Consider the following 70,863-nt stretch of genomic DNA (forward strand, 5'->3'; position numbering starts at 1 on the left):
CGTGAGAAAGCAGTAGGGTGGAAAAAATAATAATCTTGTTATTAACTCATAACTGAACTTGGAGTGTAATGGCCCATAGGAGATGATGCTAGGCCCAAAATCTAGGATTGTGCAGAGTTTCTAAATATATATATATATATATATATATATATATATATATATATATATATATATATATATATATATTTTTAGTGTAACCCCCATTTTTCAGGGAATATCACATTAATAATTCAGAGTTCGGCTGCAAGGTAGGGAAAGTCGGACCAAATACAGTTCTACTAAAAATTAAGCTCAATTTTTCTCCGACGATTCGTTTTTTGGTGGAACTCATTAACCATTTTAATATAATCTCTAACTTTGTTTTAGAGAGCTGTTTTTTTCCTCCTAATCTTAAAAGCTCCTCTCTTTTTTTTTTTTTGTTGGAAATTTGACTTTTTTTTTAACGGCAGATGTTAATAGTTAATTTATTAGATTAATATTTACTTCTTCACCCGAATTTGAATCTATGACCGCTAACTCCTTTTCCCTTAGCTCAAATTAGTTGAACAACCCAACCCTCTATAAAATTTGAACTAATGAATCGAGATAGAATTTGTTCAAACCATCAATCCAAATGCATAAAAAATCATAAAAAATTTGAATAGCCATTTACATACATGTATTGGCAAATTCAAATGTATAAATCTTCTTTATAAACTTTGAAGTAAACATTTAACACATTTGAATTGATTAATTTGGATGTTTAAAAAATTCTATAAAATTTCAAATTAGCATTTCACATCCGGATTGGTCAATTCAAATATGTAAAACATCTTGAAAATTTTGAAGAAATTATTTTAAACATTCAATTAGGCAATTAAAATGTGTAAAAGAACCTAAACAAATAATTCAAATTTTACACATCGATTGACCAATCAAATGTCCTGAAAATTTTGAAGAAAGCATTATCATGAAAATGCTGTCCCTTGATAATTTCCTTTTGTCGTTTGTTAGAAGAGATGGTAGTTGGGATGCTCACTATTAGACCAGAAATGCTCTAACTTAGCCTAATTTGAACTGGTCATTAGTTGAGCCCTCTTCCCATATTGTACAAAACATTAAAAGTTCAAATTTTAAATGTTTTGTACATGAAGAAACTTCAAAATGATAAATGGGATTTGGTATATTTCCCTTTCGTGTTGTGGAGAACATGCAACAGATCCATATGCCCCCATCATATATAGCTGCAAAGAAAAAGTAATGTCTCTAACAATTTGAAATTAAAGTGTTTATTAAATAGCATGATGCATTGACATTCAGTTAAATATTATTACTTCAAATATTGTTAACATTTGGTGATATAATCTTTGGCAACAAACAATATATTCATCTGAGGGGAGCTAGACTCGTGTCTCAAAAGCAATATCTTGTGGTTGAGTTATATGGATGGAAAAACGTTATATTTAATGAAGATTAGTCATCAACGAAGTTACAAAAATAAGACTCTTTAGTAACAAAGTATGATTATTGTTAAATTTAAGAGTGCATTATAGCGAGTTTGATATTTTCTTCATTATTATTATGTGCAATTGTAAAATCTAATCTTTTAAATTGATTATATGTTAAGTCTCGTACCAAAATAAATCGTGTCAGTATAGTCATCAGACCGACATTCTTTATTGAACCTCTCAAACGATGACATGTGGTGTTAAACTATACGATGATAGTCGACAATAAAACAAGGCAAAATTTCATCCTCCCTAATTAAAAAGAAAAAAAAAACTTTAAAATTAAAAGGAAGAAAATTGTTAGAAAAAATTATTATGAACAAAAATGACAATGACTCCCTCTAAAAAAAATGACTAGTAAGGACTTATGTGGCCCATATAAAATAATGAAATAGACTTATTTTTGACCCATTGTATTTTGTTGTCATGATTGTTTTATTCCGTATTTACAATTATTACATGCATTGAAGAAAGTACTCTCGTCTGCTTATAATAGGAATGGTGATACAGTTATCTTTTCGATTAAATGTTACAGCAATGTTTTCTATTTGGAAGATATAATGTTTTGGAAATTTAGTTTATTTTGTTGGTTCCATTTTGACTGTGTCATAATCATTTAGATATTGAAGTTGTAATGAATTTAATGAAAAAAGAGAAACTCTAGCGTAAAGGCACGTGTTAAAGAACTTAAGGTGTGTTTGATTTGTTACTGAACATAACAACACAAAACAGATCAGTACAACACAAGACAGAACAAAACATGATAAATTTTTATTATATTGAATAAATTTTTGGTCTTATATGACTTTTTGAGAGACAAAATTCTCTATTTTTATCATGTTTTTTGCTTCCAGCTTGTCCTGTATCAGAAACAGTTTTACAAATCAAACATAATAAATACTTATATACACTTTCTTCTTATTGTTTGTTAATTCAATCTTAATTTTAGAGATAAGTATTTCATCAATAGCATCACAAATCACGTAATCGAATGATTTTTGTTACAAACTAAGACTGATTAATACACCTATGAACCATAGTTTAGAGAGATGTGAGTTTACATTTGCCAAATAAACGTCCTCAAGCGCATTTTAATTGAGTTGATAAAAAAATAGGGCAATGTTGCATATATTTTTATGACTTAAAAGGACTATGTGCACAATTTTACTAACACAAAGAACCAATTTGAAATTATAAAAACTAAAATGATTAATCTATTACAAACACTAAACTTTAAGGAATCAAGGATGCATTTGACCAAATTTTTACCATTCAAAGAAAGAGAATGTCTATTTTAACATAAAATGAGAGAAAAGTTTAATTCAAATTTCTCTTAAAAAATTGACTATAAATTACTCTTGTTTTAATCTCTCTTACCGTCTTTTTTTAAGAAATAGAGAGAATTATACCACTTTATAAATAGAGTCGGAGGAAGTAGTACACTTCAACATTACATGCAACCAGTGATGTAATTGTTTGAGATTTTAAATGCGGAAGTTAAAAGAGTTCTATCACTCTATATCGAAATGGTAATAAATCACAAAATCAAGATTGCTAAAAATATGAATGAAGGGTCACAACAATAACCCTAAAATTAATTTCTGTGAACAGTCGAATACATATACTAGCATCTTTACAATCCAAGTCCAAAGGGCAAGTCAAATTGGCACATTGATTTTGATTTGAGGAGCTAGATTCTTGACTAAAAAATATATAAAAGAGAAAGCTACATGGTGGATCCACAAATAGACCGTAGACCTAGAATTCCGCGTTTTTTCAGATTAATTTCTATCTAATCCCATTACCATTTTTTTTCTTTCTCTTTATGCTTTAAGCATATATATTGAGATCATAATTCTTAAAGCAAAATGGCACAAGAACATGCTAGCTGTAAACGCGTTTTGTTTTGTTTTAATAGCATCTGAACTTATCTAAAGCAAGTTACTTTTGTGGCTTTATTGCTTTTGTTTGAGACCTTTAACTTATCCTATCGATTTAATTGTTTACTCATGGGATTAGGCTTCAAAATTTTGATGTTGATGTTTCTCTAATATATCAGATCATAGATGGAATGAGTTAATGCATGTTACTTAACTAAGAAGTTGTTAGCTAGGTTTAATTAACATAATCTTTTATTAATTCTTAACTTCTCATTATTAGTTAGGTATATTTACAATTTGGCATTGAATTTGATTGTCAGTTAGGTCAAACTGTACGTATCGGGATCACAAAATAAAATAACTCAACAAATGGTTGCACAAAATCTTAATTTGAATGAAAATATGAATGCAAATTTACAATATGAATGATACCCTATACAAACTTAGAAATTACGCCAATGATTCAATTAAACCCTAAGTAAAATACATGAATCACTTACATTCATGACTCAACCAGTAAAACGTTTTAGTGCAAATTTTGATAATTCTCTTTTGCTAATTCGATAATGTTTTCACACGGTTTCTTTTTATTTTTTCTTCGTTGGACGGCAGGCTTTTTCCAAGACTATGACATGTTATGGCCTTTACCTTTACAAAACCTGGCCATGCAGGATTCCGTAATCATGCAACAAAAATCAACAAATACCAACTTCTTTAGATTTACTTTTTTGAAGCTAACTGTTGTGAATCCGGTTCCAAACTCACACCAATGAAATAAACAATGATGTGTGGAGCAAGAGATAGTGGTAATCAATGAGAACAAATGGTCTCCAAGCAAACAACAACAAAGCAGCCCTAGACTAGTGTATAGCAAAACCATACAAAGAGATAACAAAGCATAAACAAGATAAGTGATAAAAGGAAGAACAAAACACCGAGAAGATTGTTGACCCAGTTCTGCCAATATGGCCTAATCTGGGGGAGAGAGCAGCTCTCCAATCCAATATGAGAAAGTGTTACAAAAGGTTACAAGAACTCTAGCCTTCAAGCTTTACACATGAACAAACCCTAGATTCTACCCTTTGGTGTTTCCCCACTCTCTTAATATGAACCCTAAAACCCAAGGTGATTACAATGTTTTTCCCAACCCAAGAGACACTCTCAACAAAGACACTCAACCCATTGGTTCCCTCCTTTTCTATCCAAGTTCTCTCTCTAAGCTCATTCAAGCTCTCTTAAGTCCTACTTGTAAAAAAGCACAAGAACACAATATATACTAGCCTTCCTCTGAAGCAATTGTGCCACGATTTCCCAAATCGTGTCACGATTTGCGTCTGACCCAAGGTAGATCAGTCCTTATCAGGGATACTTAACGAGCAAGTTTCTGAATCGTGTCATGATTTCCCAAGATCGTGCCACGATTTGGCGTCCTGCAAACTAGCTCACGGCCCCTTGAAATCGTGTCACGATGCCAAAATCGTGTCACGATTTCTCTGTTCTTCCAGACCACAAATTTGAAGCCAATATCAACACTAACCTTTATAAATCTAGCATGCAGGATTCCGTATTCATGCAACTTTTTATTAACAGAGATTAGGCGAAGAGGACGACCGTCCTAACCAGACTAAAAAAAAAAATAAGTATAGGATATAAGCTTCAGAATTTTTAAAATAGTGTAGGGTATAATATCATACTTAAAAAAATATAGAAATGAAAACTTTGAATCTAGTATGATTTTTGACAAAAAAAAAAACCTTGTATTTGATACGAGTATAGAGCCGACACTTCCAACAAAATCTTAACTTTAAAAAAAGACAATACGATGAGAATGATAACAATGAGCAAATACAATCATCGGAAGAATCTTTTAGAGTTAGTCCTATTTTGGTGGTTGTTAATATGATAATAACTTCATTGAAAAATAGATTTGAGCCATTAGAAGTATTTGAAAGTATTGTTGGTTTTTTATTTGAAAGTATTTTTTTTTTCTATATTGAAAGTATTGCAAATATTTTTTGTCAAATGTGTTGATGTCGGTATTTAAAATTTTTTGAGTTTGTCAAATGTTTCAATTGCATATCAAATTCACTTAACTATGTCGGTGGTTGTTAATTAATTCAATCTATGATTTGATATAGTTAAGTGAATTTGATATGCAATTTTCACATCTTAAACATTCATTATTTTATTTGATGTCACATCTTGAACATCACTATTGTGAAAAAATATATAATTTTGCAATTTACCTCCATTAAATTTTTCCTCTCCCTCGTCAAACCCAACACATAAAAAATTAAATTCCTCATCGTTTGTTCTCTCTATTAAGATTCCTCCCTCCCCTTCGTTAAACCAAACAAAAAGAAGTTGATATCACTAAGATGATAGAAGTTGAATATTTAATTTAGATTAGAGTGCATGTCAGCATCAAATTATTACTAAAATTACCGAAACCAAATAATTAAAAAACAAGGCCTGCATACAAGAATTGGCATAAGAGATGGACGCGGAAAAGGAAAGTTAAAATTGAAAAGAAAAGAAAACAACATATTGAGGAACCTGCCATACATGGACAAACATGTGATGCTTGTATAAAAAAGAAAAGTTCTCCTCTCATTTTCATTTTCATTTCATATATATAAAATATGGTGAAATTGAATACGTAAGATATACTAAAGTGAAAATTTTTAATTTGATGAAATGGACTAAGAGAGAAAAACAAAAATAGATCTAGAGCCATCTATGTTGAGGCAGCAAGCTGTAATAATCACATTGGGTGGGTGACGGTGTCGAGAATAATTTACCTCATGTATTTTGTTCTAGATGATTAGTGAACTGATCTAGAGATTTTAATTAGTAAAATCAGTATGTATATAGAAATTTATTTTTAATAATAGATGGCTCTAGATATGTTTTTGAAATGTACTATTAGAAAAAACCCAAATCCCAAATCAGATAGATAAGACTTTTGAGAAGAGTATATAAAGATGAGACAATCCTCAACTTACAAGCTGGTTGGTTTTGTAAGGATGAGTTAAGGGGTTTGAGGCTTTTCTTTTTTTGGAATATAAATTTTAGGCTAGTTGTTAACAAATTTTCTTCTTATATAAATATATATAAAAAAATGTATATATAATATCAAGTAAAAATTATTGAAAATATACTGCTAAAAAAATAATTATTGAAAATTTATAGTGGGTTACTTGTCATCACATCTTTTCAAATAAGTCGATTAATGTATTATGGTAGAAGTTGTAAAGAGAAAGTTCATATAGAGAGAAAAAGAATGGATGTTTTCTTTTGAAGAACCTAGGAACGAAAGTCAAAAGAACAAAATGCTTAAAAGTGAAAAATTACAGGTATTAGAGATACTCTAAAAAAATTAGAATATGTATCATCGTGAACAAACTCATAAACATTCCGAAGGCTCCTTCAAAAAAACATTCTGAAGGTAATCGATATAAAAACACGATGACATAATGATTTATTTTAGTAAACGATCCATTCATTTGCGTGATAGATTTATTAAAAGAATTGTGAATTTACCTCATGTATTTTGATAGAGAAATTTAACCTTGAGATTAGCTTAGTTTTAAATAGTGTAATTGCCGCCGAACTTGACAACGTAAACTTGTGATCTAAGTAGAAGCCTTAAGATGTTGGAATGTCCTTTATTATGTGTCAAAAAAGAAATAGTGTGATTGAAAAAAAAAATCATTGATTTAATTATATCTTAAGATGTGGTGTGTTATGAAAATATAACGAAAGAATGACATGACAATACAATATTTAATATCCCTAAAAAAAAATACAATATTTAGTAGAAGAGTTCTTGATTTTATAGAGTTAAATAATTTTATATTAATTAAAACTAAGATTGAAATATACACATATACTATCACTAAAAAAAGAAAAGAAATATATACATATACATTTATATGAGCATAAATTGTTTTGGAGACTAAACTTTTCTTGTTAAAAATTGAAATGTGTTTGTAAAGTTTAATTCAATAAATAATGTCGAGATTGTTATACTAAATATTTCATGTGATATTAAAGTTTAGATTTATAATATCTGATCTATATGTCTTCATTTTTATTGACGTTTATAGTTTCACCTACGTTTAAAATTACTATAAAAGTTAGAATACAAAGTTTATTAGCATCTAACCAGCTCTACACAACTGAATCTACAATCTTTTCCTTCCTTTAAATAATCTCAACATCTCTCAATTCTTATTTGCCTCTTAACAAAATAAAAACCATAGAATTAGTGACACTTACTTACTCATCGTGTCTATTATATTTCAAAGTTCTAAAATGGAACTATGTTCCTCAAAACAGCCATCCACAACAACACTCTCAATAACTACATTCATCTTCTTCTTCCTCCTCCTCCTCTCACTCCCACACTCCACTTTTGCTTCTTCTCCCAATGACTTTGTTGGTTCATCCCTCAGAGTTTCTACCGCCAAATTTGCCAACTCTGCTGAAGAAGTTATCACCGTTTTACAAAAAGTCATCTCTATTTTATCACGCTTCACTAATGTCTTTGGTCACTCTCGCACCTCAAACGCCGTTTCGGATTGCCTCGATTTACTTGACATGTCCTTAGACCAACTTAACCAGTCCATTTCCGCTGCTCAAAAGCCCAAAGGTGCTATTAATATCTATACAACATTGACGCAGAGACATGACACAACACTGATACAACGTGACATATAGTTTTATTCAATCACTTCTATTTTTTTTAACATTGTTAGTGTTGGGTCATGAGGGGAGCGCAGGAGTCATTGTATTGGTCAATGCTCTCCTCACGACCCAATAATTACATGTGTGTCAGTGTCATACTCGGTGTCTGTGTGGTGCCAGCGGTATCAGTTCCTCTGTTTATTCTATTCTTCTTTCCATTGTGATCACTTTAGCTAATTGTTTTGTTCCACAGAGAAGGATAACAGCACAGGAAAACTAAACTGTGATCTAAGGACATGGCTGAGTGCTGTTCTTGTGTATCCAGACACATGTATAGAAGGATTAGAAGGTTCAATTGTAAAGGGTCTTATATCCTCTGGTCTCGATCATGTAATGTCCTTGGTGGCGAATCTTCTTGGTGAAGTAGTTTCCGGCAATGATGATCAACTCGCAACCAACAAGGATCGATTTCCTTCGTGGATCAGAGATGAGGACACAAAGTTGTTGCAGGCAAATGGTGTGACGGCTGATGCTGTTGTGGCTGCTGATGGAAGTGGAGACTACGCTAAGGTGATGGATGCCGTATCGGCAGCACCTGAAAGCAGCATGAAAAGATATGTAATATATGTGAAAAAAGGTGTTTATGTTGAAAATGTTGAGATTAAGAAGAAGAAATGGAATATCATGTTGATTGGTGAAGGCATGGATGCTACTATCATCTCCGGCAGTCGGAATTATGTGGACGGTTCGACAACTTTCCGGTCAGCTACCTTTGGTAAGAATGATTACATTCACACCCCTTTACAGTATTGATATTATTAATTTATCTTTTGCTTTTCTTTTTCTTTTCATTTTTCTTTGCAGAACTTTTTGAAAAAAAAATAATAAGGGAACTGATGCATCAGGTTGCATTGGGTTATGATAGAATATTCTGTTCCATGTTTAAGGAAGCTAAAAACAAGAGCTTGATTTAAAAGCTAAACATAATAAAATGTGGAAAATTAAAGGAACAAATCAGTGGTAGTGATATTTTACTAACTTTTTTTAATTTACATAAGATATTTTAAAAAGCTGTTAAATATTTATTTGCTATTTTAGTATAATGAAAAACTGGAAACTTACTTGGCTTTTTCTTACGAAGAAATTTATTGGCTAATGTACTACAATGAAAATTTACTTGGCTTTAACTAATAGTAATAATTAACCTAATAATATTTTTTTAGGAAAAAACTATTGTTTTGCTTTTGGAATCAAAGATCATTTGCACTCATTTTTTAATTACATTTTTTTTGGAATAAAATATGACCCAATAAGTGCCAACTTTAGGCTTGCAATTAAACAGCATGTGGTGCTTTTCTAATTTGAACTGCAAGTGATCTAAATTTGTATACCATAATACTAGTTTTGGCTTGTATTAAGCAAATTAAGTCATAATCCATGTCTGCATATAATTGGTACCTTTTAAAGGATCACTGTGATGACATGGACTCCATGAATCAAAGATCTATGATATGAGTAACAATCACCCCATAAAATTCAAGGAAGTGTTTAATACAATTTCAACACCCAACATTCAAGAATCAAGAGTCTCACTAGGGTCCTATTATTGTAAACATTAACTAACATAATGCATACATATAACTAACTAATAATAAGCAACATTAAATTAGCATGTGCTGCAATTATAATTTTCTTGATCTTCATTAGTGAAATGCAAGTCTCACCCGATTATCATATCTTAATTTTCATTACAATTTCTTCTTTATGTATGGGCATGTGCAGCTGTAAGTGGTAGAGGGTTCATAGCACGCGACATTTCATTTCAGAACACCGCAGGTGCCGAGAAGCACCAAGCAGTGGCGTTAAGATCAGACTCTGACCTCTCAGTATTTTATCGGTGTGGGATATTCGGTTATCAAGATAGCCTATATACTCACACCATGCGTCAGTTCTACCGTGAATGCAAAATTAGTGGTACTGTGGATTTCATCTTTGGAGACGCCACGGCTGTGTTCCAAAACTGTCAAATACTAGCCAAGAAAGGGATGCCTAAACAAAAGAACACTGTTACTGCTCAAGGACGAAAAGACCCGAACCAACCAACTGGTTTCTCCTTCCAATTTTGCAACATTTCCGCAGATTCTGACCTTCTACCATCGGTCACAACCATCCCAACATACCTTGGTAGACCCTGGAAGACTTATTCGCGAACAATTTTTATGCAATCCTACATGAGTGACGCAATAAGGCCAGAAGGGTGGTTAGAGTGGAACGGTAATTTTGCTTTGAACACATTGTACTACGCTGAATACATGAACTCTGGACCGGGTGCCGGGGTAGCTAACCGGGTGAAATGGTCAGGATACCATGTATTGAATGATTCGAGTGAGGCTACTAAATTCACTGTGGCTCAATTTATTGAGGGGAATCTTTGGTTACCTTCCACCGGTGTAACTTACACTTCTGGTTTGAAAGTGTAAAGTAAATTTAACTTGACAAATTAATTCATGTATGTCTAAATATAATATTGTATTTAGTGATTAAAAGAGTTGTTGTAATTCACAACGGTTCTTGGTATTGTATCAAAGAAAAAGTATGTAAAAGCAAAAGGACACGGGTTACTGTTAACCCCAGTTAATTAGCACTTGATTATTGGATGTTTTCAGTTCACATTCAAAAGAGCCAACTCTGTGCAACAAGAGGGACACATTCACATTCAAGTTTATTCTAAGTACTTGGCAAAAATTTGAGCATGATCTTCAACATACTTCTGTATATGCGTGTGTGTGAATTTTAAAATGAATAATGCTGAATCTAGCAAGAGAAATGATGATTCGCTACATATAGCACTGCCGTTTTAAATAAAGTGGTTTTGGATTTTTGTGATGCTTCGTGAAATGATGATTCGCTACATATAGCACTACCGCGATCGACATATTCATGTACTAGAGAGATTTGATCTTAATAACATTGATGAGATTGAGCATTTGGCAAAATTTAATCTGTTGAAGGAGATTGTTTATTAATTAGGCGTGGACGGCATGGTGGCAAATCATAGTCATCATTTTTATTGGGTATCCTTATTGTATGTGTAAGCTAGGGTATATATTATACTTTCTCCGTTCCATACTAACTGAGCCATTTGCAAAAAAGGGTTCCAAAGTAACTGAGTCATTTCACTTTTTAATACAATATTAATTACTTTTTTCCTTTTATAACTCTAATTAATATTATTTCATCATTTTCAATTCAATATATTTCACTTTACATTTATGATAGTGGAGAATGCACCAATACCAAAAACAAAAATTAGATATATTTAAAAAAGAAAAATGAAAACGGGCTTGGGCGCGGACTTGGGAGTAGGGATGTGCATTTAGCAGCAGCAGCAGCAGCAATAAGGAAAAGACGGTGTAGTGATTTAAAAAGCCCATAATATTCTGATCACAATCTACTCCGATCCGTTTTCTTCTTATTATATCACTCACATCAATTCAATTTCCCTCCAACATTTTCTGAACCCTAACATTACCACAGCAACGATGATCTTATTCCTTGATTAATATGGTGAGTGTGTTCACAAACTACTTCCAAAATGAGATCGAAACATTAGAAAAATTAAATGTCCTATCAACTCTGGTATAAATACTGCTAGCCTATACCCCTTTGCTTCCTAGAGTAATTAATTAAAGTATTCTTAGTACTGCAGTCTATTCCTTCTGCAGCCCATTTTGGAAGCAGATGGAACCTTTCTTCTGCTTGATACCTTAGGAAGATACTACTTAGTAGTTAGTACTTACTGAAAGCAGAAGGTACTAAATATTTTTTCATTGATATTTTAAAGACATTAATTTGGTCACGACGCTTCCAAATGAATCTTGATAGAAATTAGTAAATTGCATCAATGTTTAGATTTTTGTGATGGTGTCCATAATATCTTCATTGCACATTCACTATATCAAGTTTAAGTAATTATTGATGAGGAAGACCTTGTTGTGTTATTGTATGTGGATACTCGTAGATTCTGTTTTGTCCCCAACTACTAAGCTAAGTGTATTGGCTCCTTTTGTTTTAGAGATGCATTTGATGTTAAAATTTCTAAAAATACACTCTGTCCAGATTTTAAAGAAATGAATAAAAACAAGAGAAATGTTGGATTCAGCAACAACAATCTTCCTTGTTTTCCGCCAAGGTAAGAGAGTAAAACGGCAAGCAATTAAAGAATTTACACGATCGGGATGTTTTCGCTATGAAAAATTCGCACTATATATATAACACTCCTGTAAAAACAATCATCAAAAAAAACAAGATTATGGATGAGTCAAACACTAGTGTCATTCTCACAAGATGATATGTTTTCTTCATCAGGTTCAACCATGCATCCAACATTTTTTTTATTCAAGTTTGGATAATAATTCAATAATGTGTCACACGTTTTCTTTTGATTTTTCTTTGCTGGTCGGCAGGCTCTTATCAAGACAGGACGATGACCTTTACAAAACTTGGCCATGCAGGTTTCCATATTCATGCAACATTCTTTTTTATTAAAAATCAATTCAACGGATGCCAACTTGTTTAGAGTTGTTATTTTGAGCTTAACTCTACAAATTTAGCAAAGTTCTTTTCAAATTCTCCTCCTCCTACAACAACTACTAATGTTATTCTTTTTTGACAATACAACTCTACTAATATTATCTATATAGGTTGATCAGATTAGGACCGGTCCCACACTTATTAAGGCCTAAGTAAACTCTAAAAGAACTATTGACAAAAAAGATATAGACCTTGTAAACTCTAAAAGAAATTAATGACAAAAATGATAGAGACCTTTTTTATTGTAATTTTACCTTTCTTACTTGAGATGCAAAATATTTTAGAACCAAGCAAGTCAATTGTGACGTCATTTAGTTGTTATATTAAATATTTGTATTATTTATGCCTTTTAACCGCTTGGAACCTTGGACACGAGACCGGCCTTGAATCTGATTTTTTTTTGTTCATATCATATAATCTGAACATAGTTTTCATTATAAAAACCTAAATCTTGTATTTCTCATATTTACATAACATCATTAATCATTAACATATAATATTAAGAAGTTATAATTGAAAATGACGAAAAATAATCAAATTCTCATCTATTATATATTATAATTTTTTAAACGTTGTTATTACTAGCAGTCAATCATAAACCTTATTATTCCATTGCTTTGAACATAAACAAGGTTTTTTTTATCAGGTCATAAAAGAGAAGGCAAACATAAAATGTTGACAAAAAAAATGTAAGTTTTAAATAGGATTTTAGTCCCTACAATAATATTGTTATTTGATATTAGTCTTTAAAAGTTTTTTTTTGTTTTTGTTTAGATCATGTCTTTGCAAATTAAAAAATTATTTTTAGTCCTTTTTAATTTTATTTTTTTCAAACATCGAAGGATCTTCCAACACTTTAATTGTTTTTTTAGTCTTTGACAACATATGTTGTGTAATAAAATCGCACCATTAGACCCAATAAGCTGACGTCATGGACTAAAACAATATAGTTTTTTAATTTGCAAATATTTTTAAATCCAAACGATTTTTCATTATAGAGACTAAAGGGAGTGTTTGGTTCCGCGTCATATTTGCAAATATCGCGCCCCAATGCTAGTAGTTCTGCCACAATTTTGTAAACGATATTCTAGCTTCTTGCTCACGGCTGCGTCAAAAAAATATAGATTGTTTTGACAAGACTTTTCTTTTTTATTGAACATTTTATTTTATTTAAGTGATAGTTCAATGTTCTAGGCTATGAGTATAGCAGCCTTGGATCCCTCTAATTTTCTTCCCCTATAAATAAACTCAACATCTCTCAATTGTTATTTGCCTTTCAACAAAATAAAAACCATAGTATTGGTGACACTCGTCGTGTCTATTACATTTCAAAGTTCTAAAATGGAACTATGTTCCTCAAAACAGCCATCCACAACAACACTCTCAATAACCTCATTCATCTTCTTCTTCCTACTCCTCTCACTCCCTCACTCCACATCTGCTTCTTCTCCCAATAACTTTGTTGGTTCATCCCTCAGAGTTTCTCCCACCAAATTTTCCAACTCTGCCAATGAAGTTAAAACCGTTTTACAAAAAGTCACCTCCATTTTATCAACCTTCACCTACACCTTCAGCCATCACTCAAATGCCATTTCCGATTGCCTCGATTTACTCGACATGTCCTCCGACCAACTTAGTTGGTCTGTTTCCGCTACTCAGAATCCCAAAGGTACAATTAATATCTATAAAACATTAACACAGACAGACACACACACATAACACATTGTAAATAGACAAAATACACCAGACAGACACAAATAACATACAGTACTACTAAAACTAATACGTTGACACATATAATAATTTGTAAATAAACTAAATGTGCTATAAAATCCTCTGTACAGGGAAGAATAACAGTACTGGAAATCTAAGCTCTGATCTAAGAACATGGCTCAGTGCTGTTCTTGTGAATACAGACACTTGTTTAGAAGGATTACAAGGATTACAAAGTACATTTGCAAAGAGTGATGTATCAAGCGGTCTTGATCGTGTATTGTCATTGGTGAAGAAGAATCTTTTTGAAGTAGTCCTCAGCAACGATCAACTTGCAACTGCTACCTCCGAAGATAGATTTCCTTCGTGGATTAACGACGGAGACAAGAAGTTTTTTGAGGCAAATGAAACGACTGCTGATGCTATTGTGGCGGCTGATGGGAGTGGGAACTACACTACAGTGATGGATGCCGTATTGGCAGCACCTAAATTCAGCATGAGAAGATATGTTATATATGTGAAAAAAGGTGTATATGTTGAGAATGTTGAGATTGATAGGAAGAAATGGAATATTATGATGATTGGTGAAGGTATGGATGCTACTATTATCTCCGGTAGTCGGAATCGTGTGGATGGTTGGACTACTTTCCGATCAGCTACCTTTGGTAAGATTGCATTTACAGTATCATACCTATTTTCTCTTTTCCTTTTTTTTAGAAACTTTTGGAAAAAGTAATAAGGGAAATGAGGCATCAAATATGGTGAAATTTGAAAAGTTGCATTAGCTTCTAAATATTTTGTTCCATGTTAAAAGAAAGGATAAAAACAAGAGTGTGGTTTAACAGTTATACATAAATGTTGAAAAAGAACAAATCGGTGGTTGTGATATTTAATAACTTTTGTTTTACCTCAGTAGGGCCTTATTATTGTAAACATTAACTGACATAATGCATGCCATCTAACTAAGTGCTACTCCGATTTTATAAAATTGGGTCAACAAAAATTGATGTATTTGGTCCAAATTTTGAACAAGATACATTCATTTTTATTAATCAAACTTTCTCTTATATATATGATTGGAGAGATTAATAAGTAACATTATATTATCATGTTCTGCAATTATAATTTTCTTAATCTTCAATAGCTGAAATGTAAGTCAGGTTCAATTCTCACACCTTAATTTTCATTTTATTTTCTTCTTTATGTATGGACATGTGCAGCTGTTAATGGTAGAGGGTTCATAGCATGCAACATTTCATTTCAAAACACCGCAGGTCCCGAGAAGGAACAAGCAGTGGCTTTAAGATCGGACTCTGACCTCTCTGTATTTTATCGGTGTGGGATATTCGGTTATCAAGATAGCCTATATACCCATACACAGCGCCAATTCTACAAAGCGTGTAAAATCACTGGTACGGTGGATTTCATTTTTGGAAATGGCACAGTTATGTTCCAGAATTGCGAAATTCTAGCCAAGAAAGGGATGCAAGGACAAAAGAATACTGTCGCGGCCCATGGACGAACAGACCCGAACGTAACAACCGGTTTCTCCTTCCAATTCTGCAACATTTCAGCAGACTTTGACCTTCTACCTTTTATTGCAACCATCCGAACATACCTTGGTAGACCTTGGAGGCCTTATTCGCGAACAATTTTCATGCAATCCTATATGAGTAACGCGATAAGTCCCGAAGGGTGGCTAGAGTACAATGGAAGTGTTGGTTTGGATACATTGTACTACAGTGAATACATGAACTCCGGACCGGGTGCTGGGGTAGCGAATCGGGTGAAATGGTCTGGGTACCATGTAATGAATGATTCGAGCGAGGCTGAAAAGTTTACTGTAGCTCAATTTATTTTGGGGGATCTTTGGTTACCTTCCGCTGGAGTAACTTACACTGCAGGTTTGACAGTGTAAAGTAAATTTAACTTAAAACCATGTATGTCTCAGTATAATACTGTATTTAGTGATTAAACAAGTGGGAATTCATAACAGTTCTTGGTATTGTATCAAAGAAAAACTATGTAAAATTAAAACGGAGACGGGTTATTATTAACCCCAATTTATTAATAAGTACTTGATTATTAGATATTTTCAGTTCTTTTATTCTGTATATGATCTTCAACATGCTTTTCATTGTGTGTGTGAATTTTAAACTCTCTGTTTCGCCTCTAGCATTAATTCATGCATCATCATCATACTCACGGATCGGATCAAAGAGTTTTGGTGTTAATAACATTGACAAGCTTGAGCCCCGCATGTGGTATAACTAAAAAAAAAAAAAAACATTGATGGGGTTGAGCAATGATAAATGAATTTGGCAAAATTTAATTTCTTCAAGAAGTTTGTATATTAGGCATGGACCGCAAGGTATTACAGTGCATAATGAAGATGCTTGTAACCATTCAATTGTAATTTCAGGCTCATACAAGTTTGAATATAGTTGTAATTTTGTTCCATATACTATGATGTGAGTTTTGAGATATGGAGAAATACGGTTTTGAGAAATATGTTATTGGTTTGAAAATTATTTATGGCTAGTTTTATACACTCCATTTGGATTTGAGTTTTCGATTGACCTATGTCTTATGATTTATAAAGTAGCGGATTTAAGAATTGAAATTTATTTCATGTATCCTGGCACTAGTTTTCATATGTTGTAAAGCATGCGAAATATGGTTTTAGACATGTGTTTTAAGAATGAGGTTTGAAAATTACGGTTATAATAACGACGACCTAGGTGCACCTAGTATGTGATTTCGATTAGGTAGTTACTCCATTAGATGGAGCCGCCCCAATGGAAAGGCCGCCATTAGGAGGAGAGGGCTATCAATGAGATGTAAACTCCCTAATTGAAAATGTTTACACTTTGTTTTGAGTCGAGAGAAAAGAGCTATCCGTTATATGGAGCCGCCCCATGGGAAGGCCACCATTAGGAGGAGAGGGCTATCAACGAGATGGAGCTAGTTCTCGATTCACTCATTTGGTTATTTTAGTTAAAGTTGGATTTCAATACTTTCAATAAATTTGATTATTTTGGTATTATTAAACTGAATGTGATTTTATATTCTATTTGAAGTTGATTATTTTCACTAAACGGAGTTTTCTATAATTTCTTTAAAAGCTTCCATTAAGATTTTCATCAATGTATTTTTAAAGACTTGTAACTTTATTTTCACCTCTTTATGATGTTGGATTTTTTTTTGAATTATTCTTACTTGATTGAAAATATTTATACATGTGTAAATTTCATGCGTATAAACGATTGCGGATTAATATAATTTTATACGGTTACTATTTTTGTAAATTGACAATAGATTTGATAAAGTAAATAATCGTGCCCTTGTGTGTTTCCCTTCTAGTGGTGGTGGTTGTTGTCTCTCACTAAGTCCTTGTGACTTACTCTTTCATTGTCTATTTTTTTTTCATATTTCCAAGCAGCTAAGTAGAGAGCTGCTAGTAGATTCAAGTTCTGCCGCGTCACTTTTATGGTAGGCTTCTTTGATGGATGTCTCTGCTGTTTATGTATTTCTTGAGTCAGATTCTCTGCAGCTATTTGGAGTTTAGGAATGTTTTATTTTGAGATGTACAAATATGTAAATATGTCATTTGAAACTCTGGATGAGAATATAGGTTTATGAACAGGATTAAAACCTTGGAAAATGTTCAAAATACAGAGGATACTCTGTTGAAATTTCAGTGGATAGCAATTTATAAATTGTAAATTATAGTTGTCAAGTGTGGTCAATAGGCTTGCCGGACTAGAATGTTCTAGTTCGTGCGCCGGTCACGATTGTGAATTTTGGGTCGTGACACTTTGGTGGTCTCTTCCGAAGCTCTAATGGTGCTTGGTGTGCTGGCTTTTTAGATATTCGAAGTTCAACTCACATCCTCTGAGCATCATTTTATGGCATTCATGGACGAATAACTCTTGCTAAAAACATAAGTCTCTATGATTCAATCTGTTGTACTGATTCATTCCTCTGTTTGAAGTTTATCAAGTCTCCGGTTAACACATTTTATAAGCATGTTGTGGTGATTCAAGACATCAATGTTTTGTTGCGAGAGAATCGTCCCTTCTACAATGTCCACAAAGCATCAAAAATTTGTAGACTTGTACTATTTTCAAAGTCAAGTTTGATGCTTCTTCCGACCTTGAGTTCTTGGTTCACGCTTCTCCTCCTCCTCCAGTATTTAAGGACATCCTTACAACAAAAAGTAAAAATAAGTTATAAATATCATTTTATTTTTGGGTGTGCTTATCACATGTGTAAGCAAGGTTAAAAAGCAGAAGATTTATTAAAAATATGTTATCTATATTTTCGAAATATTTTATGAGACCTTAATTTTCAAACAGAGAAGTTATATCATCTCCCCTCTAAATTCTCTTTTTTGTCCTCTCTTCATCAGGGAGATGAGTGATTTTGAATCCATTTTTGTTGTTCATCTTTGTACGTAGTTGTTTGATTTTTTTTCACTTTTTGAATCACTTAAATAGACTTTGAAAAATTATTGACAAGGACTTTATGTATATTTCTAAAAAGTTAGAATTTACTTATGTACTTGGCATTCTCTCTAAGTTCTCTTTCTCTTTCAATCATCAAAGAGGGATGGTTTTAAATAATTTTTGACCTAGAATCACCTCTCTGCGTCATTTTTTTCTTTTCTTTCATTCTAAATAATTTTTCACAAAGGTTTAAGTAATTTTTCTTTTGCGTTTTTTCGTGATTTTGTCATCTGAGTGTGCCGTCTTGTACGGCGTTGTTTGATTTCATATCTTGTTGCGATGTTCGTCTGGTTCCTATTGAAAAATACATTCGGTCAATCACAAATTTAATAATCAATGAATTGGGCGTCAATATTGCAGATCTATAAGCATGGGTATTTTGGTGATTTAAATTTATCATATTAGGTATTTATTCGTTATACGTTGTTAACTTAGATGTTGTGAGTTTGTTTGTTGTTTGACCATGTTATTGTATCTTATGTATTTTATCAATTTGAATGAATAATATTGTTTTGTTTTTGTCGAAAAAAGGTTAGAATTTATGTGTCTTTGTTCGGAGGGGTTGAATCAATTTTTGTTCTTACTAAACTCATTTAGGGTTGGCCTAGTGGTTGACTTGGGATCTTGGAGTTTGCTCCTCCACAGGTCTCAGGTTCGATTCCCTCTGGTGCCAATTTTGGTGGGCTAATTAAGTCCATACAGAGCTTGCAGCTCTGGCTTTAAACGGGGCCCCCAGCAAGTGGGCGGTGGGATTGGTCCCCTCGAATTAGTCGATTCTTAGATCGGATACCGAATTTTTAAAAAAAATAAAATAAATTGTTCTTACTCTACATACTTGCAATTGATAAATATTAAAAACTATATACATGAAAACCATGTCAAGAATTTAGAATTTCTTAACAAAAATAAATAAATTACTTAAACCTTTATGAATAGAAAAAATTATTTTATGAAAATAGTTATACTCAAGTGATTAATAAACTATCTTTTAACGAATCATTAAAGTTGCTAAAACCCTATTCCCTAAGGACCGAAATAAAAAAAAAATAGAAAAACCATTTTACAGACGTAACAATCAAAGCGGTCACAATTCACAACGGAATGAGTGAGGTATGGTTGAAGTCATAGTTTTAAACATGATTTTAATTATTACTCTCTCCCTCCCTAATTATAAGACCTTTTTGAGAATTTTTGTCCCTTTTTATAAGACCTCTTTATTATTTTCAACTACATTAATTATTTTTTTACATACATGCCCCTATTTATTATACATCTTTTTCTTCAATCAACAATAAATAACATGTTGAAAACATAAACTAACCTTCTTTCTTAAAGGATAAAATTGTAAAAACAATAGTGATTACAAACAACTTTAATACAAATATCCACTATCTTAATTCCTGTGATTTTGGCAAAAGGGTCTTATATATAGGGACGGAGGGAGTATATTCTTTTAATGTATAATTATTTTACACATCATTAAATATATGTGTAAAATAATTGTACACTTAATATAGTAATTAAATTCTTTCTAAATTTGTTTTGAAATTTTATAATTGAATAAATTTTATATGATCTTTGTTATTTTTTTGTTCGATTGAATACACATGTAGTCATTTTTTTTTTTACACTATCATTTATATAATGTAATTTTTTTTAAAGAATAATGTAAATCTTTTTATCCTTACAATCTATTGCAAGATGTCTCCTTCTTTTTTTATCTCCTAGATCCATTGATATTGTGTTTAACAAGATTATTTTATCATCTTTCCCTAAAAAAAAATATTATTTTATCATCCAAAAAATTTTGTTGTCCGTTTCTTTCATTTTGTAATTGTCTTTATACACAAATTCTAAGTTTTAAAAAAAATACACCTTATAAGGGGCCGGGGTTCGAACCTCGGGCATCCCACTTATTCATCTTATCAGGTGAATTCTAGCCACTAGACTACCTGACAAAAAAAAATGAGAAATAAAACGCCAAAAACAAAAATTAAAGCACCAAGTCTCATTTCTTTTTGAGTAAATAGGCTTTTCGTCTTTAAATTTGTATGCACCGATCAATTTCATCCTTCAATTTTAGAAATAGTTAATACGTTCTTGAATTTTATAGATGTCAATCAATTTAGTCCATCTATCAAGTCTCCCATTTCATGATGCTGATGTGTCACATTAAACATTGAAGTGGAGTTCCAAGTCAATATCCGCAGGTACATGGACGAATTTGATCGAAATATTTAAATTTTTTTTAAAACAAAAGTCATTACAAATTGTTACACTGTCAAATCAATCCCTGAACTATTCATTAAAAATTAAGTTAGTCCCTGGATTATGTCACTCACTATCAAATCGATCACTTAATTATTTATCTTATCTCCCAATATAATCTCTGATACTGTGAAATAAATTAGGCTTAATTGCACTTTTGGACCCCTATCTTTCCAAAAGTTGCGGTTATGGACCCCTAACTAATTTAAATACAAAACAGCCCCCTATGTTTTGATTCTTTGGCAGTTTTTGACCCTCAAGGCAAAATAAAATAAAATAAATTGACACGTGGCACCTCACTTAGGGTGTCACGTCAGCGTTGACCGAGTCAACAATGGATTGGGGGTCCAAAACTGCCAAAGAATCAAAACATAGAGGGATGTTTTGTATTTAAATTAGTTAGGGTCCATAACCGCAACTTTTGGAAAGATAGGGGTCCAAAAGTGCAAAATAAAATAAAATAAATTGACACGTGGCACCTCACTTAGGGTGTCACGTCAGCGTTGACCGAGTCAACAATGGATTGGGGGTCCAAAACTGCCAAAGAATCAAAACATAGAGGACTGTTTTGTATTTAAATTAGTTAGGGGTTCATAACCGCAACTTTTGGAAAGATAGGGGTCCAAAAGTGAAATTAAGCCAATAAATTATTCATATTCTTTTAATTTTTAGCATTTATTATTTATTTAACAGTATTAGGGACCAAATTGATAGATAAGATAAATAATTCATGGATCGATTTGATAATGAGTGACATAATTCAGGGACCAACTCAATCTTTAATGAATAATTCAAGGATTAATTATAAAGTGTAACAATTTTTTCTTTAAAAAAATTCAAAAAAAAAAATTAAAACAAATTTCGATCAAATTTATCCTTGTACACGTGAAAATTGACTTGAAACCTACGTCAGCACTGTCAGCAACTAGACTTACCAAACGAACTAAATTGATTAACATTTACAACATTCAAAGATGCATTAGCTATTTCAAAAAATTTAAAGATAAAATTGATCATCAATTCATTCATTTCTTTTTCTTGTGCGAAAAATAAAATATTATTATTTTTCCCACCCTGCTGCCTTCTCGCATGCCCTGCAAAATTTACGACAATAACCCTGGTCCGGATTACATAATTCGGACTAGATTGTTAGTGATTTCCGGAAACAGAAATCCGGACCAGATGTTATGTAATTTTCTGTGTCTTTCTTTGATGTCAAGGGTCTCTGTTGACCGTTATATGAACCCCACACAAGCTGCAATGCATTGCAATTGCAGGGTTCCTATGAATGGTCAACAATGACCATGACACCATCGACACCCTTAAAAAACTAAAAAATATTTGAAAAAAATGGAAGAAAAGAGGTGAAGTGAAGAATGAAGGTATTTGTTGAAGATGGAAGCATATTTATAGCCTAAAACAAGTCCTAAGTCATTAATACAGTCAATGAAAACATGTTGGTGGTTGCAACTGTCCAAACCCACATTAATGGCCCTGAATCTTTCCGGATTTTACATTCCGGAATGTCCTTAGCCCTACAGGAAGTGCAAACTTTTCCCTCCCTCGATCACCATTATCGCATCAATCCGAAAAACAGATGTGTATTCCGGATTTTATATTCCATTATGTATCAGTCATGGCCGATGGTCAGCAACACACATTTTTTACGGTGGTCAGGTCAAAAAAACGCGTTTTACCACGTTTTTTGATTGCATTTATGGGCTCCAGACCGTTTTTGACCCACCCCTCCCTATAAATAGCCTTCTAAACCATCCTCTCCCACCCTCTCCTCCTCTTCTACCTTCAATAACCATAGTTTTCCATCGTTGACCTTTCATATATAAGGGTCTCGTTGAAAACTTTCAGGGTTTGTATGAACGGTCAACGAGGATGGAACCGCGCTGCAACGAAGGGCGGTTCATTTGAGGGTCACGTGGGTCAGTGTGGTTCTTAGCTTGGCCTGCCTGACGTAAGTTTGAGCACCCCACCTCCCTCAGGGGCATTGTTTTCTTCTTTCCGCCCTCCTCTTCCCTCCTCCTCCGGTTTTCCTCCAATAGGCAAACTAGTGGCATGTCCCATCACATAACAGTGGTTAGGCTCTTAGGAGATTAGAATTAGGCTTTTAGGAGATTAGAAATAGATTTAGGATCTTATGTAATAAGCTTAAAAGCTTGAAAATTATTGTAATTTATTGTTCATATATTAATAAAATGAGTTGTTTTTATGTTTGTGTCTTTTTATTTCTATTTTTTTTATTTTATTCACATTTTATTTTACGAATTGTAAAGCTTAAAATTGCAAAAATTCTGATAAAACTTTCTTCCGGATTTTCAAATCCGGAAACATCTGCAAAATTCTAACAATGCAATCCGGAAAACGAAATCCAAACTAGGGGTAAAATTGAAAGAAAAAAAATAAGGTGCGCAAGGAAAGGCATAGGGTGGAAAAAGTAATAGTCAAAATAAAAAGTCCCTTTTATATAGTGGGCCGGATACTATCAAACTATAATCCAATCCAATCCTATTTGTATATGAAGATTGCTTTTTAGGCCCCCCCAATATCTCTTTAGGCCCCCTAAAAATACAAAAATAACCTTTATAATACATCCGGTAGTTACATACCGGTAGTGCATTTTAAATTTTCACATTTTACACCTTCGGTATGTACATACCGGAGGCACATTTACAAATTTTCACGTTTATCGCATTCGGTAGTTATGTTCTGGAGGAACATTCATTTTGCGATTTCTCAATTACACCTCCGGTATATATATACCGTACTCCACCCACGTTGTTATCTGAATAAAATGGTGCAGTTTTTTAAGAGTTATTTTCTAAGCTTCAATATTGTTCCATACCTTGCGTTTTTTGGCCAATTTTTGTTGTGTTTTCATCACAATTAATAGAACAAATGGTGTCAATCTTTACTCAATTGCAATCATTTAGAAGGTAAACCTTGCTTCTTCCTCTCTCGTATTGTTTCTGCATAATTTTTTTAGAGTTCTGTCATATTCAATGAAAAGTTTGATCCTTTTATTTATGTAAATTTTATGCACCCTACCAAAAGTTTGTGAATTTTCCAACATAGCAGAACATGTACATTTAAATAACATAATGCGATAAACGCGAAAATTTGTAAATGTGCCTCTGGTATGTACATACCGAAGGTGTAAAATGTGAAAATTTAAAATGCACTACCGGTATGTAACTACCGGATGTATTATAAAGGTTATTTTTGTATTTTTAGGGGGCCTAAAGAGATATTGGGGGGGCCTAAAAAGCAATCTTCTTTGTATATAGTGTGTCGGCAGCAACATAAACTTGAAGATTGCTTTTATGACATATAAAACTTTGTAATGACACATGGAAATGACATTTTTGCCCTCAGCGGTAGTTAACTACCATTGGATACCAACACAGCTTAAAAAAAAAAGACTTTAAAAAAAAAAAAAAAGTAGTGATATATATACAACTCTTTGGTACAACTTTTATGACAATTTTGGTTTTCTCTCTTTTGATTGGTCAAAAATAATAGAGAGAGAATAAAAAGATAATGTGAGTATGAGAGATCTCAACAACAATGGCAGAAAACACCAACAATGGCCGAAACCACTCTCTAAGTCTCTATCTTTTCATTTACAATTTCAATTTTCACTTTCTCTTATTTCTATTTATTATTTGTCTTTGCAATTTGTCAGAGTGAACAATTACCATCCAATCAAATTCAAAATGAAAAAGAAAAAGGTTATCAGTGAGTGGCCCATTTGATAAATTTGTTGAAGATGGCATAGCAGCATTTAACCCAATGATAAACCAGCTTGTGCATCCATGGATACAAAAAATTGAACATGTGAGAATAATACCCAATTCAACGTGAGAAAAATTGAACAAAAAATACCCAATTCAAAAAAATTGTAGCATATTAGAAAGAGAATGCATGAAAAGGAAGAATTGGTAAAAATGAGAATGTGGAAAAGGGTTAAGAAGAAGATGAAGAGTGAAGAGAATTAGGAGAGAATAAGGCACCTTAAAAAATATGCAAAAAATTGAAGAAAAGATTTCAGCGGTACTTGTAATGTGAAGACATCCGTGAGTTTTTAACGTCATTGGTGTCTTCATAATGTGAAAGACATGCACTACTCTCTCAAACAAGGGAAGATGAAAGTGAAATAAAGAATATGACAAGAAAGGGAAGGAAAAAGATGTCTCGAAGATGAGAGATGATGTTTTGAAGAATAAGGTAGAGGGAAACTTGAAGCACAAATCGAAGAAAAAGAAAAGCATAAAAACAGAAAGAAACTTGTTAAAATTAAGTAGAAACATCATATGTAGCCTTGTAACTAGTAATTTTGTTATCAATGAATGTCATATATCTTATTGAAATTTTGGATTATCGTCCTTTATGATTAATGCATAATTATTTTTATTCAACATGCTTCTGTTCTTTTCTATCGTGCCAAATCTGAAATAAATACTAATTCTTGTAACTCTGTTATCCTCTGTATGTATGCATGATGCATAAAATTTGGACGAAAGTCCCATTAGCGTCACTCCTTAGAAGATCAAGGAGGCCTTCCGGAGGAGAAGAATGGATAAGCAAATCCATATTAGCAGAAGCCCCTAACTTGGCTATGAAGTAATAACAGCATAAACATGATAAGTCATGGGAGGACCCGAAATGAGGTTGATGCACGCAAGAGAGTCTGAGTAACACACCAACTCATCGATACCCTTATCCTTGGCTAAGGTCAAACCATGATAATGTCAGTTTATGAACACGTTTGCTGAGTTATGTCAAATTTTAATTGTTAATTAATTTTTCCAATTGTTCTCTTGTTATTTAGATTTGCCCTTTATGTGCTGTTCTTCAATTTTGTCATGTAACAATCTCTAGTGCAAAGGCAACATCTAGTATTTTTTTTTCCTTTGTTTTGCTAATTTAGCTTGATAAGGGTTTTTAAACAGTTCCGATTAATAGAAAACCGATGACAATAGTGTACAACATTAGAAGCTGCATTTATTTTCTTCCATCTGTTTAATGCTGGCAACAACACAAACAAACTATCAATTTAGTAGGAAAACATGGCTTGTCAATTAAAGCAATACAGGAAAATATTGGTGTTGTTATCAGAGTTGTTTTTTTTCCTGGAGCTATGCTTGCCACCACTGTTCCTTCTACTTTCTGAAATGGATCTTTAGCTACTGATATTTGACTTAACTAGATTTCTGTGGAATTTAGGTGAAATGAAGGAGTATTAGGAAAACACTTTTTTTTTTTTTTATAAGTCAATACACCCTTTCTCACTTGAACAACAAACTCACTAAAAAGAAGCGTTTTCCTAGTAGCTCTGTCCCCATATATAGTTTCCTTCAAAGGATGAGTTTTCATTTTATTTTATGTCACAGTGGTTATACCACAAGAAAAGATTAGGCATACATTAGAGAGAAAATTAGGGCAGTTCTCTCATTGAAGAAAAATAATAAAGTCTTGTCGTAGGTGGTTTGGGCATGATTGGAGAAGAGTCTTCTCCAATTGAGGTTATTTAATAGTTAAAGCTAGCAGGAGATCATGAGGTCAAACCATCAAAACAAGATATAGAGGTTAAAGGAGAAAGAAATGTGAGACTGAATATATTTATCTGTTTAGGAAATAAAAAAGGCTTAATTGCACTTTTGACCATCTATGTTTTAAAAAATTGCGATTTTGACCCCCTACAAACAGCTCCCTATGTATTGAATTTTTGACAGTTTTGGCCCCCTAACTAATTAAAATACAAAACAGCCCCCTATGTATTGGATCTTTGGCAGTTTTGGCCCCTAGACCAATTTTGACTCCGTCAACGCTGATGTGGCACTTCAAAGCCGCCACGCGTGCATTGTTTAAATTAAAAATAAATAAAAAAAACCACATATAAATTAAAGAATTAAATAAATGAAAAAAAAACAACAAATAATTAAAAAAAATAAAAAAAAGGAAGGAAATCGTGTTCCAAAATCTGATTCTCCTTTTTCTTCCTCTCATCTCTCTCTAAAACACTGATTCTCTCTCTCCAAAACCCTTTGTTCCAAAATCTTGAGGCTCTATCACACCATGGATTTGCTCCGATTGAATCTCTCGTATTCGAATTGTAACCAAAAACACGAGGAAGTAAAGGGGCATTCTAATTTTTCAAACAAAGGTAAACTAGTTGTAGCATTCAAGAACAGAGTTGATGAGGAAATATAAATAGAAACTATCATTATACTTTTAATAATGTAAACAGTATGTGATTGTTCTAGTTTTTTTAGGAGATCATCAAATTGATAATACATGGAGTTCTTATTCATGCATTCAATGTAACATGTAGGAGTTATTGTGTCTCGGATGAGGAGTTTTAAAACACTTTTTAACTGATTCAAGAATGAATATTCATACTATTAAAGATTATTCAGATATTCTTGCATTATTCATGCTGACACTGATAATATTGCATTTATAACTGCAAATTAACAAATAACTGAGCAGTTTATAATAAATATACAGATAGGAAACGACAGAGTAAGGGAGGAAAAAAAGAATTTATATGATAAATATATCAGGTTATTGGATTGTTAGGGAACAATGGAGGTGTAATTCTTATTCAAGTTATGTATAAGCAACATGCAACTAATATAGTTGTCTTGTTTTGTACCCTTTATATATGTCAAAGTGCATGTGATATGCTCCTTTTTCTTTTGATAAAAACGAAACTTTCGTTTCATTCAATAGAACATTATTTCATTATCGTGCTTGCATTGAGCTACTCATATATATCCTTTTTCCATGCTTCTATCAATGGAGCAGGTTCTTGAATCAGTGTTTTATAGAGAAATGAGAGGAAGAAGAGCTAGAATCAGAATTTGGAACACAATTTCCTTCCTTTTTTTTTTTTTTTTTTTTTAATTATTTGGTGTTGTTTTTTTCATTTATTTAATTCTTTAATTTATATGTGGCTTTTTTTATTTATTTTTAATTAAAACAATGCACACGTGCCGCCTTTGAAGTACCACGTCAGTGTTGACCGAGTCAAAATTGGTTTAGGGGCCAAAACTGCTAAAGATCCAATACATATGGTGCTGTTTTGTATTTTAATTAGTTAGGGGGCCAAAACTGTCAAAGATCCAATACATATGGAGCTGTTTTGTATTTTAATTAGTTAGAGGTCCAAAACCGTTTTGTTTTTTTGGATACATATAACCATTATGTTTGGATGAGTATTTGTTGATTTTTCCCTTACTACACCTGCATGAACTAATTCTTTAGAACTGTTTTTTCTCTGGCTGATGGATTTGACTAGGTTTTCCAAGGTAAGACTTATTCAATTTCATATTATTCCTAGTTGTTGCTATATTCATTTGTTATAAGATGATTGTATTAAATTTGTTCGCATAACTCTCTCTTGAGTACACTCAAGCTGGAGGGAAGTTGCAGAACAATGTACACGAGAGAATGTTAAGATAAGCTTAGTTCATGATTATGAAAATATAGTGAAAAAGCACAGGTATGAAAGTGTAGTCTATTAATTGTAACTATGATATTTGCTATTTAAAAAAAAATAAAATTGTAAATAATGTATCAGAGTTAGTAGGCATATGGTAGTAAGTGTAAGATAGTGAACGGGCAATGTCTTTTCCAAGGATACAAAGTTGAGTTAAACCTTTGTTAAGTTCCTTTAAATAATCAAAAACATTATCCATTACATTGTCAGCACATGGCATAACTTCATTTTTTGGCAGACTCTTTGGACCAAGTGACAGTGACTTGAATACTGATTTAGTTCAAGTTGCGTCAAATTATTATAGTTTACTACACCGCTATCCATATCCGTGTCGCACCTACTGCCTGCATAGGTATCACAATTATGTTACGTATGCAAATGTATAAGTCTATATGGCCTAAGAAAATGCCCATAAAAAAAAAAAGCAAAGAAAATATAGCCTAAGAAAAAGTCTGGATAAATTAACAACAATTAATTAATTACAATCACAAACCGAAAAACTGTGGATATAAAAGTGACTTTGGGGGGCAGCATTTGCACTAGTGTATTATATAAATATACTAGTACTCCCTCTTCTCTTATACTCGTTTCAAAATATAAACAAAATTCACTTTTTAGGTTCATTCATTTAATGATATATGTGGTCCATAAATATGGACCACATACACCATTAAATGAATGAACCTAAAAAATGAATTTTGCTTATATTTTGGAACGGAGGGAGTATATAATAGAAAGTTTGGTGAACAAAAGTTGATGTATCAGCTCAAAATTTTGAACCACGTACATTAACTTTTGTTGATCTAACTTTATCTTATATATAAGGCTAAAATATGGTTTTAGTCCCTGCAAATATACCTCGTTTTGGTTTTAGTCTCTGTAAAAAAAAAATTGTTTTTGGTCCCTGCAAAATTTTTTGTTTTTTAAAATAGTCCTTGACAAAAATTTTGCAGGACCTTTTTAAAAACAAAATATTTTGCAAGGACCAAAAACTACAAAATCGGTTCAGTCATCATGTGCCACGTATGCAAATCATCACAAAAATGGGATCAGGGACTATTTTTAAAAACGAAAATTTTTGCAGGGACCAAAAACAATTTTTTTTTTACAGGGACTAAAACCAAAACGAGGCATATTTGCAGGGACTAAAACCATATTTTAACCTATATATAATATAGGATCAGATGGAATATTATTTAAAAAACATTTTATATTAAAATTATTACTAATTTACTCTTCAAAGTATAAATACTTTTTATAGTTTTACTAAACCAGAGTGTCTCTTTAACAAGTTGCTTGATATTCTTTATCAATTAGTTTATGAGCTCAAAATGTCCTAGAAATCCAGTGATAGAAGTGTTCAATTCAAATTTAAACTGTCAACTTACTGAGACCCCTTGGATTATAGCAATTGTTATGTTGTGCACCAAGCATTGCATTATTTTCCCTATACTACCTATAAAAAAAACAAACAGGCATATCAATGACCAAATAGGAGCCAAATCCAATGTCTTTAAGTCTATCGTATCTTCATATATACTAGTGTAATTTTCTACCACAACTTAGTCAACTCAAAAGATTGTTCCTATAGATTTTTTTCCCTTCAGCCTTAGCTTCTATGATTCCTTTTGTAAATAATAACAAGCTGGTCTTCATGTAAAAACAAAACATGTGACTCACCTAAAGCATAATTCTATGAAAATCAGTATATTGTATAGTCACACCCTAATCAATGTCCATAGAGTACATTATTTAAAGGAGTGAATTAATCAAGTACTAAAATTCTCAAACTGTGAGATGTGAATACATTTCAACAAAAATATTTCTTATTATACAAGTTAATTCATGGCTAATTTATCTTCTAAACTCTTTCTTCTTCTCTTAACAATCTTCCATTCACCCACTTCAGCTTTCAACAACACCACTTCTTCCTCAACAACATTGCATGCAAAAATCTCTTCAATAAAATCCTTCTGCAGAAATACTCCATATCCTGAAGTATGCTTCAATTCATCAAAACTCTCCATCTCAATAGACATAAATCCAAACATCATTAACATCCTTCTTCATTCCCTCCAAGTATCAATATCTGAAACCACAAAGCTCTCTAATCAATTCAACAATGCTCACTCAAACATCGTAGAGAACAAAAGAGGAGCTATACAAGATTGCGAAGAACTTCAACAATCTACCTTATCTTCACTAAAAAGATCATTGTCTGGAATTCGTTCATCAAAATCTAGAAAGTTAGTTGATGCAAGAACTTATCTAAGTGCAGCCCTTACCAACAAGAACACATGTTTAGAAAGCTTAGATTCTGCTTCAGGTACACTGAAGCAAGTTTTAGTTGATTCAGTGATCAACACTTACAAACATGTTAGTAATTCTCTGTCAATGTTTCCTAAGCCTGAGGTAAGAGCTTCTAAAGGACATGGAAACCGGCGTTTAATGGATGCTCTCATGTGGTTATCAAGCAAAGATCACCGCAGGTTCTTGCAAAGCACCGACAATGTGATTGTTGTGGCTGCAGATGGAACGGGAAACTTTAGCACCATTAATGAAGCCATTGAATTTGCTCCAAATAACAGCTATGCTAGGATAATAATCTATGTAAAAGAAGGGATATATGAGGAAAATGTTGAAATTTCAAGCAATAAAACCAATATTGTTCTACTTGGTGATGGAAGGGATCAAACTGTCATTACTGGCAATAGAAGTGATGTTGATGGATGGACCACCTTCAGATCTGCAACTTTAGGTAATCATTTTACACTTTATTTTTTAGACTATATTAAGTTTTAATGTGGCTAATATAACTTGTAAAGTTGAAATTCACGTGTCACCGGTTAGTCCTGTATTCGTTAGGAATTGAGTCAATTGACTAAATGTTGGACATACAAAAGAGAGATGACCTATATAAATAATGTCTCGATTTTTGGATAGTAAGAGGTATCTTGGTTTCTTAGAAATCCTGGTCAGAAGTCTGTTGTTATTCTCACTTGAGTAAATACTCAAAGTGGTCCTTGAAATTATAGTATTGTGTCAATGTAGTCCCTCACATTATCGATATGTCAAACGATCTCTAAAATTGCAAAGTTGTAATGAAATTTGTCCCTTATTTTTTGTGTCAGCGGTTTCTGGCGAAGGCTTTCTGGCACGTGATATAGCTTTTGAGAACAAGGCAGGACCAGAGAAGCATCAAGCAGTTGCATTAAGAGTGAACGCAGACGTAACAGCTTTTTACAAATGTGCAATGTATGGTTACCAAGACACACTTTATGTTCACTCATTTAGACAATTCTATAGAGAGTGTGACATTTTTGGGACCATAGATTACATATTTGGAAATGCAGCAGTAGTTTTACAAGCATGTAACATTATATCAAGAATGCCATTACCTAACCAATACACTGTAATCACTGCACAGTCAAGAGATTCACCTGATGAAGACACTGGCATCTCAATCCAAAACTGTTCAATTTTAGCTACTACTGATTTGTATAACAACTATAACAACATCAAGAGTTACCTTGGAAGGCCTTGGAGGGTTTATTCTAGGACTGTTTTCATTGAGTCTTACATTGATGTGTTCATTGATCCAATGGGATGGACGAAATGGTCTTCTGATGATGATAAAGGGTTGGACACTTTGTATTATGGTGAGTTTGCAAATTATGGACCTGGTTCTGCGACGGATAACCGAGTAAAATGGTTAGGGTATCATTTAATGGATTTTGATAGTGCAAATAATTTCACTGTTTCAGAGTTTATTATCGGTGATGCTTGGATTGGTTCTACTTCTTTTCCTTATGATGACGGGATTTGATCAGAGAAATAACGAGGAATATAGGTTTAGCTTATTTGTTCTACTTAGTCTTTTTACTCAGCTAATGTAAACAAAAAGAGTAAATGATGATTTTGGTCCCTAAACGGGTATAGCACTGTCTATGTAGTCATCAAATAAGTCGAAATTACAAATACATCTCTAAGTATATTTTTTATAAGTTATTTATGGATTAAATAAACTAAAGAAAGAAACATTTGATGACTAAATTAACTAATGAAAGACATATCCAATAACCTAAGTGACTAGCGAAAGAGGCGTTTAAGCACGCCTTTGTAATTTATCAAAATTGAGTAAATCAACATTTTTGGTCATTGAAATTGTAAGGGTCCAACAATTCAGTTTGTCAAACTTATGAAATATCAAATTATAGCCCTTTAAATTAAAGAACGTAGATCAATCTAGTTCCTGGAGTGAGTACTCATCAAATCAATGAAATACTTGCATATTGAGCTTAAAGTCTTTTCCTAAATCAAGACAAACATAAAACCGTTAAAACTATGGTACTAAATTTGGAAGAAGACTAAATTGAATGATGTTCAGATTCGATAAAACTATGGTGCTAAATTCGCAAATTGGAGGGTTCAAATAGATTCTTCTACTCCAAGTTAGGTATTTGAAAACATAGCTGATTAAATGGACGGTTACCTGACTTAGTCTTCTACTCAATGAACCCTTCCTTCCTGATTCTCTTCATAAAGTTGTTTCCAAGACGATCTTCAACGCCTGCCATCAGATCATAGTTACCAGAGAGGTTGGCAACTGTTCTAATATCATTAGAGCTGTCAAAAATGGGTCGGGCTCATGGGCCGGTCCATTGGCCCATATTTTTGGGTCGGGCCTAAAAAACTAACAAAAAAATGCACCTGGGCTTTTACGGCCCAATCCCATTTGGGCCATACAAAAGTTGGGTCGGCCCGGCCCACCGGGCTTTGGGCCGGTCCATTGGCCCATATTTCATTTTATTTTTGTTAAAAAACAACATATTTTTTTAAAAAATTATCAACTAATTTAAAATTTATTAACAAAAAAATATTTAAATAAATAAACTTAATAAATATGGATGAATTTAGCTTATAGTTTTAAAATTTTAAAGTTTATAAATTATTAATTTGATTTAATTGAAAGAATAATCTAGAGTTTAATTATTATTCAATGTTAATGTAAAAATTATTTATATTTTTATGTCCATCCAATCATATTTTAGCAAAAAAATAATGGTGAGTAACTAATACATAAGAAAATACATAAAAAATTGAATAAATTTTAAAAATAAAACATAAACGGGCCAGGCCAGGTCGGGCTCTAGAATTCACGGCCCAATCATAAACGGGTCAGGCTGGCCCATTTCTATAGTCGAACCCGGGCCGGCCCATTTGACACCTCTAAATATCATGATACTATCAAAAGCATACAACAACAGAATAATTTCTCAAGTTTTTCAAAGGGAAGGAATAATTTTTTAAGACTAACATAAGTATGCAGAAACTCAACAAGTACTCCTACGTCTCATATTGAATGTCATTTTAGGTTATTTCACGAAGATTAAAAAAAGTTGCAAATAAATGAAAGTGTAACAATTTTACAAAAACATTACATAAACAACAACTAAGCCTTATCCCACTAAGTGCAGTCAGCTACAAAAATCAAATGACGACATAATGTTCTATCAAAAGTCATGTCTTTCTCAACTCATTTATCTCTAGATCCTTCCTAATAGCATCTCTTATGGTTTTTCCAGGTCTACCCCTACCTTTAGTGATCTGACTCCCCTCCATCTGATCAACTCTCCTTGCTAGAGAATCCACATATCTTCTCTCTACATGCCCAAACCACCTAAGTCTAGTCTCTAAAGAGAGAAAAAGTATGCAGCTTTAGTCTGTTTGCTTCCACTTAGTCTTTACTAATGTTAAAAGAAAATGCATGGTTGATTTTAATGTTTTACTTTGATTAAGTGATGTAAAAGTTTAAAATTTATAGTGCATTGTTATTTTCTTACAAAGGATATCTATATTGAAAAAAATAATAATGCATTGAAATATAACATTTGACCAATCAGTGGCTAACTAAACATGAAAAAGTGTGTGGTTATTATTTCTGAAGTGTTATTTGATAAGCAATATTCAATTTTATAATATTGGTTGTAGTTATGTCACTATTATAGTACTGATAAAAATTGTTTCAAAATGATTAGTATTGTCGGGGGATCATGCATTTAATATTTTTGAACGGTTTGACATTCATATTTGACTTTAGAATAAAAGGTTAAAATACGAATCATTTGATTTTGATCTGACTAATCATATCAGCAACTGTGTGATTGCATGAATGCATAGACTCAAAATCCTAAAAAACCTTGCTATAGAGAGAACAACAATGCCAAGGCTGCTAAAAAAATACAAGGTAATTTTAGACAAGTTTTTCTAATATGTTGATTCAATGGACGATGTATGTTACAAAAAATTGTGGGCTATAATATTTACTGCAATGCAGTGTGTCCATATTTTTAGGATCAGGATGTAAAATGAACATACATAATCCTAGATTTGACTAATTAATGTCATATTTTTAGGAGGAAGCTAAGAGTGAATTAAAATAACTAAGATAATCAATAACTTTTTAATCCTTGTTTTTTTTTCCATTCTAATTTTAGCTGCTTAGAAAAAAGAGAGAAGGATATTGAAAGTTATTGTTACATTGTGAAGGGTATGAAGATTTTGCGGCAAATAAGCTTGCTATTATTAATTTGGAACAACATTGACCACTTTTTTTTTTTCTTTCTAAAATTAGAACACCTGAAAGATCTCTCATCCACTGTTAATATTGGTTTCTCCTTGCAGAAAAACAATATTAAAATTGCAGTTGATGAAACAGAATTAGTTCATAAGGAGTTGAAACTAACCCTCCTTTGATCACAACCTTTCTATTTCTATCTTCTTTTTTTTCCTGTGACTGGAGTGAAGATTATACCTAAGGCAGAGACTCCTCTGCCTTAGAACAAATAATTTTCTTTCAAAAATGGCGTTTCAAGATTTCGACCTCATCAATGAACGACGAAAAAGTGAGAAGAGAGCACAAATGAGGAAAAGGATCATCATTGGAGTTATTTCTTCCGTTGTCTTCGTCGGTCTCATAGGTTGTGCATTCTTTGTTGCTACCACAAAATACAATCCTTTTGGTGGTGGTGGTGGTGGTAGTCATCCAGAAGACAGTTCAACCGCTAATGGTAGCAAACATGTTGCACATTCAGAAAAGGTAGTGAAATTGGTATGCAGTTCTGCAGATTACAAAGAAAAATGTGAAGGACCTCTTAACAAAGCAGTGGAAAAGGATCCTAAACTTCAACACCCTAAAGACCTTCTCAAAGTTTATCTTAAAACTGTAGAGGATGAGGTTAACAAAGCCTTCAACAAAACAAATTCATTCAAATTTAACACTAAAGAAGAGAAAGCTGCATTTGAGGATTGTAAAGAGATGATTCAATACGCTAAGGATGATTTAGCTACCTCTATTGATCAACTTAGTGAAGCTGACATGAAAAAACTTGCTTCAAAAACACCTGACTTGAACAGTTGGTTAAGTGCTGTTATCACTTTCCAAGAAACTTGCGTTGATGGTTTTCCTGATGGAAAATTGAAGACTGATCTTCAGAAATTGTTTCAGGGTTCTAGGGAATTTGTTAGCAATTCTCTTGCTATTGTGTCTCAGGTTTCTACATTCCTTTCTTCATTGCAGACAATGGGGGCCCCCCGTATGTTGTTGTCTGATAACTCCCCTGTTGCTTCTATGGATTCTGAAGGTATTCCTTCATGGATTCAATCTGAAGAGAGAAGGGTGTTGAAGGCTGCTGATATTAGACCTAAACCTAATGTCGTTGTTGCTAAAGATGGCAGTGGTAACTTCAGAACCATCTCTGCAGCTTTGGCCGCCATCCCTCCAAATTTCCTTGGAAGGTATATTTATATTAGATTAATTTTTATGCACCGACAATGTAAAACTTTTTTTTACACGTACATCATATCAAATCACGTCATGTTATGTATAATTTTTTGAATATATTTATGCAGGTATGTGATTTATGTTAAAGAAGGAGTGTACGATGAGGTAGTGACAATAACAGATAAAATGAAAGATATAACCATCTATGGTGATGGATCACAAAAGAGTATCATCACTGGTAGCAAAAACTTTAGGGATGGAGTCACGACCATCAACACCGCAAGTTTTGGTAAAAGTCTAAAACTAATTGATCTCGATTAACATAAAAAGTGATTTTTAATCATTCAAAATATATTGTATTGATGAATTATTTTGCTGTGTATACAGTGGTGCTAGGAGAAGGATTTTTGGGTCTAGCAATGGGATTCAGAAACACAGCTGGTCCTGAAGGACATCAAGCAGTAGCAGCTAGAGTCCAAGCAGATCGTGCTGTGTTTGCCAACTGCCGTTTTGAAGGCTTCCAAGACACGCTATACACAGTGGCACATAGACAATTCTTCCGTAGCTGCATCATAACAGGAACAATCGATTTCATCTTTGGTGACGCAGCCGTTATATTCCAAAACTGCATCTTGGTTGTTAAAAAACCAAGTGTCGGCCAAAGTAACGCGGTGACAGCACAAGGAAGATTGGACAACAAACAAAATACAGCAATTGTTCTACATAAATGTACAATTAAAGCTGATGACGCATTGGTTCCTGTTAAAGCCACAGTAAAAAGTTACCTTGGTAGACCTTGGAAGCAATTTTCAAGAACAGTTGTTATGGAAAGTGATATTGGTGATTTTATTAGCCCTGAGGGATGGTCACCTTGGAATGGAAACTTTGCTTTAAGTACACTGTATTATGCTGAGTATGCTAACACTGGACCTGGTGCTAGTACTACTGCTAGAGTTAAGTGGCCTACTTTCAAAGTTATTAACAAAGCAGAAGCTAGTAAGTGGACTGTAGGAACATACTTGACAGGTACATGGGTTCAAAACTCAGGTGTACCTTCACAGCTTGGATTGTACAAATAAAAATGATTTTGGTTGGTTGGTTCATTATTGATTCAGTGAGAGTTTGTTTCATGATTCAACCAATGAGTACATGTGAAACATAATTATTAGTGGTAATAATCCACATGTTTCAAGTTAAATGATTTTGACTGGGATTAATTGTAATCCTTTTTCTTTTTCTTCTTTTCTTTTTTTACCTTCGGTATTATCCTTAAAAAGGTTTAATTTTCTTATTGTAAAATAATTAACTAATTATAATGGATTAATAAAAAACTTGCTTAGGATTGTTTTGGTATGATCACCAAATGGCAAATCTTCAAGTAAATATAGAATTTTATATACATGCAATTTTATGTTCTTATTGTTGTTACAGTTACTCGATCAAAGATATCAAGGTTGATCTTACAGAAAAAATTAATTTTGATAAGTCAATAGAGAGAAAACTCTATTTATTTCACATTGATTAAAAAAGTAATAAATGAGCACATGAAATGCTATAAATACAAAGTTTGTGGAGAATTAACAAATTATCCACAAGAGAAAACTAATATCCTAACCTAAATCAAATTATCAAATTAATAAAGGAGTGTTTGTTGATGGATTGCAAACTTTTTCTAAAATGAATAACAAAGTAGTCTCACTCCTTTTGCAAATTATACATAGCTAAAGTAAGGAGAATGTTAAAGAATGTATTAGGGGCATTGGTTAAGCGGTCAAAAGAAGCAGGATTTTATTAAAAAATTGGTGTAATATTACTTGATTAAAAATAGCCGCTTATATTTTTAAGACAAATTTTCTAGTTGTAGATTCTTTAACCAAATGTCCTCGATTAACAAGATCCTTAAAGTTATACGCCCCTACAGTTCAAAAGGAATAATAACCTTCCTAAAATGGAGAATAATATCCTAACCAAAATGAACAAGGGAGTGATTGTTCATATATTACAAACTTTTTCTTAAGAATGTGATCTTGAAAATCTTATATTTTCATGATTGTTACAAAAAAAAAATGATCGTTTTAAGATGTGATAAAAAAAATGATGTAACAAACTATGTGTGAGTATTAAGAGATAATTAACCATATCTCACTAGCACATTACTTAACACGTGAGATATGGTTAATTATCTCTTATTACCACGGGAATGCAAGAGTCTCACCCTTTGTTTAGCACATTTATTTTATATTTTTTTTTTTAAGAATAGTATATTCATCGACAATGTAAAATTATTTTAGTCTGTCATCCAATAACAACTATCGAATTATGACACTACACCCCACTTTAATGATATTATGAGGAGAAATGATTGATTCATATTAGATGTTCATGTGAAATTAATTTATATTAAAAAAATAAACTAAAATTTTGTTGGGAATAAAATGAATCTCCTAAGCTTGTGAAGCAAGCTTGGTTGATAGCTCTCATTTTTTTGGTAGCGTCATCAAACAAAAAAGCTTTTATTAGTTGCGAAGGAAAACACTTTTCCCGCCTCTGACGCATTTTGAATCCCTCTTTCCATCTTCATCTTCTTCACCCCCAATTACTGTACAAATCGCAATTCACTTTTATTTTTTTCTTCTGTTCACCGTAATTCCTCGTTGTTGTCTTCGAAAAAGATCGAATCTTTAAACCATGGAGCAACAACGACTTGAGAAAACAGCACAACAACACGACCAAGAAACGGAAGAGATTCAACACGGTCCTTTACCCGTAGAACAACTTCAGGTTAATGGGTTTCTCTAAATTCATCTCTTTTCTTCGTAATTTTCGTGACCCATTATTTCTAATTTCTTTTTAGGTTGACCCGATTGTTCAAAGTGCAAAAAAACCCTTTTTTTCTTTCTCTGATGATGTAGGACCCAATTGATTATTGTTCTGTGTTTAATTGTGTTCTCAGGCATCGGGTATAGCGGCACTTGACATTAAGAAGCTTAAAGATGCGGGTATTTGTACTGTTGAATCTGTTGCTTATACTCCTAGGAAAGATCTTTTGCAAATCAAAGGTATCAGTGATGCCAAGGTTGACAAGATTATTGAAGCAGGTATTCATTCACTTTCAATTTTGAGTTTATCTACTCACATAAGCACTTATGAGATTGTTTAGAAGAGCTTATGACATGCCCATAAGCTGTTTTCAACTTATTAGGGTCCTTACATGAAAACAACATAAACTCTTTTCAGGGTCCTTTATTTTTAGGGTCTGTTTGGATTAACATAATCAATTGCGAGACAGTTTAAATAGCTTATAACATGTCCATAAGCTGTTTTCAGCTTATTCTAATAAGCTCTTTAGGATGGTTTATGAAACAATCTGACTTTATTTTATCTTTTGTTATAATAATAGCTTATACATAAGCACTTATATGATAAATGGTTATGTTATAAGTGCTTTATTAAGTTGTTTGGCCAAACATTCAATTCATGTAATTCTTCAAGTATTGCCTAATACCCATCATTGATGAAGGTCTTCTGAGTCTGTGGTGTTTGTTTTGTTTGTTTATTGACAGCTGGTAAGCTGGTGCCTATGGGTTTTACTAGTGCTAGTGAGCTTCATGCTCAGCGAGAATCGATTATTCAGATAACCACCGGGTCAAGAGAGCTTGACAAGATATTGGAAGGTTGGACTCACAATCATAAATACTTTGTTTATGTGTGGGTTTGAAAAATGATATCATATTTTTGTTGCTGAGTGTCAATAACTTTATATATTGCTGCTTCAATCAGGTGGAATTGAGACGGGTTCTATCACCGAGTTGTATGGTGAATTTCGATCTGGGAAGACTCAGTTGTGTCACACTCTCTGTGTCACTTGCCAAGTATGTTGTTTGTTTCCCTTTTGTGGTAATACCTCTTGTTCTAGTGCTTTCTACTGAGTGGTAATTTGTTAGGAGATGGAATAAATGAGAATTAGTTTTGTTTGTTATTTGATTAGTTTGAGTATTTGTATATATAGGAGAATACAAGGATAGAGATCATTATTGAGTATTATAAACTTTTGTGAATAGAGTAGTGACCTCTATTGTAGAAGGGGAAACCCTTGGAGGAGAGTTTTCTCTCCTATTCTGTATTACTTTCTCAATAACTAAAATAGTTCAGGGGAAATGTAAATAGACATAACAGTGATCTATCTGTAGCAGTTAGAATATATTCATTCAGAATAAATGCTTTCTCTTACGTTTTCAGTTTGTAAATGTTGAAGTTCATTATTCGTATCAATTTGTCAGTACTGCCTAATGACATTGCCTAGTAATTCAATTCATTGTTGATGTTGTAGTTGCCACTAGATCAAGGAGGAGGTGAGGGTAAAGCTATGTACATAGATGCCGAGGGAACATTTAGGCCTCAGCGACTCTTACAGATAGCAGATAGGTATAATGACTCTTTATATCGTTTTACTGTCCTGTTTCTGTTAAATGTCCATTCAATATTTATGTTCCTTAATACGACAGGTTTGGACTGAATGGTCCTGATGTATTGGAAAATGTCGCTTATGCTAGAGCGTATAACACTGATCATCAGTCACGGCTTCTACTTGAAGCAGCTTCGATGATGGTGGAAACAAGGTATGACTTTTGCTGGTTCCTTTTGCTCGGTATTGTTTAGATCTGGTAATTGCCAAAGTTAGAAGATGGCTTTATCATCTTAGCTAATCACAGACTAGCATTATTACCAGCTAAACAGGCTAGGTTTTATTTTTTACTATGCCTTGCGTTGTATTGTAAGATTTTCTTATACTAGTGATGGTTGATCTGAATTTGGTGATGTTCTTCAGATATTGAAATTGTTTTTGAGGCTTACATTTTGATGGCTTATATGCAGGTTTGCTCTAATGATAATAGACAGTGCTACTGCTCTCTATAGGACAGATTTTTCCGGAAGAGGGGAGCTTTCAGCACGGCAAATGCATTTAGCGAAATTCCTGAGAAGCCTTCAGAAATTAGCTGATGAGGTAAAAAGTCCATGTCACTCTTGTAATGCACATAATATCTTCTTTTAAGGTTATAAGCTGATTAAGATCTTGCTTAGGATGGTAAATTTAGGACATGCTATGTTTGAGTTCTCTTAGTAAACATATAAACATAATCATTTGGAGCTAATAACTTGTTTTGATTGTGTAATTGTAGTTTGGTGTGGCTGTTGTCTTAACAAACCAAGTAGTTTCACAAGTTGACGGTTCTGCAATGTTTGCTGGACCCCAAATCAAGCCAATTGGTGGAAACATTATGGCTCATGCAACCACGACAAGGTTAGCTCTCAGGAAAGGAAGAGGGGAAGAGAGAATCTGTAAAGTGATTAGTTCTCCTTGTTTGGCTGAAGCCGAAGCAAGGTTTCAGATTTTAGGCGAAGGGGTTTCGGATGTTAAAGACTGAACAATTTTAGCATTGTCTGAAACATTGAATGATATAATTTTTTTGTTTGATTTTTTCCTTTTGCTAGTTGTAATTGTAAAAGATGATTTGCAAGTATCTAGTGTCTAATTCTGCAATAATGTTGAGTTTTGGCAGTCTCTTTGCATTTTGTGATAACGATAGTTTGTTGCAGGGTTGATTGTGTAGCTAAGTTAGAATGATCTAGATGAGATCCTCTTTCCCCTCTCTGTCATGGTTTATCTTCATCTTAGCTCTAAGGTAACATAATTATGGTTCAGGTGCATGGTTATTGATTGTAAGAAGTTTGAGTGTGGTGATAAAGGTAACAACTGTGTTTGGTGATGTCTATGGTTTGGGTGCAATCTCCAAAATCTTAAAAAGTTATTTTCCAATATATTCTTTCATACGAGGATTTTAGTAAAATAAAGAAAAATAAACCTCTTTACAATATAGGGTACTACTCTCTTATTTTATCTTCAAATCTCTCCCTCCATTCTCTCCATCAAAGTTAGAATTTTCCTTGTGTCAGTCGGACATAAATCTTCATTCCTGCAGTGCCATTAGAAGCAAAGTATTCTTTCTTCTAATTTTGAGTAATTTCACCCTTTTATCTTCAGGGTTCTCCATTTTCCAATTTCCCTCCCAGCGACCTGGTGAGTTTCACCTTTGGATTGTTTTGCGGCGTAAGATGCTATGTGGTTTTAAGTTTAACATAGTGATGAAGTGCTCCTTTGCCTTCGTTTAACACAATAAGAGATGAGAGACTAAGTCCATGTTTGGAACTGCGTCCAAATGGCCACAAATACATAGAAGTTTGCAATTGTACCTTCACATAAATCACGTTTAGAGTGCTTTGGCACGTGAGAAACATGACGCAAATGTCAATCCAAACATTCAATAAGTAATGTATGTTTGGTGTAATCGTGGGTTTGCCATATTACATTAAACAATCTCCTTATTGTAGAGTTTATATCTTCTATAAAATTATGTGGTTCATCATGATTCAAACTTGTTATAGCAAACATGTATTACAATTATGATTCAAAGAAATGGTTAAAAATCTATGTTTTGAATTAAGGGCACTAAAATTGAACTTTGTCATATTTTATGAGGCTTTTTAAAAACCAAATAAATAAATTGAACTTAGAGTGTAAATTTGCGATGCTAAGCTGAATACTATTAATAATATTGAAGTAAAAATTAAATTCTTGATGCATTGTTCTCAGATTTGGGTGAGGAAACTATCTTTTAGTTCCAACATTTCATTTCATTTTCCTTCTAGATTTCCTTACCCAAATCTAAAAGGAAGATGAACATTATCTAAATATATTTTTGTGTTCTTCAATTTGGGATTCCCCCAATTTTTTTTTATTTCAATATTAATTTGCAATTTAATTTAATTTTATGATATTTTTAATTAAAATGACATGGAAATGATGTGTTAAATGGTGTACAAGATAAACAATGGCATGTAGCATGCCATATTATTAATTAATTAAGCAAAATAAAATGAAGAAAGAAAACGGTGCGTTCAAGGTGTGTACATAGATTAGATAGAGAAAGTGGGGAAGAAGAGAAGAGAAGAGAAGAGAAGAGTGAAAAATGGGAAGCAGAGGTCCACCGCAAAAACATCCTAATTCTGAAGTTTCTACAAAGAGTTACAACTTCACTACCACTTGGGAACAAGTACGTACTTCTCTTTCATAGATCTATCTCCTTTTTCTCAGATCAGATCAGATCTAACTAATTCATGTTTGGCAGAATGCTCCTTTATCCGATCAACAACAAAACGCCATTATTTCCCTTTCTCATGCTGTTTCTGAACGTCCTTTCCCTCTCAATTTCCTGGTATTCACTTTTTCTACTACTCTTTTCGTTTTAATTGCAATGTTTGCTATTCGTGATTATTATTATTATTAGGCACAAGAGAATGCATCTGTTCAAGATAATGCATTGTCTGTTACCATCGAGGATACTTCTTTTGATGATTCCGGTGCTATTAAAACTGTTATGGTTAATACTAATCAAGTAAGTATTTTACATAATCTGATTTCTGGATTTTCAATGCTTGTTGTGTTTTTAATTTTGTTTTCAATTCAATGCAGTTCTACAAGTGGTTTTTAGATCTTGAATCTGCTATGAAATCAGAGGTTAGTCATGTCTTATTTACACAATTTCTTCCTGCTTTTCAATCTGTTTCAATTGCTTTATATGAGCTTATCTACTGGCATAAGCACTTATGAGACTCTTTGGGAGACCTTATGAAAACACCTTATCACATGTTCATAACTTGTTTTTAGCTTATTCTCATAATCTCTTTTAGATAATTTATGAAATCTGCTTATAGCCTATAAGAAGAAAAAAAAAATTTAGTTTATCTTTGTTATACAAATAGGTCATACATAAGCGCTTATGCAATAAGCTGTAAATTAAGTTGTTTATCCAAATAGGAACAATTGTTTGTTTTGATTGTGGGATTCTTGAACTTGTTGTCTCATTGTAGACTGAAGAGAAATATCAACATTATGTGAGTACTCTAACGGAGCGGATACAGACATGTGATGATATTCTTCAACAGGTAAAATTTTATCCATCCAGTTTTACTGTTTTAGTAGTGGCTGTCTGGTTTGATGACTATTTGATTTATTTCTCATTCTGGTTTGCATTTGGACTTGTTGCTCTCATACAGGTTGATGATACCCTCGACTTGTTCAATGAACTACAGTTGCAGCATCAGGCAGTTGCGACAAAGACTAAGACGCTTCATGATGCATGTGATAGACTGGTATGGATTTGTTACTTAATCTCATTTTTCTTTTTATTGTTTATTTTTTGTTTTTCCTGGAATGATTGTGGAAGTCACTGTGACCTGTGGATAATGGTTGCCCTTTCAATCCAATCTCTTACTCCTTTAATAATTGGTCACACTAAATAGGTTTATGTATATGTATATAATCACTAGTAAATTAAATAAAAAACAGGTTAATGGTACTAGAGATTTTGGGTTGCAAAGACAAGTATTATTGTGTGTTACATGCAACACGTTTTGTTGTATCTGTTATTTGGATTTGAAGTTTAAAATGTATGATTTTATTGTTTTATCATGAATTGGATTTCTTCTTCAGCTGAAACTATGGATTTGCTCATCTGTTTGTTCCTATTACAGGTACAGGAGAAGCAAAGACTGATTGATTTTGCGGAAGCACTTCGTAGTAAACTCAATTACTTTGATGAACTGGAGAATGTAAGGTTTGACTGCTAGCTTGACTAGATCTTTTTCTTGGATTTAAATTCCTTCTTGTTTTTTTAGTTACCTAATTGCATATAACTTTTAAAGAATGTGAACTTTTAAAGAATGTCAATGTCAACATGTTAATAGGACCTAATAAATCTGTATTCTCCAATACCTTATAATATCTGACATCGAAAGGTGCCATTCTGGTAGACATCAGGATAATGCGATAATTAGTGCTAATATTAGTCATTTCCTGTGCAATCTGTAATCAAAGAGTCATCATCTTCCAAAGTTACCCAACATTGTGAAATAAGTTTCTATTAGTTTTTTATTCTGCATGCTTCTCCTAGTGGAGATGGATTTTTTATATTTTCTTTTTACCTTATCTTAAATAAAGTTATGTATTCTTCATACAAAGGGTCTCGAGGTTTTGGTTTTATTCAGAATTTATGAATGCAAAAGTGAAAACTTCACATAGTTATGAATTTACAGATGATGTATGTGGTTTCTTTAAATTCTGCTATGCAGGTTGCTACCAATTTTTATTCTCCAAATATGAACGTTGGAAACGAAAACTTCCTCCCACTTCTCAAAAGGCTTGATGAATGCATCTCGTGAGTACTAAACCACATCATTTATGTACTTTGTAATGACTGAACAATATTTATGATCATTGACATTTTGATTGTTATTTTAGATATGTTGAAAGCAATCCACAATATGCAGAATCCAGCGTTTACTTGCTTAAATTTCGTCAACTCCAGGTAAATAAATTTAACTACTGAGAATTATTGAGTAATTATAGCAAACAACTATCTATGGCCGTAAGTCCTATGATAGCTCATGTTTGACAAATATTTTATACATACTAATCCAGAATAGTTGTATCTTTATAGTCTCGGGCACTGGGCATGATGCGTTCTCATGTGCTTGCCGTTCTTAAAGGCGCCTCTTCTCAGGTGAAATTAATTTAACAGGTTAAGTGGATAAAGTGTGTGGTTATATGTATTCTTCAAGGATACATAGTTTTGAAATTCTATGATAAAGTAATTTGGAAGATACCTTTTTATCAGGTCCAGGAAGCAATTCGAGGAAGTGGGGGGGACAGAGCATCCATCTCTGAGGGAGTAGAGGCTTCTGTAATATATGTTCGGTTTAAGGCAGCAGCAAGTGAGGTAAGCGTCTCCATGTTATTTGAAATAAATCTGCTGATGAGAAGGTTTATCACTGACAACAACATAACATTAAGGTCATTTTTAAGCACAATATCTCTATCTGACCTCTGTACACCTATTAACTGTGACTTCTTCAGCTTAAACCGCTGCTTGAAGAAATTGAAAGCAGGTCTTCAAGGAAAGAATATAGTCAAATTCTTGTAGAATGCCACCGATTATACTGTGAGCAACGCCTCTCTTTGGTGAGATGATACGAGCTTTATCATTATATTGTTTGTATTATTTATTCAATATTACTGAGTCAACTGACTGCATGATTCTTTGTTGTATTCCTTGAAGATAAGAAGCATAGTTCAGCGACGAATATCAGAATTTTCCAAGAAAGAGTCCTTGCCATCATTGACCAGATCAGGATGTGCATATCTTATACAGGTAAGTTATTTTTAACATTGTGCAGCTAAATAATGGCTTTTGGTCGCTGGTGCGTATTTTATAGATAGAATTAAGGCCGTTTGCACTATGATAGTTATGGTTGGCTTAAAATTTTGGCTGACAGCTTTCAATTATATAACTTTTATTTTGGATAGATAACTTTTTTCTGTGTATAATGTATATAATAATATAAACTAGAACCCCGAATCATATTTTTTTTTGAAGTTTGTTACTATATAATTCAAACAGAGCCTTTTTGACTTATTCACTGTAATTTGAAATGCAGGTCTGTCAACTTGAACACCAGCTGTTTGATCATTTTTTCCCAGCTTCTTCAAAGGATGTTTCGAGTTTATCTCCATTAATGGATCCTCTGTAAGTTTGTCTTCCTGTTACATAAGCACACTCGGTTTATTTTATTTGAACAGAAAAATATTGTTTAGGAAATTGAAAAGAAGTGCACAGGGAAGTAGTCAATCCTACTAGAGTAAACTCAAAGGAAAACAGGACTAAAAAAATAGACAACAGAGAAAGGTTTATATTCAAGGATTCCAGTAATTCATTTCCTCCCACTTAGTACCTTGGAAGTTAGAGCTCACTATTTTTATAGCTATGGATATGGAAAGGAACTTTCACATAATGGACAGGTAGCTTTGTTTATGTATGGAGAGTTAAGCTTGTAATAGTCTTTTTGCATATTCTAAGTACACAGAATCTTTTGGTCTTTATGAGTGTGGTTGGAAATACTATGGGTATGAAAATGTGTCCAGTTACTGTTTGTGTTTGACAAAGGAAGTAAATGAGCATTAGAATAGTGTTTTATACTTCCCACTTATAAGTCTCCTTTTCATTATTTGTTCTTATCATCTAGTCGGAATGCCATTCTTTAAATGTTCGGTGCCTGCCGCCTTACTGATTTGATCCGTTTTACTTGCAGGTCAACATATTTATATGATACACTGCGCCCCAAACTAGTTCATGAAACAAATATTGACTTTCTTTGTGAACTCGTTGATATACTAAAAATGGAGGTCCTGGGGGAACAACATAGTAGACGGAGTGAGTCATTGGCTGGTCTACGTCCTACGTTTGAGAGAATTTTAGCAGATGTACACGAGCGGTTGACTTTTCGTGCTCGGACTCATATAAGGGATGAGGTGGGTTCCTTATCTTTTCTATTGCTGGTTGAAAGTTGAAACTTTTTGACTCACCATATCTTGCTCTTGAAATGGTTTTTCTACAATAAAACTTCAAATTTCTTTTCTTATACATTGGTTTCTTGATACCTTTTTACCGGATCTTTTTTCAGATAGCGAACTACATGCCGACTAATGAAGACTTGGACTACCCTGAAAAGCTGAAAAGATTAGCTGAAAGTACATCTGAGATCAATCCTGTAAATCACTAATTTGTCTTTCCCTGCAATTTCTTGTCTTGTATAACTGCATGCTAGTTTTCTTCCATTATGCTCATTAGTCATAGTAATTTGAGTTTGTGGTGTTTATTACTGCATTAGATTTTTATTTTTTTGGTAGATAGACGAAATGGTAAAGCCATTATAAATAAACTCACACGCATAAGTGGAGGTGCCGGGGTTCGAACCCTGGTCATGGCGTCCGGCCTAACAGTTTCGGCATTTTGCCAGTTGAGCTAGGATTTTTGGACATTACTGCATTAGATTTAGTTGCTTTTTATGTGAACTTTGTCCATCACAACTGTGAGTTAATTCTTCTATTTCGTCTTTAATTTTTTTGTTTCAAATATTACCATGTAGTTTATGGGATGTAGAAATACAACTCCCAAACAATATTTAAATTTTGTCAATGCCCTCCAGTTTTGCCCCAAATTTACCTTTGGGAGGGTTTGTTAGGTATTGATTCAGATGTGGACTCATTAATGAAGATCTCATGTGCTTGCTGCATACATGCATGCTCAAAGCTGTATGTGTGATGTAGCTTTGTTGGAAATCCCCCCTCAAGAATGAGGGGGTGTGTTGCTAATCCCACCTTAATTGCGATCTTCCCCTAGTTGCCTTGTGTTGGCCTGTCTTTGAGGGGGTGGATTTAGTCCCACATTGGTTAGATAGATAAGAGTTTATAAAAGAGGAGGCACTCCTCACCTTACAAGCCGGTTGTTAGGATGAGTTAGGCTCCAAATTTCTACAAGCTTGTTTCTGGTCTCTTTTTGTACCGCTGGAAATTACAATCTGATATATATCTTTTTGATGATAATTGTTTGATGTTTTCATTTAGTCACTTGTACATGGCATTCTAAACATTCTATATATTTGTTTTCTATCTTTTGTGATTTGCTTTCTGCTCTTAATTTGTAGGCTGATGGAAACCCAGATACGTTTAAGACATGGTATCCTCCCCTGGAGAAAACCCTATCGTGCCTTTCAAAGTTGTATCGTTGTTTAGAGTCAGAAGTTTTCACAGGTTTAGCACAGGTATTAAAGGCTTTATTTGAACTATTTTTAGTTTCTTTCCTTTTCTTTGAATATTTATTAACAATCAGCTTTCGTTAATTCAATCAGGAAGCAGTGGAAGTTTGCTCGACATCTATTCAGGTTAAGCAAAAATCCGCTATCTTGTCTATATACTTGTGATGTTTATATCAGTGCAATATAAATATTGTCAGGGAAGGAAATTTGATATGGAGATACTGACGTAGATCCTTAGGATAGACCCAATTCTCACGAAAATTCCAAATTGTTTATTAGAGAGGAAAAATTTCTTTAGAATAATGCAAAAATAGAGCTAGAGCAGCACATTTCACACATATTACAAGACAAACTGTCTTACAAATTTTGATGTGCTTCAAGGGCTTAATGTTGACTCGATTTCTGATTGCTGCTTTCTCTTGTCTACCACAGAAAGCAAGCAAATTAATTGCAAAGAGATCATCTCAAATGGATGGGCAACTCTTCCTTATAAAGCATCTTCTAAATTTAAGGGAGCAGGTAATGCTTGTGTGTTTTGACTTACCTTATGAACTACCTAGTAGATTTTATATAATTTGTAAATAATATTTTTTGGTTTTCCAGATTGCTCCCTTCAATATTGAATTTTCAGTCACGCAAAAGGAGCTTGATTTCTCCCATTTACTGGTTAGTGTCTCTTAGCCTAATAATATGCTTTGTGACCTCATGTAATTGTCTGTTAGACTGTTGTCATTTGTTAGAAAGGGAAAGAACCTGTAGTCTGAAATAAGAACCATGTGATTTCTTGTCAGTTCATTTTACATAATTTAATTCATTATAAGCAGACAATAACTTCTGGTCCATGTTTATGACGCTGAGATGATAACGCTTCTTTATGGTCGGAAGCCCATAACATCACATAGAAGACAGATTCTTGCAATTTTACCTGTAACTGGAACCATTGACCAAATGAACTAGTTACTAAGGGCCAAGTATTTTAATTTATTTGAAATAAAACGTTTTTAAAATGAATAACAAGATACCAGGGCAAGGGTAAGGTACCATAAAAGGCTGAAAAGGGGCGAAAACAACAAAACAAAAGAAAATTAAAAGAGACCGGGGATGCAGTACAGTACTAGGATGGCCTATTGCTTTTGTGAAATGTATGACCTCTACCCAAGGAATTTTTTTTGGGAAAGAGATTCTTATTGTTGAAGATGATTAGGTTTTACTCTAGTAAGAGAAAAAAAGGCACCACCCAATAAATATCATAAAACAAATATGAAATATACTTGTCAAAGTACCAATGTCTAGTAAACTACAAAAACAAAACAACGATATTTAGTCCATATGCCTGTGTATATTATGTAAAATTCTATGTGGATGCTGTTTTAAAATCATAAGCAACTTTGGTGATTTGAGATATGTGTATATCCTTGTGACTTCGATGATTTAGCTTTAATATCACTAACATATCATGCCAAAGGAAAGTCTTATTGAACTCATGAATATACGAAATATGGTTCAGGATCATCTGCGGAGACTTCTAAGAGGTCAAGCCTCGCTATTTGACTGGTCAAGGTCAACGTCATTGGCGAGGACATTGTCTCCAAGAGTTCTGGAAAATCAAATTGACACCAAAAAGGTTTGTGATTTATGGAATTTATATGGTTTGGACTAATGACTTGACAAGCAACTGTTGTTTATATTTTGTTGTGCATTGCTATTTTGTTACTATCTTGTGAGAAGCTTGACTAAACACCCTCTAAAAATGTAAGATTTCAGAATATCTTTTTTGGATTTAATCCTTGAAAATAAGTTTCAAATTCAAATTAATACAATTTTTTGTACGTATATAATTGGTCATCCAATATGCTTTTTAGTCTCTATACCATCATAGATTCGTAAGTGATGGGAGAGTTATTAAAACGGAATTTCCTGTGAAGATGAGAAATTAAAGGAAAATGTGAACCGCGAAATAAAATAGTTTTAGTATTAGCACCATATTGACCACTCTTCACCACCCATTTAGGGTACAAGTCATTTAAAAAAAGTTGTTATGTAATTTTCTTTAATAATTTTATTCATCTGCTGCTATTTAAATTTCAACCATTATCTAATGCCTTTTGACATGTATTTTCTTTCAGGAACTGGAAAAAAGCCTTAAAGCCACTTGTGAAGAGTTCATCATGTCAGTTACTAAGCTAGTTGTGGATCCGTTGCTCTCATTTGTTACAAAGGTGTGTCTATAATCAAGTCGTATACTTATTTGGTGGCCGTTTACTGAAAACAGACCCATGGCTTTAAAGCGAAGGCACTTGTAATTGTAAATTTATTACTGGTCTAGTGATATTTGGTATCTGCACAATGCAGATCTCATTGTCTTGATCTTCTATCTATCTAAAATACTTCATTTTTTACTCCCAAGTACTTGTAGACTCTGTCTGGATAAGCTTTTGAAAAACTACCTGCAGGAAAAGAAAAGTTGAAATAAACTTGCATTAACTACCATTCTTCTAAATAATAGCTTTCCATGCCAGTTGAAATCAGTTTGCGCGCCTTAGCTTTTTCATTAGCTCTGTCATTTTAGTTGTCTTCGAGCGCCTATAATCTTTATGTAAATGAGGAACCAAATGCTTATCTTAGTTGAGAAGCTCCAAATAAATGAGTTTAATCCAAAACTAGTGAACAATCTATCCTGGTAACTTTTGCTATTATTTTGGTAACAAAACTTCTAGGAAACACTTGCTATGTTAACTATTTTTTATTTAAAAGAAATATTTTTACCAAACTTTCCTTCTTTTTTAGGTTACTGCAGTGAAAGTTGCATTATCTACTGGTGCCCCGAATCAAAAACTAGAGTCAGCTATGGCCAAACCTCTGAAGAATCAGGCTTTTGCTACTCCAGATAAGGTGGCTGAACTTGTTCAGAAGGTAGGTTGTTACTCATTGGAAGTATGTATACATTATTCATTCATTGGACCATTATGCCAAATCACCAAAGTTGCTGAAAGGACTTGTGTCGTGTGTGTTTGTGGGTACACTTATCAATTATGAAAGCTTCGTGGGACGTTATGCCAAAACCCAAGAATTGTATTGTTTGTCACTGGCCATAAGTTGAAAAAGAAAGAAACAACTTCACTGTGTCATCTTGATTTGTGAATTCTCTTCTTTAATCAAGACATTCATCTATACATGATGAAGTTTCCTAATCCCATTCTTTTATCAAGCTTAACTGATGTTCTGATGTCTAATAGGTCCAGACAGCTATTCAGGAGCAACTGCCAGTGGTGATAGCAAAGATGAAGCTCTATTTGCAGAATTCATCAACAAGAACAATACTTTTCAAACCAATAAAGTGAGTTTTTACACAATGTATTTATATTTAAAACATTTTCCTGCCTACCTGTACTGTGACAGTTCGATTGCGTGATTTTATTTCCTTTTTGTTGGTCAAGGGTTCAGGAGTGGCTATTCAGTAATTTTTCAATCTGAAAAAAAAATTATTAGTGTAGATACTTTTAATTAAGGGTTAATAGGCTTTTACCCCCCTGCCATTTGAGCGACTTTTGGTTTATGCCCCTATGAAAAAAAACTTGGAGATCCCCCCTCGACATTAGAAGATTCTTTGGTTTTATCCTCCGAACCCCATATGACTAGATCACTTGGCTGATGTGGCATGATGAGTGTGTATAGAATTTTATTTTTGATTTTTTTAATACCCATTTATATTAAAACATTTACATGTCATTAAAAAATCAAAATAAAATTAAAAAAATAAATTGTTAAAAAGGAGAAAAGAAGTGAAGAAGTGATTTCCTTCTTCTCCATCTTCGTATTCCCCTTCCCTTCTTTTCTTTCTTTATCTTCAATTTCCTTCTCTCCTCCTCCCTCACTGTTTTCCTTATCTTATTCAACTTTGCTTGTGTTTCTGGTTCGTGAGAGAAGAGAAGAGAAGCGTACAATTGAAGAAAAAATTCAGGGTCTGCAGTGGCCATGTGCTGGAAAAAATTGAAGAAAATTTTGGGTTTTCGAATTGGGATCTGCAATTCCAAGTTCTATGTTTGCTAGGAAAAAAAATTGGGTTCAACTACTAAGTTTTGCAAATTTCGGGTTTTGGAATTGCAATCTGTAATTTCATGTTTCACAAGTTCTAAGTTTTTATTTTTTAGAAATTTTATGGATTTATGGGTTCAACTACAAGTTCTAAAATTTATGGATTTTTTTTTTTAATGAGGTTATGTCAAAGGTTTGAAATTGTTGTGTTGTTGCTGCTGTGTGTTGTTGGGGTTGTTGTTGATGTTGTGTTGTTGTTGTTGCTATGTTGTGTTGTTGTTATTGATTTGGGGTTTGTATCTCAAGGGAGCAAAGAGATTTAAGGGAGATGGAGTAAAAGTAAGTGATAAAAAATCTGAAGAAAAAAATGATGATAGAAGAAGGAGATTGAAAAAGAGAGTGAGGAAGAAGATGAATATGTAATTGAAAAGAGAATAGAAGGAAGAAGAGAAGAGAGAAGAGACTGATGAAGAGAATAGAAGGAAGAAGAAAAGAAAGAACATAAACAGAGAAGGAAGAAGAGAGAAGGGGATTTACGATGGAGAAGGAGAAAAAGAAATGGATTTTTTTTTAATTTATCATTAAGGGTATTCTGGGTATTTCACTTTCCAAACATTCTTTTAAAAATTAAAATTTAAAAATTATGACGTGTCAGTGCCACGTCACCCATCGTTACACATTCAACATGCCAAATCATCAAATTTATCCAATCAGATTAGTTTATCGTCTTTCTTTATTTTCTATATTTACAAAAGCCTAACCCTTTAATTAATTATCTTTGTCTTCTTTCCTAGATTAGTTTATCGTCTTTCTTTATTTTCTATATTTACAAAAAATATTAGAAGCACCACTAGTAATATTCTATATATATTCCCCATTATTAATTCCAACATGGTATCTACCTTGGAGAAAAGCTTCTTCGGTCAGTTCTGTTGAGTTCATGGGACTTGACCATTGCCAAACCATAGCCTGTGATCTCTCCTTAGCTACTCTTGCCACATTAAGAGCGTAGTCTCAATATCCCATTCTGTTTCACATCCTTGTCGTTCCAGCTTCTTTACAAAGCTGATCTGCAATCCTATCCACTATGCAGTTTGAACCTCTTAAATGTTGCCAGATCCTTGTCGTTTCATGTAGACATTGGCTCCCATTTGGGCCTGTCATTCTGCAAACTGGCTCCCATAATCCAGTTTTCACTCATTTTTCCATATATTGATGCTCTTTTGTATGCTTCAACTTGTCTTTTCCCAGATTGTAGTTCCCATTTAGTTGATCTTTCTGCATACTGGAACTCCAGGCCCCTGTTCCATAGATCGGCTCTCTTTTGATTTTAGGATGCAGTCTGACCTTTCCATTTGTGTAGTTTGATTCCTGTGTCAGGAGCTGGGATATGACCGAGCCCACATTAAATTTTCAAACCCTAGTTGATTCTCTCCAAAGGTGTTGGTGTAACTATTTTATGTAGATTATTAGCATATATTTAGCATAAGCAAGACAGTTATTCTTTATTATTGATATTTTCTTATTCATAAATTAGTTAATTATTGCCTGTCGTTCTTTTTCTGTTATGTATTAATGTACAACTTTAAGATTAAGATTATAAACAATCATAACAACTTAAGACTTAAGAGACCTTAATTCAAAAGATAGCAGTTAATTAGATGATATGTTGTGCATTCATTCTATGTTAGGTTAGAAACAACTGCTTAATTTTGGTTTACATCACATCTAGTTTTTGTTTCAGAATGTTATTTTTGAATTGTGCAGAATCTTACTTGTCAAATGCTTTTCTCGTGCTCCTGTAGGACTAATATTATTGAAGCTCATATCCAAGTACAATCCCTTCTACAATCGGAATACACAAGTGAAGATATCCAGATTATTAATCTGAAATCCGTACAGGATCTGCAAACTGAGCTTGATAACTTTCTCTAATCTGTATGTAAATGCCATTGAATAACTCGATACCCATTTTTTTGCCCCACTTGAGAATAACAGGCTTAAGTTACATCATTACATTACATACTAGATAAATTTGTAGAATTATTAGTGAGATGACAGCTGTGTTTTATTTTATATATATAAAGGGGTGAAAGCCCAAAAAGAGATTATGCGGATATTAACTTAGGAGTAGAGATTAGGGGTGCAATCGCTTCGGATTAAACCGAAAATATCAAAACAAATTGGTGGTTTGGTTCAAAAATCAAATGAAACCAAAGGAAACTGAACTCGATTGGTTTGATTCTCGAACCGATGGTTTACTAACTTGTTTTTTTTTAATATCTGCTAGCCCTGGCCTGAAAAGAATGACACTATTTTAGTATGAGATGTAATATGCAGTTTGAATCAGTAGATTGTTGTGTTGCTATGCAATATGCAGCAAGTATGCAATACGAATCATTAGATTGTTGTGAATGTAATTTAAAATTTTGGTTTAGTATGCATGGTAATATATATGAGATTTTGATTGAAAATTGCAACCTACACAAACAGTAGGAAATATATATATATATATATATATATATAATTTTTAATTGCATTTTCAGGCCAACTGAACCAACCTGAATATCATCGTTTTTGACTGAAAAACTTAACCAAACAGAATTGTTACACCCCTAGTAGACACTACAAAAACGTGATGGAAACAATTATTGGTTAAGCTCTTTATTTACCTCCCAGTCGACGAACCTGAGTTTGATTCATAATGGAAACAATTATTGGTTAAGCAATATTTACGTATGAGTTGAACTCGTAATTACCAGGGCATAATTTCCCCTCATAATCGGATGATTAACCACAAAAAACTACTCCATCCGTCTCGGATTAACTGAGTCATTTGCTCATATCACACGTGTATTAATTAAGAGAAATGTATAAATGAAGGAGACACAAATGGTTTTAAGAACTTTCGTTATGTATTGGTGCATTTTCTACTATCATAAATGTAAAGTGTAATATATTGAATTGGAAGTGATAAAAGTAGTATTAATTAGAGTTATAATTAAAAAAAAAAAATTAATATTGTATTGAAAAGTGAAATAAGTCAATTATTTTAGGACAATATTTTTTTACAAAAGGTTCAGTTATTATGGGACGAACGGAGTATTTACTTTGATTGTCTTGTTCACTTACATTAGATTAGATTCTTGGATGATAAGTTTTGAAAGATTTTTTTTTTTTGAAAGGATAAGTTTTGAAAGATTATTTCTATATTTTTGTAGGCTTATTACTATTAGTTATAGATTTAAATTTTCTTATAGGATAAATATTACACGATGTTCCATATGTGCAGTTTTTGTTGTTCATCTTACAAAGAGATAAAAAAAAATTATTTCTATTTATTTTGAAAAGTATAAAAAAGTTGTCTTCTAAAAATAAAAATTGTTATCAACAACAAAAATTGCACATGTGAAAATGCATATAAGTTTTGTCCTTCTTTAAAGTATGATTTTACATTGTAATTGGGCGTCAATAAATATCCTCAATATAATAGTATGTTGAATATAAAAAATGATGCTTCCTTGAGTTTTTTTTTTTTTTTAAATGCTTCCTTGAGATATATAACCGAGCAATGAGACCACTTTTCTCAAACACAAATTTGTTTATTTTTTTTGAAAGAAAAAATAGATGAATTGGATCTTAGAGGTTCACTAAGGCTAGGACATATCTCAAGGGTGACATAACACTAATAGAGTTACTTATGAATTATCCATCAATTAAACCGGTCCCTTTTAAATTGACTACCACCTTTTCTCTATTATTTTGGATTGCAGATCAATGATGATCTATTCAAATAAAAAGTTGAACAATGAGTTCCCTTTCTCAAACACAATTTTTTTTCTTTCTCAATGATGATCTATTATATATTTCAAGGATGACAGTGCATCAGTAAAGTTATGTACAAATTATTCACGAACGAGGTTCTTATATTGAAGGCATGAGTTGAATAAAGGAGAATGCTTTATGTGTCGCGTCTCATGGAAATTAATTAATAAATCAACATATGATGCGCAGTAGAAGAATAAAGGAGAATACTCTCACATATATCCTTGCTTAAAAATACTAAGGTGCAAGTTAGCAACCTACACCCACTTGATTATTTACACTCATTTTTATAACTTTTGATAAATAATTTACACCCACCTCACTAATTTACACCCACTTAAACATAGTGTTGTCAATTTCAATATTAAAAAAAAAAAAAAAAACATAGAACCTTAATTATAGGGACAGCCATAATTTGCAAAGAAAAAATAGGTATTTGTACGAAAATCAAAGCAATAGAGAGATAAAGTAAAAAATAATGTGAGTATGAAAGAGAAAGTAATAGAAAAGATTGTCACAAAATGGATGTTCAAATATCATTTCTCTTTTTATTAAGGTGACATGAATATTTTTGTGGGGTTCAATTGCATTTTTTTACGTGAATTAGATTTGGAATAGTGGCACAACCTAGTGTTATTTTTCAAAGAAAACAAAGTTGATGTACATGAATGTATTAAACAATTAATTGGCTCATGAAATAGAAAGCTGTTGAGCAATTGTGAACAAACTGTACATCAAACAAACATGTTTTGTTTTGAGGGAAAACGGTTAGCGTATTTCTTGTTTTATTTAATGTGAATTTACAAAACTATCATTTATCTAATGTTAGTTTAAAATAGTAAAAGAAGAGTTTTTTGGTAAAAGATAAGTGGGTGTAGTTTGCTAACTTGCACCTTAATGTTTTTAGGTGGTTGTAAGTTAGCAGCCCCATATATATATTAAACAAAATTAGTCCAAAATTTATTTATTTTTTTAAAAAAAAAATTAATATAAAATAAAGCAGTGTTGACATCAAATGTTTAGATCTTGAGTACTAGGTCTAATAAAACTATGGAATATGACACATAAATAAAATAAAATCACCCTAAAAAGTAAAGTACTGAAATGCCAAGTACATGTGGCAAAAAAAACTCCATATTAAAAGTAATAAGATAAAAAAATATCATGTAATTATCTACGCTATCTTACATAAGAGTTCTAGATTACATTTCCCGTTCCGTAAAGAGGTGCGGAAACTTTCAAAATATCAAAGCATGAGATTCAACATTGTTCTAAGCATTTTGTTCAACCTGCAAGAAAGATAAACAATTAAAATAATGGGTCAAAACTAAATGCATAAAAACCTACGTGGGTTAAATTGTACTCTACATGATGACAAGAGTATATGTAGCCAATCAAATGCAAAATGGGATAATTAAGAGAAAAAACTAAGGATGAAACTTTCAACAGAAATCTAAGTTCAATTTATAGTTTTAACAATTCTTGATCAGACTTTACTTACGTCTCGATCGGATTCCATATTACTAGGGAGCCTTCCCTTAGGAACCAAAGAGTTAAACAAAACAAACAAAAAAAAACATAACATTTTAATTACATTCATGGTCAAAGATACATATTAAGCCATAGCAAATATAGAAGAACCATGGCAATAATTATTACTACGACAGAAGGCAAAATTTTATGGACGGAGGAGTGAGATAGTTTCTTACCTAGGAAGGTGAACCATGATAGTCGTCCGATACACCACTTAAACAAGGAGATGAATCTTTACCTGCAATAATGATTAACCCAAACTAAGCTTTGTTACTTGAGAAATTTTGTATATGTAACAACTTAAAGATGGGTTAAGAAAACATGTTTTTCAAATGTATACATTGACTCACAAAAACTCAAGAGAGAGTACATACCAAAAAACTGAGAAGCAAGAAGAGACGGATCAGGAAAACTAAAATTTCTAGGCAATGGTTCATTCACAAAATTTGAGTTGGGTTCGACATTAGCGATTGGTGTAGATGAAACCACCCTGGCATTTGGACTTGCCTCGATAATATTTCCATCAATACCAAACGTGTGAGGAGAAGAATTTGAATAGTCAGGTTCCGATACGATCCACCCATTGATTTCTTGGTGTAGACCCATGTTTGAGTTCCGAGTATTATAAGGCATGCTTGAAATATCACCACGAGGAGACACATCAACCATACCAAATGATGAACCACCGCTATTAGACACGTTAGATAAACTGGAATTTGCACCGCGTAGAATATGTCCATGGTTCAAACTTCTTGGAGTTTGCACATCAACATAATAGCATGTTGGATTCTCAATTACTGTAAATTAAAACGACATTCAAAGCCGGAAAAAAAAAAAAAAAAAGATTATTGAAATTGAACTTTGAATATCATGCTTAGAATAATAAAGGAGATAACTTCACTACTTTCACGCCTCTAGAACGATAAATATGTATTTTGAATTTTCAAAATGATAGTAAAAGTTCAGAAATGTCTTTAAATTGAACATGTCACATTATATATTAGAGTTGCATTTAAGTGTGAGAAAATAAGAAGAATCTTACTAGCATGGATATGTGATCCATTAGAATTTTGTAGTGATGGAACAACATGATGATGAAATCCATTAGAGATAGGTAGAGATGCAACTATGGTTTGTTCCGAGACCGTTAATTGCCTTTGATTCTCCAGCAATGCATTGTATTGTTCAATTTGTTGATACAAGGCCAATCTTGTATAATAATCTTTGAAGAACGCATCATTTTCTGCTTTAAGCCTATGCCAAACTAAAAATATGAAGGGAGAAGAGAAATGTATTATGATTTTTTTTTATTATAACCAAAATTGAAAAATCACAAGGCCTAGATATATAATGGAAGTTTTGAAATTAAATTATTTGCAGCAGCGGCTTAATAAGTAATGACATGAAGTTAAATATTACGAAGCTTTCAAGTTGCATCTTATATATATGGAAAAGTTAGGTCCAAATGTTAAATCAAAGTAATTATAAGGTAAATATAGCAGGATGAGAAAAATGTACGTCAAAGACAATGATGGGAATGTGAGATTAAGTAAACAAGAATTGAAAATTAATTAAAACATGTAACAATTAATGAAGGAATCAGACTCTAGCTAGAGGTGCCTAATCCATGAATGCCTTTTTTAAGCCACTGATTGAAGTCACTAAATAAATAAAGCAATTAATCTAATTTCTTTAATCTAATATGGACATTCAAAAATACTTCCGTTTCTTTAATTTGAGGTTTTAATGAAGGAAAATATTGCTTATTTATGAAGTATCAACCAAACAAAAGCCCCAAAAGTTAAACAAGGTCTCTTCTAAATATCAATTCTTTTAGGGTCCTTGGAGGGGAGGGGTAGGAATAATTTAAATATTGTGTTTGGTTCAATCTTTAGAAGGGGAAGAGAGTGAGCAAAATTCCCTCATAAACTCATTTATTGCTCCTTTTAAATTGAATTATTTTTGGAGAGGATGGGAGGGAAAGATATATAGATGAATTAATACAATTTTAATTATATAGACATAATTATCCTCATATTTATTTTAAAAGGAAAATGCTAATTGGTGTCTCCGGTGTCCTCATTAAAAATTTAAGGTTTATTATCCTGTAAATTTAGCTCAGTTGACATGATCATTGCACAATATGCGCAGAGAGGGTCTAAGGGTCGACTTATTCTTATTTAAGGCTACATGACAAAAAAAAATATCAATGTATTCTTATTGCCTGCACGTTTTGTTGCTAACATGCTAAAGTTTTCTTTCCAATTTACCTATTAAGTATACTTTTCTTTTTTCCTTTTTTTTTTTAGAATTTTTCGGTTCTTATATTTTATTAAATGGTATGTTCTCTATTCTTAATTTTTTTTATTTTAATATATTTGGCTTATTCTTTTTCGTTGTATGCATATTAAAACATTTATTAATTATTTCTTTTACATATTTATATAGAACTTAATTTAGCCAATATTAGATGGATTATCAACATAAAAAAAAAAAAATCAAATAATTTTACATTGTACTCTAATATTTATGAATACCTCATTTTTTTTCACAAGCAAAATATGATTATCTAATATTTTGTTAGAACTTTTATGTTTGATTATTTATGGAGTTTTTGGTTATTGAGTTTTCATGTTTAATTTTTTATGAAATGAATAAATTTAAAATTATGAGATTGTTTTAAGATTAGAGGGATAAAAATTAAAAGAGTAATTTGGTTTTAAAATATCTCCCCTTCCTTTATGAACCAAACGGACCCTTAACATTATTTGCACAGCATATAAAGTAGTGTCAACTTAGCCAAATGAACCAATAAAAAAAGTATTATCAATGTTTTTACTGAGAACCTAAGACTAGAATATCAAGGAGGTCAGGCACATAATAAAAATATCAATTTCTTCTGAAAAAATTAATATTTTATATAAGACAAATAATATTTGAACAATCACTTTTTGATAACTTTTGTGACAACTTTCTCTCTCATACTCATATTATCATTTTACTTTCTCTCTCTATTGCTTTGATTTTTGTGCCACTACCTAAATTTCTTTATATAATTTAGTTGTCCAAAAGGTTGTCACAAGAAATGGTTATTCAAATATCACTGCTCTTAAAAAATTTGTGGTGTATAAAATCACAACTCACAAGTTATTAAGTCAATTCCCTGATCGTGAATGTAGCCTTCAATTTTTCAAACATCATTACACAATAAAATTCTTGCAATATTTGTGGGACTGTAAATTTGAGAGCTGATATTTATTTAGAGTTGTGATACATGAGGTATTGTTTCAAGAGGAATACTGGCAACACATTCTAACATATACTTATCAACACATTCATTTTGATTTGTTAAAATTCACATGGGTCCCACCAATTCGTGTCGGTCTCATACAAATTTGGTGGGTCCATGTGAATTTTAACCAATCTCTAATCCTATTAAAATTTCATGATTCACGAGAGTGCCCTGCAAGAGTCTCAAGATGCTGCATGAGTCTCACATTGCGAAGTCAGCAAAGTCACTAAGTTTATGTTAGACATAAATCCAGCTTCGAAGACTTGTTCCAGCTCATACCATTCTAGGTTAGGATCAAGTGTAATATATGTTCTTATTAGTTCATATCTAATATATGGTTCAATAGATCACACGATATTAAATTACTTTTTCGAAAGAAAGATACCACTTTAGTAGCTTCCTACTAGGTTTCTTATGTGTCACCCAAACATCGAACGATATATACTAATCTTCAGTAATGTCCAATTTTAATTTAATGAGATTTTTTTACCACATCCAACCTCAATTTTACTCTAATGAGAATATTTTGTTCCATCGTACCGCTCATTAAGCAATCTCCGAACCATATATAAGCAAAGCAAGAAATCGAACTTAAAAGCAATAGGTCAATTAATGGGTGTTCCTAGATCTGAAATTAGAACCGGGTACAAAGCATGTGTATTTTTAAAAACTAGAAGAGAAAAAATGTTCGACAAACATAACAAATGAAAATAATCATAAGTAAAATGATTAAAATGAGATTTTCCAAAAACTTCTTTTTACTAGTAGTTCACGGGGATCCCTAATATGCACCCCTAAAACAAGGGTCCACCGGTGGACTTATACAAATGACATACCACAATCGGTTGCCCTTAATTTATTGTGTAAATATTAAATACCAATTTTGTCTGTAGTCTTTTCCAAACGCAGCATTCATAAGAACAACATAAACAACAACTAATTGTCTGTTTGTCCTGAAGATCTTCAATTTACATTTTTTTTTTTGTAGATAGAAGACATGGCAAAGCCATCATAAACTCACATAGATAAAGTGGAGGTATCGGAGTTCAAACTCCAATCATAACGTCCGATCTAACAATTTCGGCATTTTTACGGTTGAATTAGGACTTGTGAGACTCGATTTACATCTTTCTAATTTAGTAATCATGCATTTTCGGTGGTTACTCTATCCACACTATGTCAAATAGCAGTTAATCGAAGTTCGAGGAAGCAGTTAGGTAAATATGTGTCCTCAATCCTCACTTTGGTTGAATTGGATAAATAAAATAACTATTTTATATCTATTGAGCTTGGATTGGATTTGTACTTTCATCATCACTATTAAATTTTGAGTAGTGAACTAGTGATACATAGACCACCTTAGGTGGCATGTACCACTTGTACACCCACATACAATTGTGACATGTGTCCATGTGGTTCCCACACATACAAAAAAACTCACATTTATTGTCAAATAGCAGTTAATCGAAGTTCGAGGAAGCAGTTAGGTAAATGTGTGTCCTCAGTCCTCACTTTGGTTGAATTGGATAAATAAAATAACTATTTTATATCTATTGAGCTTGGATTGAATTTGTACTTTCATCATCACTATTAAATTTTGAGTAGTGATACAAGACCACCTTAGGTGGCATGTACCACTTGTACACCCAAATACAATTGTGACATGTGTCCATGTGATTCCCACACATACAAAAAAACTCACATTTATTGTCTCTTACACACTCTCACATGGGGTGGTACAATGTGTGTATGAAAGAAAGTGTTTACATAAAACATTATCCTTAAATTTTTACATAAATTCGCTATGGACACCACGAAATTTGAAACTTCTTTTTTATTTTGCAATCGCTCAACATCGTTTTAAAAAATTAACCTTGTTTTTTTTTTGTTGCTACGATATATGTCAAGCTTTAATTTTTTTGGCTAAATTACACCATAGGTTTTAAGTTATTTAATTGCTACAAATTGATCCTTTAAAAAAAATTGTACCGCCTTAGATCATTTATCTTAATTAATTGTTATAAGTTGGTCCTTTAAGTTTTTCCGTAACTATTAGGGTATTTTAGATCTTAAAAATATAAGTTATTCAAAGCCTAAAAGTTACAATTAAATAACGTAAAGACCTAAATGTTACGAAAAATACTTAAGAACTAACTTGTTACAATTAAATAACTTAAGAACTAACTTCTTACAATTAAATAACTTAAAACTTCTGGTGTAATTTAGCCTCTTTTTTTTTTTCTTCCTGTTTTGTGTAGTTTTTTGGCTGCATCACAAACAAAAAGCCAAACAATATTTTGATATTTTAAGAAAAGAATGGCAACCCAGCCAAAATAACTGATCTTGAATGCTCGATGCCGGCTAATGGAATTGCAGAACTTGCATGAGGAAGTTCCTTTATTGTTGTATTAAAACAACCATCTCAAGTGATTATGTTGCTCTCTTGAAAGCCTTAAATATAGTCTCACTGGAGCATGGTAATACAGTTTCACGGGTGGACCTTTATTTTTAGGGTCCATATTAGGGACTTCCGTAGTTCACAAGTAACAATAAAGAAAAGGTGTTATAATACAAAATGCCTTCAGAAAGTTATGATTTGTAGATCAAAAATTGAGAGGGAAAATAAACAAATCACTGTACAGTTAGCCTTAACAGACATGATCCAGCAATTCCCTTTGAACATTCCCCGGTAATTGAAGGTGCACCTACCATGTTTTTTCTAAGGAACACAAATTTACACCTGCATTTATCACATAATACAAATGCAGCAGAAATATATCGAGGGTATAAGAAAAAAGAGAACAGACATGAATGGAAGCTGTAATCTTTATCTTAACATTTACAAGATATAAACATTGAACATATCAATCAAATGGGCCCCACCTCATGAATTTTCATCACAAAGGTCGTTTTGGGATTCACTGGTTTGTAAGCTTGGAGGAGACCATTGATCAGGCACCATCAGGAAATATAAGCTCATCGCTTTCCTGAACCGTTTCTTGTACTGCTGCGGTGATATAACAGTTGGAGAAGTATTCTTGGGTCCACCAAGAATACCTGAGGTCTTCACCCAAGTTTCAAGGTGCTTGTCCCATGTATACTGCCTCATGAAATCAATGATGCCTAAAACTAGCTCATGCTTCTCCTCATCCACGCCAACAAGCAGTGAGTAGTCCATCACATATATTGACTGCAACCATGTGCACACAATATTATATTACCTAAAGATATAAATATTGGGAATTGCTTTCTCTAATAGTTACATAGCAGACATAATAAACCAATGTATTAAAAACTGAACCGACCAGTTGAACCAGGAGCTGGCCAGTTCATGGTTGGTTTGATCTCAGTTGTATCGTAGTCTGGCAGAACTGTAGTCTGGTAGAACTGGATTGAACCAGGGATGAACTGTGGTTGGTTGAACCCATTTTTATTTTATTTGTATTTTTAAAGGGAAATGCTAAAGAGTGCCCTTGAGGCATTGGATAAAGGAACAAAAATAGAAATTTTGTGTTGGAAAGTGATAAAAAAGTGGTCAAGTTAACTTGTAAAACATTTACAAATTGTTGTTTTCAATGTAAAGCGACTAATTTTGGTTACCTTAACCATTGCCCTGAGGGCATTGGTTAGCAAGACCCACTTTTAAATACTTGTATACCTTTTGTTTATTTATTAGTCATTCTCCGGTCCGGTTTTTAAAACATTGTGATGGTCATTACTGTGTATGTATGATTGTATTTTATGATCGAAATGAAGTTATCTCATACTTTCACTAGATAAATACATACACGATGGCCAAACCAGTTTTAGCTATCCTTTGTTCTCACTTGAAAGTTAAAAATGTAAATAGAGATAGTGTTACCTATGTGAGTTTTCCTTTCTAACATCACAATCAAAAGAAAAAAAGGAAATGAAATTGAATTGAATGCAATAAAACACATGAAACTACAATTACGGTAAAGCATGAAAATTAAGAAGGGCAATCAGACTTACAGCAAGGAATGCAGTATCATTCCACACAGCTCTCTCAAGAAGCCGCTTTGCCTTGTTCCCAACAAATATTGGAGAGGTCGGCATAGCTTCAATGAGATTCTGATCCAGCAGAACTTTATTGCTCCCACTTGTATCTGGATTGTACCTGGATCGAGAAGAACCTTTGAGATCATAAAGCCGTCTTATGTTGCGCCGATAAAGAAGATTTTCCATAACCAAAACATCCATTTTTGTTTCCTTCCCTCCTTTGAGGTGCTTTGATGTTACCTTCAAAGACAACAAACCCATACAAGCGCACACAATGAGAACTGACAAACATATCAATTATTTAGACTAGGAAAGCTGTATCACAAGATTCAAAGATAAATCTATGATGAAACCATTTATTTGGTTGCATAAGAGTGTTTTCTTCATGCGACAGTTTCTAAAATATAGGATGGAACATAAATCTGATAAAAATATTTGGACTTCCTGTAAATATTCTATATGACATCAGAACATAGGTTAATTTAACAAAAAGTACCTGATAAATTCCCAAGATCTTTGCCAGACAAGTTGGGCTTCCCGTACTGATTGACTCTGATAAATATTTAAAATAAGCCGGTGCAAACTTGATAAATGATTCAAGCTCTGTCTTTGTAACCTGCTTGACGATAAATCTATCATCCAAGGTTTTTGCAAAGAAAACATTGCTCTTTCCTCCCTGAGCCCCCCACTTCTTACAACGACTAAGGGACCGCACAAAATCAAGCTCAGAAGGGCAACAAGTTCTTCTTAGAGCCTCAAATCTCTTTGCATAGTAGCAAGTTACATTATATTTCACTTTTCCAAGGGAACTGTCATCATTAAAAGAAACCCTTGCATGAAAATCCTTTGAATACAGGAGTGAATCCCCAACCATCCGAGACCCAGAAGTGGATAACGTCATGCTCTCTTCAGATGATCCAAAACTTCTGTAGCTGTTTGTAATTGTCTCATCCAAAGAGTTCAGAGAAAGTAGGCTTGTCGAATCAAATAGTGGCAATGAAACTGAACTTTCTAGACTGTCTTTAGGCCTATCAGAATCTGACATCTGGATATGATAATCTTTTGATACAAGCACATGTGCTATAACACTAGTCGGTTCATCATCATAGACTGGCACTATGGTATCATTAATGCCAACAGGAAGAAGCAGTCTAGCACCCGTCTGGCGGTCCAACTCTCGAAATGATAAAATGTGGACAAAGTTGTAATCAACAAGTTTCTGTGTATTGAAGGCAGAAGTTTTGTCGAATGAATATGAGTTAGCAAAAGGCATCCCAGACCATCTAGTGTCAAGACCTTTGGAATGCAATTTAGAGTCATGAGTGTTTCCTGTTTCGGTTCCACCTATACCAGCAGTATAATTATCAAGATTTGATTTTGCAGTAGCTATTACCGTAGGTGAATGAACTGTCACAGCTGCTACATCAGGAGCTGGACAACCATTTTCTTCGTATAGTATATTTTCCGGGTGGTTCTCCCCAGTCCATGCTGCGTCAAGGGTATCAGATAAATTGGCCACATTACGAGATCCCCCCTCGGACGAAGTCCTCCTCCTCCGGATAGCTCCTCCAAACTCCGAAGAGTTTGATTTATCATTGATATTTGCGTCATGAGAGAGAGAAAGATCAAATTTACTCTGGCCTATGTCTTTACTCTTGTCCTCACCTTTGATCATTTCACCAGACTGGCTAAGGTGGCTAGAGTTTTCTAAATCAAGGTTTCCATCAGGTTTTGTTTCCAAAAGAAAGGAATCAGAACTGCTATGGCTTCTTGCAGACCTAGTGACCACATCTGTCTCCACAGCTTTTTCCTTAGAACCAATTGATTTCACTTTCTGATAGGAGTTCTTTGAATCTTCTGAAAAAGTAATTTTACCTTGATTGGATGCATATATCAGGCGCTGGTCCCATACAAAAGAAAGAATAAGGATATGCCGGCGCAATTTACAGAGCTCTAGAACATCAACCATGAGCCCACCAGCTATGCCCTCTTGATGCAGAAACTTCTGTAACAAGATATTCAACATTACAAAAGTGAAACCAAGTATTAATGTGCAATCACTTCTTATCGAGCAAGGAAAATCAACAAAATTTAAATGAAACGAATTCATTTATCAATTAATCTGGTAAGTGGAGGACTAGAAAGAACAAGAATGTAGTGGAAAATTTTAATCATGTTCATTTGGAAACTCTTTTTTTGGGAAGAAAAGGGGAAGAGGGGAGGCATCAAGAGAGTAGTTGAAAGAAGAGGCAACGAATCACAACATCTCAAACCACCTACCTCAGATTCTTCTTTCTCTTTCTGCAGAATTTCTTTAAGTTCAACAATCAAATGCCTAAAATCTGCCACTGCCTTTCCACCCTCCTGCAGCACAGAACCTGAAAACTTTTCTGAAATTTGATTTAGAGCGCTGCACACTTCACTGAACAGTATTTCCGCCTTGTTATGTACCTGCTGGACAAGATCAACAATCTCGTGAATACAGAAAAGACTAAGCAGTGAGTGCTATATCCAATAATACCAACTAAGATTAGCTTATCAACCTCATGAGCTTCTTTCTGTAGCCAGTCCTGACTATCGTAGTTGAATTCAAGTTTAGATGGAGGAAGATAAACAGAATTAAGGTCAATCGAAGCATAACGAAAGCAGGCCACCATCTTCCCAAATCTGCACACAAGAATAAAAAAAAATGATTCAAGAAGACAACCCCGTGTTTGATGTAACTTCAATCTGAATTGGGGACTAGGTATTTTAAGTGCTACACAATCCTATGTGATGCAGTTCAACCATCACACTTTATTGGTAAAGACTTTTTCCTGTAACTGATTAAACAAAAGCACCAACTATGTAAGAATTTCAAGCTCAGTATATTTTTTTATCATTATACTGTTCAACCACACCCCATTTACCATACATTTGATTTATGAGGAGAAAATCATACCCATAGAATCTTAAACAATCTCTGTGAAGAGAATGACCACAATTTGCAACCCTGCTTGCTGCTGCATGATTTGAGAAACTCAGCTCCAAGAATTTCCCAAAGGATAGGCCCCAAGCAGCATCAGACATAACTACTCTCCGTGTGGCAGGAGGAAAACCATTTACACGAGGACATTTCAGGCACCTGTGCCACATCCAGATTTTACCTTCCCCTTCCCCTGGTAAAGGAAACTCTGATAGTTTCTTCACAGAAATTGTCAGGCTCCCTTGCCGATGAGTATAACAATGAACATGAGCTTCCGGTGGCATTTCACATGAGCGGCAAGTGTATTTCTAAAATGGAAATATTAATTTTGTGAGTTTTTAAGTCCCAAGATAGCAATTGGTGATAAAATTTATTTGAAAAATAAGTGATTTGGAAAAACGAATACCTCGTCAAATAGTTGATCTTTCAAAAATCGACCCAAAGGCTTATCAGAGCTTCCATAGTATTTAATTCTCACAAGATGGGATCTTTCACAAACAGTTCCTTTCCACACACAACGTGTTGATAAGAAAACCAAAATACTCTGATGGTCAGAAGTTGAGGGAGGAAAATCTTCTTTTGAATGTATCATGTCATTATCAAAATTATTGTTATTGTCATCGTGTTTTACAATAGGTGACTCAGGATCAGGTCCTTGATTTGAAGCCAATGATACAGCTTTGATATGGTTATTGCCATCTCTCCCCGAAGGCTCTAGGGTACCAAAGAAATCTGAAATAATATCAGCATGTATCATTGTCTTTGTTCCCTCATCTTGTCTGCAATGTAAGGATTCCTTGGGACGTTCTTTGCCATCCTTCTCAAAAGCAGTATTTGTGAGGAAACTATTGCAGTGGGAAGATGACATATCCTGAGCTAATTGTGAGACGTCCCCAGAGATCTCATGCATGTGGATTGACTCACCCGCCAGTGATCTTTCAATGGATCCACTGCAGCTAGGTAAGGTTCTATGCGTCTTGTAGCCATCGTTACATTTTGGTCCTTCTTTATTAGTTTGAGCTCCCTGATGCCCTCTACCGGTGACAGAAGAAAATCCAGGGATAGTTGAAATGGATTTTACAATACTAGATGGTTTATCAGGTAGTGCAACAGTTATGGGAGATTTCAAGGGAAACTCTAGAGGTGAAGCACCTTCATCTGCCAAAAAAGATGTTTCCAGCGCCAAATGATAGGCTGCAAAGACTCCATATTGGACTACATGTTTCACCTTCTTCAACTCATCCCCATTAGAGCCTTTAAGCAAAATCTTCAGAGTAAAACATAAAAAATACACACAATGAATAAAAACAGGGAGAGAAGTGGACCAGCAGAACAACCTAACTTTTCTTTATAACTTATTATTCTGTGTCAATTATGTTAATTACAGACCATAACTAGGTTAATAAAAAGTAGAAAAATACAAATTACAGCGGCAGTATGTAGCCCAGATACGTAGTACGGATACGGATACGTGGATACACAAATTTTGAATTTCAAGATACAACACAGCGATACGTTAACAAAACTTAATAAAAAAAACTTATATAGATGTATAATACTTGTAAAGAAATAAACATTAATGTAAAATCTCAATTTACTAAAGATACTTGTGGTTAAAAATAAAATTGTAGAGTTTTGTCAAAATTCAAATATTTTAGAAGGATGCAGAAACTGCAGCAACAAAAACGGAAAAGGTGTAGGGCTTCTCTTTGTTTATGAGGGACAGAAATTTTTCTTTCAATAAAAAAAACTACTATATTTTTAAAAAATATATATAATCTATAAACAAAAATGTCAAAAAATATATGTAAAAAATAGTTTTAAAAACGTAATGCCCCCAGTGTCCCTCTGTATCAAACCACAACAAAGACATGTCCACAAAGCATCTCAAACATATTCGGGAATATTTTAAAAAAAAATATATATATATAAAATGGATACTTCTAGGATACATATTCGAAAGTATCGTAGTAGTATCCACAAAGTACGTCAAACATATCCGATAAAAAAAAATAAAAAATAAAAATGGATACTAGGATACATAT

General features: G+C 33.1%; 7 protein-coding genes and 1 pseudogene across 12 annotated transcripts in view; 7 read left to right on the top strand and 1 right to left on the bottom strand.

Annotated features, from left to right (window-relative positions):
• The first annotated feature begins 7,532 nt into the window (after window positions 1-7,532).
• LOC11445254 (pectinesterase/pectinesterase inhibitor PPE8B) lies at window positions 7,533-16,454 on the top strand. Its single transcript, XM_003608087.4, has 4 exons — window positions 7,533-7,668; window positions 13,975-14,318; window positions 14,494-15,027; window positions 15,583-16,454. The coding sequence occupies exons 2-4, from the start codon at window positions 13,991-13,993 to the stop codon at window positions 16,278-16,280; spliced, it is 1,560 nt and encodes a 519-aa protein (XP_003608135.1). The 5' UTR covers window positions 7,533-7,668; window positions 13,975-13,990; the 3' UTR covers window positions 16,281-16,454.
• On the top strand, window positions 7,607-10,819 carry LOC11444095 (pectinesterase/pectinesterase inhibitor PPE8B). Its single transcript, XM_003608088.4, has 3 exons — window positions 7,607-8,021; window positions 8,310-8,831; window positions 9,839-10,819. Exons 1-3 carry the CDS (start codon window positions 7,685-7,687, stop codon window positions 10,534-10,536), a joined length of 1,557 nt encoding a protein of 518 aa, XP_003608136.1. The 5' UTR covers window positions 7,607-7,684; the 3' UTR covers window positions 10,537-10,819.
• A 13,825-nt stretch (window positions 16,455-30,279) lies between the features above and the next one.
• LOC11441702 (probable pectinesterase/pectinesterase inhibitor 12) lies at window positions 30,280-32,658 on the top strand. The gene is made up of 2 exons (XM_039832552.1): window positions 30,280-31,412; window positions 31,786-32,658. The coding sequence occupies exons 1-2, from the start codon at window positions 30,500-30,502 to the stop codon at window positions 32,478-32,480; spliced, it is 1,608 nt and encodes a 535-aa protein (XP_039688486.1). The 5' UTR covers window positions 30,280-30,499; the 3' UTR covers window positions 32,481-32,658.
• Window positions 32,659-35,413: 2,755 nt separating this feature from the next.
• LOC11445516 (putative pectinesterase/pectinesterase inhibitor 45) lies at window positions 35,414-37,635 on the top strand. Its single transcript, XM_003609888.3, has 3 exons — window positions 35,414-36,451; window positions 36,566-36,726; window positions 36,825-37,635. Exons 1-3 carry the CDS (start codon window positions 35,517-35,519, stop codon window positions 37,514-37,516), a joined length of 1,788 nt encoding a protein of 595 aa, XP_003609936.1. The 5' UTR covers window positions 35,414-35,516; the 3' UTR covers window positions 37,517-37,635.
• A 1,258-nt stretch (window positions 37,636-38,893) lies between these two features.
• On the top strand, window positions 38,894-41,997 carry LOC11418607 (DNA repair protein RAD51 homolog). Its single transcript, XM_003609889.4, has 8 exons — window positions 38,894-39,218; window positions 39,391-39,535; window positions 40,001-40,111; window positions 40,218-40,309; window positions 40,768-40,862; window positions 40,943-41,056; window positions 41,313-41,442; window positions 41,618-41,997. Exons 1-8 carry the CDS (start codon window positions 39,126-39,128, stop codon window positions 41,861-41,863), a joined length of 1,026 nt encoding a protein of 341 aa, XP_003609937.1. The 5' UTR covers window positions 38,894-39,125; the 3' UTR covers window positions 41,864-41,997.
• Window positions 41,998-43,367: 1,370 nt separating this feature from the next.
• LOC11418608 (conserved oligomeric Golgi complex subunit 3) lies at window positions 43,368-55,306 on the top strand. Of its 2 annotated transcripts, none has more exons than XM_024782052.2 (25): window positions 43,368-43,549; window positions 43,625-43,711; window positions 43,784-43,891; window positions 43,969-44,013; window positions 44,367-44,441; window positions 44,553-44,648; window positions 45,030-45,107; window positions 45,627-45,712; window positions 45,796-45,862; window positions 45,995-46,057; window positions 46,172-46,273; window positions 46,411-46,515; window positions 46,613-46,705; window positions 46,992-47,080; window positions 47,643-47,862; window positions 48,015-48,101; window positions 49,038-49,154; window positions 49,242-49,274; window positions 49,581-49,667; window positions 49,752-49,814; window positions 50,656-50,772; window positions 51,275-51,367; window positions 51,936-52,061; window positions 52,385-52,485; window positions 54,951-55,306. In XM_024782052.2, the coding sequence occupies exons 1-25, from the start codon at window positions 43,466-43,468 to the stop codon at window positions 55,072-55,074; spliced, it is 2,346 nt and encodes a 781-aa protein (XP_024637820.1). In that variant the 5' UTR covers window positions 43,368-43,465; the 3' UTR covers window positions 55,075-55,306. The 2 variants fall into 2 exon arrangements, with proteins under 2 accessions (XP_024637820.1, XP_003609938.1); XM_003609890.4 differs by having other exon boundaries at window positions 43,370-43,549; window positions 54,989-55,306.
• Window positions 55,307-62,103: 6,797 nt separating this feature from the next.
• Window positions 62,104-62,261, top strand: LOC112421441 (uncharacterized; annotated as a pseudogene).
• Window positions 62,262-64,383: 2,122 nt separating this feature from the next.
• The window catches only part of LOC11418609 (1-phosphatidylinositol-3-phosphate 5-kinase FAB1B), an 11,719-nt gene continuing 5,239 nt past the window's right edge, over window positions 64,384-70,863 (bottom strand). The window contains exons 5-12 of one of the 5 annotated variants that reach the window (XM_039832909.1): window positions 69,225-70,085; window positions 68,795-69,126; window positions 68,397-68,520; window positions 68,134-68,307; window positions 67,729-67,858; window positions 66,350-67,644; window positions 65,827-66,093; window positions 64,384-65,023 (exon numbers count right to left, since the gene is read on the bottom strand). In XM_039832909.1, the coding sequence (XP_039688843.1) occupies window positions 64,718-65,023; window positions 65,827-66,093; window positions 66,350-67,644; window positions 67,729-67,858; window positions 68,134-68,307; window positions 68,397-68,520; window positions 68,795-69,126; window positions 69,225-70,085 (3,489 nt within the window). In that variant the 3' untranslated portion in view covers window positions 64,384-64,717. Of the gene's footprint in view, window positions 65,024-65,826; window positions 66,094-66,349; window positions 67,870-68,132; window positions 68,308-68,396; window positions 68,521-68,794; window positions 69,127-69,224; window positions 70,086-70,863 lie in introns of all 5 variants that reach the window. The other 4 variants (XM_039832908.1, XM_039832905.1, XM_039832906.1 and 1 more) reach the window with 4 other exon arrangements.

This window comes from Medicago truncatula, chromosome 4 (genome assembly GCF_003473485.1).
Source record: "Medicago truncatula cultivar Jemalong A17 chromosome 4, MtrunA17r5.0-ANR, whole genome shotgun sequence".
In the NCBI taxonomy this organism is placed as follows: domain Eukaryota; kingdom Viridiplantae; phylum Streptophyta; class Magnoliopsida; order Fabales; family Fabaceae; genus Medicago; species Medicago truncatula.

Excerpts from the sequence above, each read along its gene's own strand:
- LOC11445254 (XM_003608087.4), top strand. The coding sequence starts at position 13,991 with ATGGAACTATGTTCCTCAAAACAGCCATCCACAACAACACTCTCAATA. Across the intron at positions 14,319-14,493 it reads CGCTACTCAGAATCCCAAAG|GGAAGAATAACAGTACTGGA; the intron begins GTACAATTAATA and ends TCCTCTGTACAG. Across the intron at positions 15,028-15,582 it reads TTTCCGATCAGCTACCTTTG|CTGTTAATGGTAGAGGGTTC; the intron begins GTAAGATTGCAT and ends GGACATGTGCAG.
- LOC11418607 (XM_003609889.4), top strand. The coding sequence starts at position 39,126 with ATGGAGCAACAACGACTTGAGAAAACAGCACAACAACACGACCAAGAA. Across the intron at positions 40,112-40,217 it reads GCTTGACAAGATATTGGAAG|GTGGAATTGAGACGGGTTCT; the intron begins GTTGGACTCACA and ends TGCTTCAATCAG. Across the intron at positions 40,863-40,942 it reads CTCTTACAGATAGCAGATAG|GTTTGGACTGAATGGTCCTG; the intron begins GTATAATGACTC and ends TTAATACGACAG.
- LOC11444095 (XM_003608088.4), top strand. The coding sequence starts at position 7,685 with ATGGAACTATGTTCCTCAAAACAGCCATCCACAACAACACTCTCAATA. Across the intron at positions 8,022-8,309 it reads CGCTGCTCAAAAGCCCAAAG|AGAAGGATAACAGCACAGGA; the intron begins GTGCTATTAATA and ends TTTGTTCCACAG. Across the intron at positions 8,832-9,838 it reads TTTCCGGTCAGCTACCTTTG|CTGTAAGTGGTAGAGGGTTC; the intron begins GTAAGAATGATT and ends GGGCATGTGCAG.
- LOC11445516 (XM_003609888.3), top strand. The coding sequence starts at position 35,517 with ATGGCGTTTCAAGATTTCGACCTCATCAATGAACGACGAAAAAGTGAG. Across the intron at positions 36,452-36,565 it reads CCTCCAAATTTCCTTGGAAG|GTATGTGATTTATGTTAAAG; the intron begins GTATATTTATAT and ends ATATTTATGCAG. Across the intron at positions 36,727-36,824 it reads CATCAACACCGCAAGTTTTG|TGGTGCTAGGAGAAGGATTT; the intron begins GTAAAAGTCTAA and ends CTGTGTATACAG.
- LOC11418608 (XM_003609890.4), top strand. The coding sequence starts at position 43,466 with ATGGGAAGCAGAGGTCCACCGCAAAAACATCCTAATTCTGAAGTTTCT. Across the intron at positions 45,863-45,994 it reads TTAAATTTCGTCAACTCCAG|TCTCGGGCACTGGGCATGAT; the intron begins GTAAATAAATTT and ends GTATCTTTATAG. Across the intron at positions 47,863-48,014 it reads GGACTCATATAAGGGATGAG|ATAGCGAACTACATGCCGAC; the intron begins GTGGGTTCCTTA and ends ATCTTTTTTCAG.
- LOC11441702 (XM_039832552.1), top strand. The coding sequence starts at position 30,500 with ATGGCTAATTTATCTTCTAAACTCTTTCTTCTTCTCTTAACAATCTTC. Across the intron at positions 31,413-31,785 it reads CTTCAGATCTGCAACTTTAG|CGGTTTCTGGCGAAGGCTTT; the intron begins GTAATCATTTTA and ends TTTTTGTGTCAG.